The sequence below is a fragment of the Meleagris gallopavo genome, chromosome 3, assembly GCF_000146605.3.
Source record: "Meleagris gallopavo isolate NT-WF06-2002-E0010 breed Aviagen turkey brand Nicholas breeding stock chromosome 3, Turkey_5.1, whole genome shotgun sequence".
Lineage (NCBI taxonomy): Eukaryota > Metazoa > Chordata > Aves > Galliformes > Phasianidae > Meleagris > Meleagris gallopavo.
The window spans coordinates 81,193,850-81,265,938 of NC_015013.2; the positions used below are offsets into that span (position 1 = coordinate 81,193,850).

Here is a 72,089-nt window from a genome sequence, read left to right on the forward strand (position 1 = left end):
AAAAGAAGTGATCCTGTTCTGTAGACACAGAAGACAGTTGTGTTAGGATTTTGTTCTTCTGAGCTGTCTTGCAGTCCCAGGTCTGTACGACTTTGTTCTGCGTGCTTCAGAAGCACGATATTGTAGATAGCATTTTCCTAGGGAGTCAAGAAGTAAATAAATGTTCTCAGTTTTACTTCAGACAATGTTATGTGCTTGCTTTAAGAATGGCTTTGTGCCACAGGTTAGGTTTTTTGAAGTAACAAGGATTTTGAATGTTATCATTCATTAATAACAAGAATACGAGCATCCTAATATCTTTGGCTTTGTGCTTTAATATTTAGGATCTTAAAACTTCTAGAGGACTTCTTGATGAAATGAAAAAAACAGCAAGTAACAATGCTAAGCAGGTAAGAGCATTTGCTTGATTTGTGTGTTCATTTCTATTAAGTAGGCCAGGCTAGAACATGGAATGGTTTGGTCCACAGCTTTAGGAGATGAGGAGAAGCATTCATTCCTTTGGCTATGGATCTCATTTTGCATTCTGATCCCTTAAAAACTCCCAGTCATTGGTCCCATGGCAAAATTTCCAGTTGCATATATTCATGATTTTTGTAGCTGTAACTGGAGTGCTTCCTATCTGATATGTCAAAGTGAAAAATGTGGAAAAGTTTATTTTCCTTCAGTTACGACTGAGGAAAAATGCATATGAAAACGTTCTTCATTTGGGAGAAGTGCGGATCGTTGGGGAATTCTTCTTTCTCTGTCTTTAAGGAAATAAAATTTCTTTTTGAAGTTAAGGAAGGCATAGAAGGATCTATCACAGAAAGTAAATTTCTTCTTAAAAGCAGAGAAAATTAACAATTTTAAGCTTAGGAATAACTAAGGTGAATGAAAGTGACTTCAGATGAGTTTTTGATGTGCAGGCAGCACTTCTAAGAGCAGCAGCACAGAGCAAAGTAACTTTGTTTTAGGTTTCAGAAAGTATGCTGAATCTATTCCATAATTAAAAAAATAAAGGGGAGGGGAGAAGGTAAAGCTTTGTATTTTTACAGTACTATTTTCAAAATCATAATTAAGTGTATGGATTTGACCTTAGTTAGTTAAATGAATAAAATTCCCTTAAACTCTTGAGTACAACTGCTAGATCCTCACAGGTTTTATTCTGCCAGGGCAGTATTGTGTTCTGTGCTGTGTTCTCTTGTGAAATGTTTTCTACAGATTACAAGGTTTCAAAAACGAAGTAGGTTTGGTGTTTCTTTTTGAACAGGTATATTGTACTAGCACACTGTTTCTCACTCTGATGTCTGTCCAGGGAGACCAGAGGCTGGGTTTGTGCATGGACATTCCAACCTCTTTGCCAGCAGCATCTTGTCTGCTGACCACCTCACCCTTTCCATATATTACAGAATATATGGAAAGAATGTACACTGTGGAGTGAAGTCACTCATTCACAGGAGCTCAAAATGACTTTTTCTAAAGACTGTGAGTTCTCTAGAATTAAATACAACTTTTGGGCAACACTTCTCAGCTTATTAATGACTCTTTCTCCTTTGGGAGGATTGCCTTCTAAATCCTGTTTAGAAGAATTGATTATATCTGTCAGATATTCTTGAAAGCAACTTCAGAACAAGAGTTAAGGGAATAATTTTCTCATTTCTTTTCCCCAGGTGATTGAATGGGTTCTGGAAAAAACTGGCAAGTAGACACTGCAGAGACACAGCACTTCTGACTGCAGGAAAAACATTATACTGAGTAACAGGTGCAAACTCCTACTCACACACCAGAAGAACTTGGTTAGTATAATGATACAGTCATAGTTCTCAAACACAGTAGCATCTTTTGAAACATTTTATACTGAAAGATTTAATTTCTTAAATGAGAAAGGTTTTATATGTTATTTATTATGTTTTATTGTTAAGAGGAATACAGCTTGGCTTGTTTTTTATAAAGCTTTGTATGTTTTTCAATGAGTGTACTTTTACTGTAAATTAAAACAAAAAATGCTGGATCTAATTTTAATAATGGGACCACTTTGTTCTACCTTTTGCTCAAAGACCTCTGTTCTATTTATTACTACTTGCTGTTGTATATATTGAATAAAACTGTTTACAGTGTGGACCTTTGACATTTTATATTGTAACTGACAACAGTTCCTGTTCTGCAATTGAAAACAATTAGAATTTGAATCATAGTTTTGTAATAGATTGGAAAAAAAAAAAAGCATGTCTTTTGGAATTTGATGAAAGGTCCCATGAAAGGTTCATTAAGAGAAGGACTACAGCCTGAAATTCTGGTGAAATTTCATGTGTAGTCTTGCTAACAATTCTTAGAAACGGTTCAGAAGAGAATTTTTTTCCCCTCGTTTCTCCCTTACCTCTCTATAGTGTACACAGTGAGCCCTGGCTTTATGTGCTACCTCACTTCATGAGCAAGTAGAACTCAGCAGTTAATTAAATTGAAATTAGATTAATTCTGTAGACTCAAGGCCAGCCTGAAACAATCAACAGGAAGGCAGTTAGGGAACTATGAACAGTTTGATGGATCATTTGTTTGCATGATTCCAATGCTAAACTAATACAGCACTGCCCATGTCTCATTTTCACTTCATTATTATTTTGTTGGTTTGTTTTGTTTATAGCTAGTTCATAATGTTGGCTTAATAACTCACTGTGCCCCATTTGAGCTGTGCTTACTGTCCCTCTGCGTGCTCTTAGCCGACAAAAAGTACACAAACTCATTTGTCCTGGCCTACAATGAACTATTGTATATTGTATATAGTAAACAAACTATTTTGCAAGTATCATACTTTTTAATCCCCACATTTAAGATTTCCTGTGGCATGGCTGCTATGCAGTAACTTTTTTGATATGGAATGTAATGTCACTATGCCTCTGAACTTCAGAATTTTTGTTAATGGAAGAGGAACCCAGAATCTAGTCTGACCTATGCACACTTTGCTGCATAAGTTTTAGATATTTGCTGTCACGTTTCTGCACATCAAAATGTAAGTCATCAACATACAGTAGTGTCTATCCACAACCATGCTATGTGCTTACAGAAGAGCAGGGTAAAACAGCTCTGATATGGTGATGGTGAGATGATTACTTACTTAACAAACTCTCCAGTTCTTTCTTGGGAGTTGTTTTCTAATGTCTGTCATTATTTATACAAGCTTCTGATGAAGTAAACAAACTGAATGGCTGTCTGATATGGAACAGCACTGATGTGTTCACATGAGGTGGAGACTTTTTTCTTCACAGTTTAATTTGAAACTTCAATTGAAGGGGTCGCTTATATCAAGCAAGTTGACAGTTTACTGAAATTCTGCTAGTTAACCTCCTGTTAAAAATTATCAATTATTTTATATTTTTTTGTTACTTTCTGGTAAAATAGCTCCCCACTGGATGGCTAGTTAGAAATTTCTGTTTGCCTCCTAAAAAAACCAACAAAACAAACAAACAAAAAAACTTTCAAATCAACAATAGTGTAACAGTCCAGAGTGCTTTGAGGTAAACCAGAGCAGTACTAATTAGCTTTTAAACATGGCTAAGAGAACACTGAGAAGTCTCTTTGCAGATGGAAATCATAGATCACAGAATCATAGAAAGGTTTGGGTTGGAAGGAACCTTTAAGATCACCTAGTTCCAACTCCCTGCTGTAGGTAGGGACACCTCCCTCTAGACCAGGTTGCTCAAAGCCCCATCCAGCCTGGTCTTCAACGCTTCCAGGGATGGGGCATCCTCAACCTTAACTGGGCAACCTGTTCCAGTGTCTCGCCACACTCGTGGTAAATAATTTCTTCCTAATTTGTACTCTAAATGCACCCTTTTCTGTTTTTAAACTGTTTCCCCTCATCATGTTGCTCCATATCCTTCTAAAAAGTTCCTCCTCAGCTCTTCTGGAGAAGCCCTTCAGGTACTGCAAAGCCACTATATGGTCCCTCTGGAGCCTTCTCCAGGCTGACGATCCCCAGTTCTCTCAGCCTGTCCTCACAGGGGAGGTGCTCCAGCCCTCTAATCATCTTTGTGGCCCTCCTCTGGACCTGCTTCAACAGCTCCATGTCCTTGTGCTGCATTTAAATCTGAGCAGCCTCCACTTACAGTCAGCTGCACCTTGGGATGTGAAGAGCAAGCTGCAGTGAGCTCCATGGCCCGTGGGAAGAAAGGTTATTTACCTCTCATAAAAAGAAAACACTCATTTTGTTACCTGGTAAGACAAAGTCTAATGATACTCATGGTAGCAATTTACTTGGTAGTGCATTCAGAGTTGTTTCTGATTTATGAAGTACCTGAAGAGAGATGCTGGCTCTAGTTAAAGATCAGGACTCTTCAGAAATAGCAGTATGCTTCCCTGGCCAGGAGCAGATCAGCTTTATTTTCATTTATTTTTTAATAAGCACCTTGTATCTCAGTTTCCCAATAACATATATGTTCCAATATGTATCCAAGTATTCCTAATGAGGAAGCTTCTATAAAGACTTTATTTTGGAAAAAGGTGAAACTCCAGAAGGACCCCATTTTAGGATTTCTGTGAGGCTGCTGTGCTATGCCTTGGGTAACACCAGCAGAACAGGCTTACAGCCTCACAGCTGGCTATCTGGGCCGCTAGGTTAAGAATTAATACAAATGGGAAGGAAAATGTTCTTCTCCATAACCATCCCTAAGAAGGAAGCAAGGCATATGTTGGCCTTGCTCCTTGAATGCAAGGGGTTGACCAGAGGTCTTTCATGACTGCTGTAACAGCCCGGTTAAGTATAAGCAATGTGCTGCTGACACTGCATTAACACGTGCTGAAATTACTTTCAAAGTCAATACTCTATCAGTGTAATGAATAGTTCTTTCAGGTAACTGAACTTAGAACAACTGAGATATAGAACATCTCTTCCCCAGCCCCAAACCAAAGGACAACCTTCTACACGGCTTGTTTGGGTACGAAGTAAGCTCACTTCACAAAAAATCCAATAAATGACTTTATTAAATATATTCTTTTCCTCTAAAATATAAATATTCACTATACTCTTATAAATGTGGAGTAAGTCTGTATTTCATTTATCTATCCCATCCAAATATGAATCAGTCCAAAATCTGAAAATGAAGAAATAGCATCTGTAATTATCATTATTTTTTCTATAAATATATATAGTAGGAACTTTCTTTGCAAACTGTTTAGTTATTCACTTATACTTCATATAGTACTGAGCACCTTAGATTACATATTGTGTAATTTCATTGTTGGTACTAATATAGGAATTTGAAATATTTACAATGCACGTACATGTTAAGTATAACATTCCAGTGATTTGTAAATGTTAAAGGAATAAGGAAATAGTGCAGTACAGTTTACATATGCTTTTAACCTATCCCACAGAATGCAAGTTCTCATTCTAACCTATGGAATTTTATAGGAGCCTACGTCCAAATTTTTAAGTTATGCTTTGAAACAGCAATGAAATACTTTGCAAACAATGTCTTGAATGACCTTTTAAAACCATCACACAACAGTTTACTTGACAATGTCTTCTGAGTTCATATCCAAAACCCCAGCCTCCAGCATACCAACTGCTCGCAGCTTCTCAGAAGATGCTATCCCAGAAGCTTCCAAGCAAAGGAGATCCAAATAACTGCTGCAGAGGGATATGAGGATGGCAGCAGTAGCAAAGTGAGAAATGTGCATTTGGAAATTATTGGTAAGTTATGCAACGTAGCTCCTAACTTGTGACTTTACACAAGGCATTAATTTTTAAGTGCACGTACCATGACAGTAAAAACAAAGTTCACAGATAGGTAAATCACCTTCAGACTTTTCACTGGAGAGAGGCACTGGGAGCAGGGCTGCTGTTCCAAATGTCAATGTAGCTGTTGTTCTGAAGCAGCAGTTTTCACTATTTGCAAATTCAGCCCATTGTCTTAATTTTTCAATTAGCTTTGATGGTTAAGATACTTATGGAAACTACCCACCACAATCTAATTCCTACCCTGTGATAAGCACTATAACATTTAAATCTCAAAACTTAGCTTAAAAGCAACATGGAACCAAACTGTGTTTTCAGTCTTCTTCTTTGCCAGCCAAGTGATGTTACACTGAAACTCACTGGCTTTCTGAAGAATAAAATAGATGTAGTATGACAAGCAAAGTTCTGCAACTTCTGATTACTTCCTACATAATTCCTGTCCTTCAAAGTGTGAATTTAGGGCAAAACTCTAAAAGCAAACAAAAACCAATTCAACACGAAGCTGTTGTGTTGACAATTTAAGAACAATGTAAATGCAGTCCATTCTGTTCCTATTCCCACCCAACTACATGAAGCCAACTGAGTTGTTCCAGGACCACGTTGAACACACAGTCTCACAAAGAAAAGCATCTTTCCCACAAAAAAAGGTCTTCCTCCTTGCAAATAAGCAAAATCAAGACCATACAACCAGATCTGGCAGAACTGAGGGGTCGACAAAGTTGGAGCAGGAGGATGGGAAGCTCCTAGTATGACCTGGCCTTTGGATCTCTTACCTGAGCTTGGGAACCCCTTTAGGTGAAACTCCAGGTCATTGGAATCATCTGGAAAGCCACTATGAAAGCACATCCCATGTGTCCATACAGAGGATGCTCCCCTCCAGCCTATGCCTTGCTGCCTTCCCTACAGGTAGCGCTGCGTCAGATCCATCGCTAGGAATGTACACAAGATGTCTCTATCATTTAACTTGAAAGGACCCCTCAGCAGGCACTGTGCAGCTGGTCACTGACAACCTCAGTATTGCTTTGGAGCACACTACTCACAGAGGCTGTCTGCATGCTCTGCTGGGTGTGCAGCAATGTGTTCTGATGGCTTCTCACAAGAAATTCTGCAGATGCTGTAAAGGTTAGAAGAACCAACATGTGACTTCTAGGCGTTGGGACAATCTTGTTTATGGAACTTCCGCTCAAAGAACCATGAGTTTGCATCACAGCCAATGCCCACTCCTTTCTGCTTAGCCCTTTACTTATTCTGTATCAGCTAGCACATTGAAATAAGCACGATTTATGATTCTGAAATATTTACACATACACTCTTTTACTGTCTGATAAGGGATTTTAAAATCCCACTATTTACATTGTTTTCCTTGTCATGCCACCTCTTCAGCTGATCATAATTTAGTCTTGAATGGTTGACAGAAATGACCAAGCACTGGGACAGAACCCCAGTCTGCCGCAGACTGCTCGCTGCTACAGGTTGCCAATGATGACTGTACTTCAGATGAGTGTGGCTGCTCCACTTTTCTTTGAAGAAACAGATGTGTGCATCCCATTTATGCCACCAAACCAAGTCTTGTAATCTTAGCTGACAGGAAGGAATGAATGATGAACACAATTGGTTTTGGACAGGAATGAAGGTCCAGTTGCTGAAATTAAAGGAAGAAATCAAGTTGAAAATAATTAGACTAGATTACAGCTCAAGCAACCAATAATTTATGGAGCATTTACTACATTAACTGCTGTTTGGTATTTTCAACAGACTTCTATTAATAACAACCCTGTTTTTTCTTTGCATGCAGCTGCAAATATTTAAGTCGCTAAGGAAATAAGAAGCATGCTGAGAGCAGATGAGATCTGTGTGCCCCTGGGCTTATATCCACCTGGGTAAGCAGCTAACACTGACTCCAATGCTGTGAGCCCTTTTCTAAGAGTTTCAAACCCTCCGTGTTTTCAGGAATAGGGATGATGGTGTGACTCCTGTGTCCAATACCTCCTCCTTGTACTTTTTCCTATGTATCTGCTCTTGGTCACTGCTGAAGCCAAAACACTGTACCATAAGCTGACTGCATGGCTGCTCCAACAGGCTGAGAATAAGCACTTTACAGAATGTATATTATCAAAGATGATATAAAGAATTGAGCAGTCAATATGCTCTGGAACTACTAGAAGATTTGGCTAGAAAAAAAACATATTTGCAAATATAATTTATGGTATCTAAACCGTTTGTAGGAATAAAGATTTTTAGGTTATGTGACAGCTAACTTTAAGGGTTAAGCAGACTTTTTTGGGTTTGCACTACATCTGTAGTCCCCGTTTTTTCTCACAATTAGATTTTAAAAAGTGTCTAAACCACAGTTTGTCACATTAGATGGAGGGCATATGTGCACGCTGAAATTATTAATAACATCTCATTCTTCAGTTCTTCTACCCACAATCATTTAAAAAGGGCAATGAATACATATAAACATTCTAACATCTGACTATACAGAGATACAATATTTTCGTAAATATAAGTAATCTTTTGTCTCTCCTTGCATTATTTTACCTTTTCCTATTTTTAGATTGTCTCTTTCTAAAGCCATATCATCATGCTGCACTGGAAGCATGGCATTTACATATTGTTATTGGAACCACACTGGCCTGCTCCTGTTAGTGCTGTTCCATCTCCACAGCCTTAGAAACCACCAAAGAGATGGCAATGTGCATCCCCCTGCTAAATGCACTACTTACAATTTCTCCATCTTTTCCTCCGAAGTCTAAATAAAGCATCCTTATCCCATCATCTGAGGACATTTTCAGTTTTTCATAGGGGTACTGTGCAATTGTCTTAGAGAAGGCACCGTCTTGTGGTTCAGTTGTAAGAGAGAATCCATGTTCGTAATGGATGGTCAAACGGCACTCCTGGCTTTTGTATGTGCAAGCTGAACAAGGAAACAAAATTCAGACTGTAGCACTCTCAAAAGTAACACATTCAATTTGGCTGCACAAATTTGCATTTTACATGTGATGTCAACAGTATCTTGTGGAAACTAAGCTGTTGTAGAACTGGGTTAATCCTGTTCTAATGATAAACCTGCAGATTTGGATAATCAACTGGAGTTGTCCTGCTGAGCGTGGCCCAGGCAAGTTTTGTAGCTGTGGTCTACATACAGGATTACAATTCTGCTTGGTAGTAACATGGCCAATGTCAGTTTTTATGTTTACTCACTGCATTTTTCCTGTAGCAGTGCACATCTACGTGCTGACTCAAAGCAGTTTTCTGAAGATGGCTCGAGATGGCATTTCTTCCTCCCAAGCCTTGACAGTCACAGCTATTCTTCTTGTGTGACAGAGCCAAACTCAATGAATGTGTCGCACTGTGCGTGACAAAATTAGAAGCTTGAAAGGCCATCCCTGCGGAATTCTGACAAACACAAAGACACTCTGGAGTCCTCATTAGTGTCACAGTAATTGAAAAAGGGCCCAAATAATTGTATATGATAGCAACTGCAGCAGAAGTCTGCATCTTTCCCTCAGCTCTGAAACATACCATGATCCAAATTAAAATGGTTTGAGTGTTCACATCCCAAATTCTCTTTCTCTCTCTTTTCCTGTGAACTCCTTTGATAACTAAGGCTTTTTACAGGCTTTTAAGGCCTGATCTGGTGGGTGGCAGCCCTGCTGGTGGTATCGGGGTTGACACAACAGGTTTTGAGGTCCCTTCGAACCCAAGTCATTCTATGATTCAGTGACATGACTTATAAATCCTTGGGGCACTCAAGAAAAGGTGTAGCCTAAAAGCCCCAGAGCCATTCTGGGCTGGCAGCAACCAGACCACAAGGGGCATTATTCCAGAATGTCTGCAGCTAACTAACTTTTATTTATTAATTTTGCAAGTAGAGAAATGTAGAAACATGACACAAGCTCAGGGAGGGAAATGACTAGTCACCACAATCTGGCTATTGATCTGGATTGTATTTCTTTTCACTCTTTTCAAGTGGGCAGAGCTGGGTGAATAAATAACCAGTTCATGCCTGTGAATCTGCCTGTCCTCCTCTGCCTCTTCCTTTTGCAGGAAAAGCTTCTGACAGGCTCTCAGAAGTCTCCTGACTCTCAAAAATAGTGCTCTTTTCTGTAGGTTTCTGGAGAAACCTCTGGAAATTGCATTTCCATGACACAAACCAACACAACTGACTACACACTTGTGTCTGACACCATGTGAGGAAAACAAGATGAAATTTCAGAGTGACAGTGATTGTGTCCTTGTTTTGCAGTACTGACTGCAGGTACCACACCAGTTAGGGCTGCCAGGGAAACAAAGTAAGACGTGTGAAGAAGCAATGCTGTGTCTGCTACTCACACGTTGTGATCTCCGTGATGAGCTCTGCAGAATTGTGACAGCCCTGCACGATGCTCCTTGTCCACAGTGAGAGGTCTCTGCTTGTCTCCGTCCTGAACAGATGTGTTTCGATCCCTTGCCTCGTACCGGTACGGGTTGCAAAAGACAAATCCACCCCAGACTGCGGCGAGCCCTTTCCTGGACCAGAATGCACCAACCTGAAATTAGATTGGGATATACACTGGTGACTATAACACAATGTTATAAGCATTCAGCTGCTTCCACAGAGGCCATGGGACCATCACTACAGAGCACTGTAACTAAATCACTCCCTGAGTAAAACTGTTTTGTCCATTCCTAAATGCATGTCACTGGGAGTATGCAAACTCACATCTCTAAACATAAACCTGAAGTGACAGTGACGGTGGGGACGCTGCAGAAGGCCAGGACTCCAATTGTCCACAACAGTCCTGTGGATAAGCAAGTGAGAGAAATCACCTTCTGGTTGTGGTGATGGGTTTGGTGACAGATGGAAATGTTCACTCAGCCACAGCGGTTGGATACTGTCAAGCTGCTCTTGACATAAAACTTAAACATATGCAGACAAACTCTACGATAAATGGCTAAAGTAATGATTCCCATGAAGGCTGAAGTTCTGTAAAATATGCAGATGCCATGTGCTGCCTTGTGTATGCTTCTCCCATAAGGTACCTGTAAAATGCAAAACGCTGCAGCTATTTGTAACCCCAAACTTCTGTTGCATTTTGCTGCAATTAAAATTTCTTTGCCTGGCACCAGCTGTTCTTCTCCTGTGATTTTGGAAGGTTTGTCCATCACAGCCAACACTGACTGCACAAAATGTTTTTGGGAGAGAAAATCAACACCTCATAATATTTCATTCCTATTGAAAACTATCCTTGTTTTTGGTGTTTTTTTTCCTGCAGAAGCATGGGACTGTGAATACAGAATCCACAGAACTGTGGCACTGATTCAGCTGAGAGTAATGAAATGGAGAAGCTCACCACACTGTAAGCTCCAGGCACTAGCTATCAGAAGAGCCACAAAATGGGACCTGGGAAATTCTTCTGAAAACTTAATTTCTACCCCTGCTTGCTTTTCTGTAGGCAAACAATATATTTGTATGAGACTATAAAATACATACATAGCACGGCAGTAGGACATATGCTGAAGCATGGAACATTAGGCTTTATGCATTATCTACTGAATACTGTTTGCCCTCAAATTATTGTTTTGCATCTGGAAGGTTAGCTGGCATCATAAAGTAGCTGTTTTAATAGGAAAAAGAAAGGCAAAAAGGAAAGAAGAACAACAACGTTCATTTTTTCAGTTATGGAATACTAACCATAAGACATTTGAATGTTTCCCAAATTCCCTGGCAATCCATACCCGGGATCTGCATTGTGCCCAGCAGGCATCCCCTTTCAGGTCTGCTCACACTCTGGAGTCAGTGAATTTCTGCGCATTCTGAGCCTCCTCCTCCATCACCCACCACCAGGAGGGCCAGGAGGCAAGTCGCAGTTTGTTGTTAGAGATAAAGCTCCTTTGTACAGGCTTCAAGAGCTGTGCTAAAAATTATTCTCTACTTTAGGTACTGACTGTGTCACAGATGGTTCAAAGGTTTTATTTCCTTTCAAAAACACCCCAAATTCCCAAATCTTCATGCATTATCCATTGCACTCAGGCTTTCCAGCATATGAATAGAATGGAGACATACTTCACAAATCAAAGTATGTTGGCCACATCTGACATCTGAGAGCCGTTCTCTCGCAGCCTTCTCATTCACATTATCCCAAACTGCACAAACAGGCAGGGGAACATTTGCTGGTATTTCTGCAGCACCGCCAGCGTGGATGTACTCAGCTCCACGCAGGTGTCCCCGAGCGCTCCCACCCAGAGCCGCAGGGCTGCCAGAGGGCACGGGAGGTTGCTCGTGGTGTGGGCTGCTCACGTAGCATGCAGCAAAACGCAGCTCTCTGCCCACTCCAGGGAGCCAGCATGGCACCTGCTAAAGTTCTCTAATTGTTCCCTTGTCTCTCTGGGCTCCGAGGACTTTTTGGCATTACTCTTTGTGGGTGTGCGGTAGTGAGATGTATGCAGCACAGCACGACGTGCTGGGGGAGGCTCTCCAGGACCTACACTGCACTGCAAGGCTATGAGAATTTCAAACATTTGCTGCAACACAGCGAAATCCAGCGGCCTCTTCAAAAGGACACTGAAACCAGGACTGACATTCACAGCAAGTGTTCAGCTGCTCACTGAAGACTGATCTCAGGAGGCTGTGCTACAAGTGCATATACACCACTATAATCTGACCTTTCTTAGGTTGAAACCACTTCTTAACCCTTAACTTACTATTTGAAACTCGTTCTTGGGCAGCTGTCCCCTTTGGAAGCCTTTGCACATGCAGCAGTGCTTCTTTTGGTGCAGCTCCGGGTACATTTGGCTTTCTGGGCTGTGAGGACACACTGTGGCTCATGTCCAGCTTCCCATCCAATACTTTCAGATCCTTTTCAGCAGTAACAGTGTTTGTAATGACGGGATGTTTATGTAAAAAGTTGGATTTACGTAGGTAAGTCACCCAGACTGTCCTGTGCTCATAATCATCATGTTTGCAATCTATATTGGCATCAAGCATCAAACTGCTCTAATATTTTCTGGTTACAGAACTCAGCTTTGCACAGTGGTTACTTGAGATACTTGATCTCTGATCAGAGTGCAACATGTGCTTATTTTTCTTATCTGATATGATACATAATGCAATTTGATTGCAGACATTTAAGATGGAGAGGCTTAAGCCCCCATTCCCATGCTGCAGGGAGGCACTGTTATTCCTTCTTCAGGCACAAGGAAACATGGAAACAGATTACAACTAAAAGGTCCTTGGAGTCAGGGCTATGAGCCAGCTGCTGTGCCTTCTGGTGCAGAGACTTAAAGGAACAATTTACATCTCCTCATCTCAGTTTTATTTGAGCTATTATTTATATTCCACACAAACCTGCCTAGAAAATATTTTTAGATCTTAATAGCATCTGTAGGTTGAAGGCAAACTTATCAACAAACAGAAAGGGCACGTTGAAATTCTGCTTATTGAAATACTGTAAGGAGATTGTAATCCTTCTACCATTTCTCAATTTTCTCTCCTCATTATGTCTTGGGTAGATTAAGCATGACTCTGTGCAGTATCTGGCACTGAAGTTTTCCAGTTTCAGCAGCTTTTCAAATATGTATTAGCTAAGCAAAAATGTTTTCCCAAGGACTCATAAAAATCTGAAAGATGGGAGCAGCCAAGATTACAACATGTGGTCTGCAAACTTTCCAGGTGAAAAGTTCTCAATTGCACTGATCGATGCACAGAGGGGATGAAAAAACATGTCACAAGGAGGGTAATCACCAGCATGAACAGTCAATACTGACAGCAAACCATGTGTATTTTCTCGGTACCTGGTGTGACAGCACATAAAATCAGAATCCTGCAGGGTTTTAATCAAAAGCATTTACAACAGTAGGTGCAATGACTGAAGGAAACTATCATCAGTTATTGCAGACCTTGAGGATTCAAGTATTCATATGTTTTTATACGATTGTGGCTCAGTTCTAAATGTCATCTTTGGTATTTCTGTTACCTTTTTATCTGTTTGTTAAATCACAGATAGTGGGCTGGACGCTGTGTGTGTGTCAACACACTCCTGGCACTGCCATCCATTCTTTCCAGCCCCAGTGCTGAGGACTGTACATTTTTTCTAGAGAGTCTGATGCAGTGCTTCACCTGCATACTGAATTTTTGCAGAACCTCCTTTGCCTTAAATACAGCCCATCCTGTTGTATCCACCACAAATCCAGAGAACATGCTGTCTTGGCCTCTGTGTTCTACCTGTGAATACTTGAAAACTATTGGAACATTAAGAAAGTTTTCTTAAGTATTCCCTGTATCCAAGGGAGACCCTCAGCACAAGAAGGACATGGAGCTGCTGGAGCAAGTCCAGAGGAGGGCCATGAAGATGATCAGAGTGCTGGAGAACCTCTCCTTATAAAGACAGGCTGCAGGAGCTGGGCTTGTTCAGCCTGGAGATGAGAAGGTTCTGTGGAGACCTCATTGCAGCCTTTTAATACTTGAAAAGTACTTATAAGAAAGATGGAGAAAGAGGGGAGATTTAGATTAGACATAACAAAGAAATTCTTCACTATGAAAGCAGTGAGGCACGGGAACAGGCTGCCCAGAGAAGCTGTGGATGTCCAATCCCTGGAGATGCCCAAGATGAGACTGGATGAAGATGCACATGATGATGTGTGGGCAGGTAGGGGAAGGGTGAACTAGCTCGCAACCTCAAGCCAAGCTGGGGCTGATTAAGAGAACAAACTGGCAAAGCAAAGCACAGGTGCTTCCTCGCAGTGACAGAGCAGTAGGACAGGTATACACGTGCAGGGCTCATTACACTGAAATTTTAAAGGGTTATAATGAGACTTGGGCAGCTCCACAGGTGTGTGGAGGTCAGAAGGCCATGGAGCTGTAGCCCTAATCTCCTGATAGCAAAGAACACTTTACTCCTGGTAGGAGGATGATCCACCAAAGTAAACTGACTTTGCTGAATTGCCTTTTACTGCAAGCTAAAATTTAGAAATTAGTGATTGCCCCACACCTGAGACACGCTAAAGGACGTGCTCAGGCTGTTATCAGCAGCCACCTGGGTTCAGCCAACAGGAGGGGCTGGAGATCAGGACATGGCAATCATGGTGTCCCTGCACTGTGCTGACCACAGGTAGGATCTTCTACCACTTGAATGAAGAGGACTTAGATCTGCTGGCAGATGACACACTGAAGCAATAGGGAGGAGCTGCACCATGTTCTGCTGGTGGTTTTCCACGAAAAGCAGTAAAGCTTGTTTTGGGACAGAAGGAATGTGGTCAGATAACTGACACTCTTTAAAAGGATGGGGAACTCATAAAGAAACAGGTTCAGCTGAACATCCCCCGTCCTCTGTGTGGCCCATAGTGAGCAGCAACAATGTACTACTGAAGCACCACTCCCAGGGAATTCCCGGTGTTTCTTCCCCTCATGCAAGATTCATGATCCACATTATAATTCTCCAGCGGTTTAAAAAAAGAGCAGAGAAGTATGTAGAAATATTCCTATTTACAAACTCAGTTTCATCCACCTCTCACTGATGCTGTCCAGAACTCCCTTCCTGCTGGGCCAAACACATTGACAAGGCAGGATGTTGCAACAGGAGGAGCAATAAATTACTGCTGGCATTGGCACATTCTCACAGAGGTGTAATTACCATGTAGTAACGTGCCATTCAACATCACATCAAAGTCCAGTGACACACCCAGACACAATCTCCTGTTCCAACACCTCACCTAGTTTTCAGTGTCAATTGGAATTGACAGATTTCACTGGAATTGTCAACATTCAATGTCACCAGGCACAGCAGGCTGAAAACTGCAAAGCATCAGGCTCTCACCTCATTTTAAGGTAGAAGAGGGTAAATCACAACTTGGCTTCGTGTAAGTCTGAAAGTGCCATCATGGGTAGGTTGATCAGGACAAAACAACCATTAATTTACCAAATGCAACTTAAAAAAAAAATACAATGGTTTAATAGTAAAGTCTCATTTAGGGAGGGAATGAAGAGACTGAGAACAAAAATTAACTAATGAGAGTGCAGTAAAAGACCCACTGCTTTTGGCAATGTGCTATCAGCACTTCTGAAAGAAAACTCTTTGAAAATGGTATAATAGTGGCCTGTAGTGAAGCCAAAACAATGCAGCAGCAGCTCTTTCTCAAGCCCTTTGACCACATTGGCAGAGAAATGTGATTAAGATTCTTACCAAGAAGCACAGACAGTTTCCACTGTACAAAGACAACCATGGGAAAACTCCATCTGAATTAGTGTTGATGGATAGATCCAAAATATTGCAGATGCTTATTTCCAACCTTGATTCAAGAATGTGTCTTTGAAGTTCACCATTTTAAACTAAAAAAGCCAAGACTTCCTAGAGTTAGAACACATACTGAAATTATCTCTATCATACATGCAAGAGTCCAGGAGCCCCAGATCATGGACACAGTACTTCCACATCAGCATATTCAACCCAAGGCAACAATTTCCCATTTGTCAGTCTGGAGAAGTAGCTGGAAATGTGAATGCTTCTGCAAATTCCTCAGGTCTGCATGCTGAGATAGGAATCTCAGGAGATCAAACTCTCAACTATTTCAGCACTTCCAACTTGGGCCAAACTACTGCATTCATTATCTTTCCAGTGTGATTCTAGCAATCAGCTTTGGCTGATTGGAGGAGAAGTGAGAAGGAACATTCTCCCATTCAAGAAGAATCTCATTTCCAAGCCATGGCATTTTAGATATGGTCTATAGATGTACGTACAATTGCTATACCTGATCTTGGCTGATCAACCATTCCCAACGCTTTTGTAGCTGTAATCAAAAAGCACAGGTACCTGGTGGCTAGGAGGGGGTAGGTGTGCAGAGGGCTGAACCAAGCCTCCTTCATGCGTGGCATGCTCTCGTATATTAAGAGGTCCTTCTCTGTCAAGACCACTAACACTGGCTTCCAGTGCTTCTCGTTGTCTCCCGGCACCTGAAAAAGAGGAACATTTCAATGAAATGAAACAAAACTACCATGGTGCAAAGCCTGACAACATGAACATCTTGAGCCTTGGACAAGACAGTGAATGAGTTTTTCTTCTTTGGCATTTTGACATCTCCAACATGAACTCACAGCCAGATGCAGCAGAAATGGGAGTAAAGCACAATGCAATCTGCTGCTCTCATTGACAACACCATTCCAAACCTCCTTGCAGCCTTCATGCATTACAGCCTGCTACATAAAGGCAGTAATAGAAGAACCCTGAGATTGGCTGTTGTTTAGCTGTGGTATGCATGAAAAGATCTTAAATCTATATTTACAAGGAGCACCATTCATGTGCAGCTGCCACATTAACCTGAGTGCTAGACACTACTGATGTTGTTTCTGGGTTCAAAACTACCAAAAACTACATCATCATTATTATTTAACAATGTCAGGTAGTAAAAAAATACTGCTTTGGGAGCAGATGGGTTTGCTTCTTTCCCCTGCAGTTCACATTTTCATTACTTTCATTCCCCATAGTTTTACAGATGTCAGTTTATAACATGGGGTTGACCTGAAGCATTGACTCAAAGATGGATTTGCACCCACATTTCAAACACATCTGTAGACAATGTCAAGTAATTGGGACATCAAAGCCGTTTATCAGCTGCAGAATCCAGATGTGGAATTCAGTTTTGCAGTTCCGGCATGTTGTTGTCCACATGGCCACACATGGCCACATGGCTGTGAGGATTCAGGTTTTTACTCAGTTTAATCTGGTGTCTTAAAATAGATGGGAACACAAAAGGGTCTTGACTTTCACAAATGAATCACTTTTCTTTGAGTTCACATGCAAAAAAAGACATCATATTACATAGAAACAAGCTCACAATCTAAAACCCACAATCTAAAACCCAAACACCTTGGCTGTGTATTAAAGAAAACTAAACAAATTATGAGACTCTCCAGAGAATCTGGTTGTCTATGAGTCCTCCATTAAATCTGTCCAACAAAGAGAAGCAGCTGTCTAACATGTGTTTTATTCTTCATGCCAACCTATTTGGCACAGATTTGTGTCACTGGGCACATCATTTGCTAGAGGAAAAAACCACCTTTTTTACATAAGAGATAAATCAAAGATTGGCCAGGCTGGGAATGACACACCAGGAATGGTGATTCAGATCCACAAGTACCATGTGCTTTAAATGATAGCCTCAGAATGAGAAGCACATTTGAAACATTCTTATTTTACATGAAGACAGATTCCAATGCATTTCTGAACTTTTAGAGGATCTCAAGCCAGCTGTAGGAAAGCTTCACACAAGAAAACCAACATCCAAGTCAGATATTAAGCTTAAGCCAAAGATTCTTGGCTTATATAATTTTAAAAGTAAAATAAGAGTAAGAGGACAGAGTATGGGGCATTACTTCTTTTTTTTGTCTCTGTCTTTTTTTTAATTCTGTGACCACAATCAATCCAAAGACTTTGGGAAGCTGCTCACAGAACTATCCCACCTGCACAGTATTTTCAAACACAAGTTCTGTGATTAAGTGGCTGGTCAGCCAACTGAGAGTCCAGAATGGCTGAGAAACACTGCTCCCACTAAACCAACCACAAGAAAGGGAATACAACTCATTTTGCCAGCTGTTCACACAACTGTTTGCTGGATACCTGTAAATATCAGGAGCCAGATATTCTAGCTGAGAAATGAGTGGATGCTGCCTTTACAACCTGCACAGCGAAACACACAGCTTGGCTTTTGTCCTTCATAAAGACTATGGAGAAGTTCCTCTGCCTTAAGGAATTGAAGGCTTTTCCTCAGCTCTGCCTGAAGTGATCTGATCCAGCCTCTCCTTGTAGGATGCATCCCTTATTTATAAAGCATACAACAGGAATCTCTGAGTGGCTTGGGTTGGAAGGGACCTTAAAGCTCATCCAGCTCCAACCCTCTGCTGCTGTCCACCAGCTCAGGCTGCCCAGGGCCCCATCCAACCTGGCCCTGAACATCTTCAGGGATGGGGCACCCTCAGCTTCTCTGGGCAGCTGCGCCAGTGCCTCACCATCCTCTGAATAAAGAATTTCCTCCTAATACCCAATCTAAATCTCCACTCTTTTAATTTAAAGCCATTTTCCTTGTCCTAACACTGTCCCATGTAAAAGGTTTGTCTCCTTCCCTATAAGCTCCCTTCAAGTACTAGAAGGCTGCAATGAGGTCTCCCTGGAGCATTCTCTTCTCCAAGCTGAACAAGACTCAACTCCTTCAGCCTTCCCTTGTAGGAGAGGTGCTCCAGCCCTCTCAACACCTTTACAGCCTTCCAAAGGGAACGAGCATCAGGGAGAGAGGAGAACAATGTTTGCCCATGTCCTTCAAGGAGCACTACCCAGGAGAAGAGTGCTGTGATGCACACACTTTTAATCACATTTTTATAAACCTTGCTGGGACTATAGTGTCTCATTTATAAGGAAAGCTGGTGTAAGCAATACTGCTGCCTGAAGCAGTACCTGAAGAAGGATTTGTGCATCTGAAAGCGTGTCTGTTTTTTCCAAGTGTAACAGCTGATCTAATAAAAGATATTGCCTTTCCCTAAAACCTTGAATTGCATTACTGTTCACTGATTTCAGACGGGTTTGCATTAGCCTCTAACAGCTGATGCCATGTCGTTCGTCAGGGAGTCGGCACTTCTGTAAGGTGTCAAAAAGAACATTTTGTCCTGCAGATGGTAACAGCAAATTTTCAAAAGAAAAACAAAGTCTGCAAATTAGCCTACAGGGCACATTCAGAACAAATCAGCACGAGAAATTAATCCAGATCAAGCAACAGGGTCATACCAACCATGAGTAAAACAATAAATTTCAAAACAAGAGGAGAAAGTGTGCTGCTTATTGACAGCTAAAAGAAAGATCTGTTCCAAAAGTAAGGATATAAAATCTGAAATATAACATGAAATGGTTCTCTAAGAGTATATTTAAGTATCACTTGAGACACATTTTAGAGGCACCCTTTTAGATGATGGTTAGGACTGGCAAAACTTGGCAGAATTCTGTCACTTGTAAAATTCTTAGAATCACAGAATCACAGAATGTCCTAAGTTGGAATTTCATAAGGACCACTGAGTACTAATCCTGGCTCCACAAAGGACCGCCCAAAAATCAGACCCTATGTCTGAAAACATTGTCCAGAACTCCAGAGCTCCCTGAACTCTAAGAGCTCAGGGCTGAGCCCACTGCCCTGGGCAGCCCATTCCAAGCCCACCTCCCTCTGGTGCAGACCCTTTCCCTAATCCCCATCTGACCCTCCTCTGACACAGCTTCATGCTGCTTCCTTGGGCCTTGTTGCTGCCCTTCCACTCTCTGTGAGGAGCTGCAGGCCACCATGCAGACTCCCCTCAGCCTCCTCTTCTCAGGGCGGAACAAACCAAGTGATTTTATCCACTCCTCATACGTCTTCCTCTCTAGACCCTCTGTCATCTTTGTAGCCCTCCTTTTATGTTCTTTCTGTACTGCAGTGCCCAAAACTGCACACAGCACTCCATATGAGGCTGTACAAGTGTAGTGTAGAATGGGACAATCTCTTCCCCTGACCAGCTAACAGCACTGGGCCCAATGCATCCCAACTCCCAATTGCACGTCTGATTCAAAGCACGTTTATCTGTGTTGCAGGCCAACAGAATGACCATGTGCCCTAAGAAAAAATTCAAACTCAAAACTTTTCCATAGTCAGAATGTTAGATCCAATCCTGATGGACTGGAGGGAAAAAAAAATCAGTACTCCTCAAATCTGTCACCACAATAAAATGCTTCAGCACATTTTTCACTGGTCTTCTGGATACTGTTACGGTAGCAACAGGTACCAGCACCCCTCTCCATGGCCAGTTCAGCTCAGCTCAGCTGAGTCTGGTATCATACCAGAGGAGATCCACCTTTATTTAGGTTAGATATTAGGAAGAAGTTTTTCACCCTCAGGGTGGTGACACCCAGGTTGCCCAAGGAGGTTGTGGATGCCCCTTCCCTGGAGGCATTCGAGGCCAGGCTGGATGTGGCTCTGGGCAGCCTGGTCTGGTGGTTGGCGACCCTGCACACAGCTGGGGGGTTGAAACTAGATGATCACTGTGGTCCTTTTCAACCCAGGCCATTCTATGATTCTATGATTAGATAGATATTCTATGATATGCCACAGGCTTCCAGTGCAAAGTCAGCGTAAATGATCTGTTTCCAACAGGCAGCTCACTGGAGATATGTCTTTTTAGAAAAAGTTCGGACCTTAGCATTTTCATCTACCAGGTCTCCCTTTTGTAAGGATTTCCTTTGAATTTCAGTTTCTCATCTTCTTCAGGCTGTTAGGAATGGATGAAAGAATACCTTTAATCTATGAGACTTGCAGAAAATCACATTAGAAACCTTAGACTTTTCTGGGAAGCTGTTTTACATTTTCATTAACTCAAAAGGGACATTTCAATCACATTCTTTGTTTAATAAACAAATTATGTATTGCTAGCAGACTCCACTGCAGCAGGTACTCAGAGAACTCAGAGAACTGCAAGGCTCACACTTAGTGTCTTAATACCCTTTCCCCTCCCCTGTATCCTTCAAATCCAGAAGTTAAAATACCCCTGCACACACTGCATGGGAAGAGCAATCCAGAAGGAATTTTCTGAAACATTTTTCTTGCCGTTTTCCAGTCTCCGTACACTTAAAATCTCTCAGTGCTGTCAGAAGTCAGCTTTGACATGTTCTGCTATGTATTTCTTGCAATTTCATTGTCTTTTGATGAAGGACTACGTCCATGTTCAAAATAAATCTGATTCTCTTACAGAAACCTCCTTGTCAGTTCTTGAAAATAACAGCTGGGACTGTGAAGTATTTTTCCAAGATGAATAGCAGCAAGGCAAAAATACAATGTGCCAACAGCAGCATACACAACAACGCTTATACTTCTGCAACCTTTTTTGATGGCAGGCAATTTTCAATGCAAGAGTAGGTGTAAGTGACAGCCATAGGCAGGGGATATCACCTCCCACACTACATGCACAGTTAAGATATGTACTTAGTAGTTTTAAACAGGAAATAATAGAATCATAGAATGGCTTGGTTTGGAAGGGACTTTAAGGATCATTAAGTTCCAACCTCCCTACCACAAACAAGGTTGCCAGCCTCTAGATCAAGTACTAGATTAGACTGCCAGGGCCCCATCCAACCTCACCTTAAATACCTACAGGGACAGGGCATCCACAACCTCTCTGGACAACCTGTTACAGCACCTCACCACTCTCTCAGAAAAAAAAATTCCCTGATATCCAATCTAAACCTCCCCTTCTTTAGCTTAAAACTACTTCCCCTTTTCCTATCACTATCTACCTTCGTAAAAACTTGATTCCCTTCCTGTTTATAAACTCCATTTAAATATTGGCAGTCCCCAATGAGCTCTCCCTGCGGCCTTCTCTTTTCTAGGCTGAACAAGCCCAGTTCTTTCAGTCTCTCTCCATAAGAGAGGTGCTCCAGCCCTTGGATTATCTTTGTGGACCTCCTCTGGACCTCCTCCAAAAGCTCCCACCTCTTTCATTACTGGAGTCCCCAGACTTGGATGCAGTACTCCAGCTGGGGCCTCACAAGGACAGAGTAGAGAGGGACAATCACCTCCATCACCCAACACCACTTGTTACTAGCCTCCACCTGGACGCGAAGCCATTGACCACAACCTTCTGATTACAACCTTTTAACTACTTATTTAACCACTGAACAGTCCACTCTTCAAATCTCTTATTTCTCCAATTTAGAGATAAAGATGTGGTGAGGGACCACGTCAAAGTCCTTGCAGAAATCCAAGTGGATGACATCAGTTGCCTTCCCTTTTCCCACTGATGCCATCACTCCAACACAGAAGACAACCAGATTGGTCAGGCATGACATTCCCTTGGTGAAGCCACGCTGGCTGTGTTCGATCACTCACTCGTCCCTCACGTGCCTTAACATATCTTCCAGGAGGATCTGATCTTTCCAGGCACAGGGGTGAGACTCACTGGCCTGTAGTTCCCTTGGTCCTCTTTCCTCCCTTTCTTGTAAATGATGTTTTCCTTTTTCCAGTCCCCAGGGACTTCACCTGACAGCCAGAACTTTTCAAATATGATGGACAGCGGCTTGGTAACCACATTATCCAGCTCTCTGGGTTACATGTCATCCAGCTCCATGGACTTGTACACATTAACTCTCATGAGGTGGTCTTGGATTTGCTCCGCCCTTATACTGGCGGGGAGTTTGCTCCCTTAGTTCCTACTTAGAGGTTCAGGTTCAGGGATATGAACATCCTGGAAATAGTACGAGTGTTATTTAAAAAAAAAAAAAGAAAAAAGGAAGAAAGCTAATGAAAATACGACTGGTTTTGTTCTTTTCTGTCTCTGACCTCAGTGACTACTTAAATGTGTGTTTCTCTGTTATCAGATTTGTATTACAGTTACTGCACACAAAGAAAATCCCACAAAGGGCACAACATTGCCTCCTTTGAGCACCAGGCAGCTACTGAGTGATGTATATGTTTGGCTCGGATGCTGTGTGAACAGACAGAGCAGCAGGAGGACCACACTGATCACAACCCTCTCCTCAATGCAACCTGAAGTACATCTATAACTACAGCTACAGGCACTGATGAAAATGAAAACGGTACCCATTCACGAGACAGACTTATTCAAGATTGAACTTCTTCTAGATGTCCTTTAAAATGACAAGACACAAGCCAGCTTTAGTCAAAACTAACACAGCCAACCACAAGAGCACAATGATAGCTACAAGCTCATGTTCCAACTGTAGACTAAATTTGATTTCTACAAGCTCTAGCTTGTATCTAGAATCATAGAATGGTTTGGGTTGGAAGGGACCTCAAAGCCCATCCAAGCCCATCCAATTCCAACTCACCAGATCAGACCAGATCATCCCCAGGGTCCCATTCAACCTGGCCTTAAATGCTTCCAGGGATGGGGCATCCACAGCTGCTCTGGACAGCTTGTGTCTGCGTCTCACCGTCCTCAGTAAAAGACATCCTCCTCTTTCTTCTCCTGGTACATGAATCCAGGGAAACTGGATAAATAAATGCCTAGACATCTAACTGTGGAGGACTCAGGAAGTAAGAAAAAGTAAATTGTGCATTTTAGAAATCTTTGCCATGACCTAAGATCACTTTAATGTGCATGAAGTAGAGATTCGAAGGTCCATAAGAACTCTTTTTCAGTGAGATAATGTCAAGAATACACCCAGGGCAGGGCAACAGGCAGAGAGCAGATACGGTAAATGGATCATCATTTGTTCAAGACACTGACTCACTTTCATGTCAAATGAAAGAAACTCTTTACGTTTCAAAAAGAATTCTTGTGTTTTCTGAATAAAAGATATTTTCTTCTATAGTGATTTCTTCAGACCAGAAGATGGCTGAGAGAAATTCTGAAATTAAGTAGTGGTAATTTACTAGGGTTATGATGGAAAAGCATTGCAAACACCAAAGCTCCACTCCTGAAAAGACAGTGTTGAACAAAATGACTTCTGAAGAAAAATCTGCACTTTACAATTTATCTTCCCCATTGTATTGTTTTTCAGAAATTGGCTGTGGAGAGTGGGGAAGGGAAAGGGACATTTCATCACCCAAGGGCTGTGACAAGGAAAACCTACCTGACCTGTAATATAAAAGTACAGAAGAGAAATGTCAAGCTAGACAGGTTGGAAGGTCAGAACAAGCCCAGCTGGCACTGGGAACTGAGGCTGATATAGAGGACAGGCTAGCTATAGTTCAACTAACCTTCAAGGCCGGTTTGACAGGGCAAAAACCTGTGCTCAAAGTGGTCATATTTCAAGTACTGTTTATAAAAGAGACATAGGGAAACGGAGAAAAAGGCAAGAAAACACCATTAACTCTTGGCTTTTCTTATCAGTTATACTGATTGAACAAGTGAGTGAAAAATCTGAAGAGTAGGGGTGAGCACAATGCTTCTATATTAAAGCTGAAACCGGTACAATAGTGCAGGCAATAACACATACTTACCTTGGCCAGTTAGCACCTAGATTTCAACCAGCCATCCCTCTAATCTCTAATCTAGCATGCTTGTACTGCATGTTCAGGAGAAAAGTGAAGATCATAGAGTCATAGAATCTTATAATGGCTTAAGTAGGAAGGGACTATAAAGATCATCTGAGATGTTTGCTATTAGTAAATAACTTCGCAGCTCTTGTGTGCTCATGCCTTTTGAGTACACGTGGCTTAAATCTGGGATGTCTGGATACTTCAGGCTGCAAATAAGGGTGTCTGTAAGCTTGCGTTCAGAAACATCTTTCATGAAAATATCATTGAAAGGTTGATGATAGCTGCCTACAACTATCATCAACATGTGGAATGGACTGTACCTCTAAGACAGGTCAAGTCTGGGCCATATGAGCAACTCTGTTGTCTCCAATATAATGGCTGGATCCACAGCACAATAATCCTAGTACTGGGGAAAAAGCACTACTTCTCTTTAAAATAGAGCAGTCTTCTTCCTCCAGACTTGATTTAGAAGTCAGAAGAAAAGGTTCTGCATCTTTGTCTCCAATCCATGGAATCATTTTGTGTATCAGGATCAGCTCCAAGAGAAAGAATCACAGAATCACAGAATTGTAGGGGTTGGAAGGGACCTCTAGAGATCATCGAGACCAACCCCCCTGCCAAAGCAGGTTCCCTACACCAGGTCGCACAGGTAGGCGTCCAGGCGAGACTTGAATATCTCCAGAGAAGGAGACTCCACAACCTCCCTGGGCAGCCTGTTCCAGTGCTCCGTCACCCTCACCGTGAAGAAGTTCTTACGCACATTCGTGCAAAACTTCCTATGCTGCAGCTTATGTCCGTTTCCCCTCGTCCTGTCTCCACGTACCACTGAAAAGAGACTGGCCTCACCGCTATGGCCGCCACACCTCAGATATTTATAAACCTGGATCAGGTCCCCTCTCAGTCGTCTTTTCTCAAGGCTAAACAGACCCAGTTCACTTAGCCTTTCTTCATAGGGGAGATGCTCCAAGCCCTTCACCATCTTTGTGGCCCAAAGGAATCATACCTGTGAATGGCTTTCAAGTAGAAGCAAGAAAAAAGATGGGGAGATTTGGAAGATCTACCACATCTCCTGTTTAACTGCTCAAGAATGGATACTGTTATTTAGTGCTAGAGAAAAGCAGCTTCCTCCAGGTACAGTCGAGAATACTAAGAGCAAACATTATTACGTGATACAGCAGTTTAACTGTGACAGATTTCTCTGTTCAAGTCAAGTTGCAGTGTTTTATGAGGTAGTTCATCCTCATCAGTGGGCTATAATGGTAACTGCACAGGTGCAGAATCGATTTAAAGACACCACAGTTTCAACTCACTGTCTTCAAAGATCGTTAATTTACAATTGATTCTGCCTTCAGCTGATCAAGTAGGTGCTAGATTAGGATAAAGTAGCAATAATACCCATTATCTCAAAAGATATACTCATTTTACCTTTCAATTCAATAAAAATGCTTGGATTTCTAATGATCTACTCAAGAACAATTGTCAGCAGCAGAGTCAAATGCAAAAGCAGGAAATGGAGTTTTGATTTGAAAGATGCTTGCATTTTTTAATGATGGTTCAAACAAGTACAATGTCATTTGAAAAGATTACAGTGTCTGTTTGGTGAAGGACAGGTAATCATCTATGTCTACATTAAAACTATAGTGACAGAAATCTGTCCCAGAAGATGCTTTATGCCATTCTCTATCGTGTTGTTTTCCTAATATTCACTCTCAGAAATGATGACCTTTCATGACTGATACCTTTTCAAGACTGACAGATTCAACTACTTCACTCAAGGGTCATTATAAATCACAAGCGCTAGAAGAAAAAAAAATAGTAAGACAGCAGTACAGAAAGAACAAGATGTTTCTCTGTCATTGTTACTATGCTGTTTCAAGGACAATCGTCCAGAATACTGTGTCATTTCAGTCTATTGTGTCATTGATCAATATTCTGTAACACTGATGGACTGCATTGCAAATATTGACCTCAAGCACATGAGTGAATTCACAACATGTCTGGCACAAAAATGCATTATCTTTAAAAAAGAGAGAAAATCTATACACTATAAGCTTCATCAACTGTGATCTTGATTGGACGTATTATTTTAAAAGAAAAAAAAATAGAATCCTTAATAATTTAGCTTATTTTGAAACTATGGGGAGGCCACAAGTTTCTGGAAAAGTTGGTGAAAATTAGTCATAATTTGGAATCCAAAGCTACTTATTTAGATGCCTACATAAAGATCTGTGAACACAAAGCTGATACATTTGTCTTTTCTTTAATGAATTATTTATTTACCTGGTTGTCATTTTCAAAGCCATTCAATTATTAGAGTCCATATCCTTTTATTAAATGGATAAAAACAGAACATCTGTATTTGTGCCAGCACAATCACAGACCTTCACAAACTACTTCAGAACCTCATAGATCAGATCTGCTTTCTTGCCAAGGGAAAGAAACTTAAGAAACATAATTTTCGTTTCTTTATTAAAAGTCAAAAGTTTCTGAAGATGATTTTTCCCCCCCAGATCCAAGCTGGGCTCCAAGAGACCACTGCCACCAAGTAAGTTTCCAGTTGGCCACACCTTGGCAGTTAGCAGGGAGAGCTGGAGACCACCTGTAGGTCCACATGGTGGATCTCAATATTGGTGGATCCTGGGAAGCCAGTAAACGTAGGAAGCGAACAGTTACATCATTTAATATCAAATTAACCAGGACAACACTGAATTTTAGCTATACTATACCGTAATTTGTACTGTATAATAAGTTTTACCATTAGGAACTTGTTACCCATGCTGGAGGGCATGGTATTGTGATTCTGGGAATATTGTGAGTGCAGGTGTCACTAAAGTACTGCAAAACTAACAGAAAATTCCTATTTCAATACAGTCAATATCCTAACCCTCCCAAAGTAATTTCAGGAGAAGAAATGGTCAAGTGGGAAGAATGCCAGAGAGAAAGTTCAGATCTAGAGGATAACTGCAGTTTGTCACTGAGTCCTGTGATTTACTCAATAGCTGTCATCATTATGTATCTGGTGCATGAAGAAATGCACACACATCCCTAATGCTGCAAAAATAAATGCTGCAAAAATAAATGACAAAACAGCTTTAACGGGAAACCAGTATTACCAACTCTAGTCAGCCAAAGCTCCCATAGGGATACTAAGTGTGGCTTGAAAATCAGTCTGAGGTTTGCTTCGTATTTGAAATACGTTTTTAATTTTTGCTGATCCATCAAGACTTTTTGTTTTGCTGACATACCATAGTTTCAAGCTTTTCATTGCGGCCAGGAACCTACAATAAAAATGAGAGCTCAGCTTTCATAAAATCTCTCTATTCCAAATAGATGACCTATCCTTTTCAAGGTAGGAGGCTTAGAGCTACGGTCAAGATGTGAGCTGCCATTTTCCAGCCCTCCAATATCCCCTTCCCAGACCTGATACTGCTTATATTAGAAGATCTGACAAGATCACAGCCCAGAGGTTTATGGCAAAAAAACTTGTTTAATTAATCTACAATCTGTGACAAAATGCAGCAAATATTGAAGGGCATGTGTTAATAGAGAACATGAATATTCAACAGAGCCATATTTACAAGACAAACATAAAGAACCCTCTACTTGGCAGTTATCTGTGCTGAGCTTTAAATTAGCCACACAGGACAAATGGATTTAGTGCTGTGCCATGTTATTTCATCGAGATTACTAAAAGATAGACAATTAGGGCCATCAATCCACAGACCCAAATCCTACAAATATCAACAAATTACATGCTACAAGCTATGCAATTTTGAAAGCTAATGCTCTTTATCTGCTTTTAATTCATAGTGTTTCGTATTTTTGCTAAAACCTTAGCATGTAATTACTCATAGGACGATTCTATTGAGAACTGAACATTTCTTTAGAATAAATACTTTAGAGGAATGAAGTTAATTTCCAAAGTCATTATAAACAGATAACATGCTACAGGTCATCTCCTTAGAACTAACTTAATGAAATAAAGAACTTCTTGCAAACTGCATTAGACTTTTATATCTGTTTACAAACATATCACTTATCTGAAGAGAAAAATCTCTTTTTGGCACAAGAGATATACAATCTCAAGATCCTACTGATTCCATCAATGGAAGAATGTTTCCTGCTGCAGGCTAATAAATCACCCTAGCCAGCAAATGCCAGCCACTTACAGAAAGAACTGGTTGAGGGTAACACAAACTGTGGAGATCTAGTATCACTTCTGCTGCTACAGTGAAGTGCAAAGCCCAAGAGGATGAACAGCTATGAATACTATCAAGTTACTTCTTCTGATTCTACCCTCAGCATTAGAAATGTATTTACACTAAAGACATTGAGAAATTTTGTAAAGTTATTCATTCCATCTTTATTCCTATTATGAAGATAAATCTTCATATTTTATTTGAAGCTTCTTTTTCAGTTTGTGCTAGCCTTCTTATATACGTTGATACGAAGAGTAACACAGATGATAATACCAGTACAGAAGTGTGCAAAAGAAAATTGGAAACTACGTACTCCAGTGATACTGTCATATGCTAATACCCACAGAACTCCTTTCAAAAGGACAGCAAATTGGATTGCATATCATACCAGTGGTTTAATATCAAAATTTCTGGGATTTTAACTGCCGTGCCCTTGTTGGCTTATTTCCTTTAGCCATATGGAAAATAGCCAGGCACAATTAACTATTTGTCAGAAAACAATCTATTAATTAACACCATTCTGTGAGAATGAGCTGAAAATCATATTCTTTGCTTGCCAAAAAGCTTTCATTTCTGCCTGTTTGTGTTCAGAACTAAACATAGCTACAGATACGCTGCTTAGCATAACTGACCAGTGGAAAAAAGAACAACTGCTGCCGAGATTTTTCAGAAACAGCAGCCAACGAGATTTTCTAAAGATAGGTAGGGGGGTCAGAAGGACTTCACCTTTTCATCTCATAAAAATTCTTTACTGACAGATCTTTGATTAAACCAAGCAGAAATAGACTGAGTCCCAGTTAAGACGCTCATATTTGTGAGTAGGCTTGAAAGAGAAAAGAGAGCAGAGAATAGGTTGCAGCATTTTCTAGGCTTAGCCTTAAAAATATAGGACCTGACTTCAATTATATTTATACCCTTTCAATTCTGTTGAAGTCGAAGGATTTACTCCTAAATTACATCAGACGGAAATCAGGCTAGCTATTACACATTTTCATGCATATAAGCAGCACCTCTTTAAAAGCATCATTAATTCAGAAGCACATCCTCAGACAACAAGCCTCCTCAGACAGCTCAGACAAAATCAGAAGGGAAAATCAGCTATGGGGAATTTTAGGGGAGAACAGCAGATCAATAGAAGAAGGGAAAGAAATCAAAGGTGAACTCCCTTTGCTGTTATCTGAGCGTACACACAGCCTTCACTGCTGCTGAACTCTGGGCACTGAACTGATAACCTCTGAGGCTGGCACAGGATGTCACGGCTATTTGCTTCCCCCATACAGAAGCAATCTGTGATCTACGTTACCTCTGAGACTGACTGGTATTCTTGTATTTCACTTTTCCAGCAGAGTAGCCTGTAATGCTTCTGCTACCAAAACTTTGAACACTGAAGCCCTCTGCAGGTCCATAGAGGGCTACAGATACATAACAGCTATCAGTCAATGGTCAGTTCCCCATAAATGTTTTTCAGAGCTGTTCACTCGCTTGGATGCTATCCTACAACCTCAACTCATTCCTTCTGCTTGTGCTTGCAACTATCCAAGCAGCTGTTTAAAATTATTTAAAGCAAGCTGAGACTGAAGGTTTTCTCAACAGTATCCAGGCTAATGGAAATTGATGATGACATGACCTTTGATGAGCACTAACAGCCTCTTGTGTCCAATCTCAAGTGAAAGAACACAGAGAAGCCAAAATTCCCCTCTTTGAAAGTTCCTTGCAGCTGCAAAGAATCCATCTTCTAAGGTTATAAAGGGTTCAGAGAAAGGTTGTCTTATCCTTTCCAATAGTGGATTGCTCCAACACCACCCAGACCACTGAATACTTGGTACACCTATCTATGCCCCATGGTCTCTGCAGCACATCCCATGGCTACTCCTTCCACGGTGGGCGCCCTGAAGGATCCTGTTAGCTCAGCTTCACCTTACCAATGCTCACACTCTCTTCTGATGCTGTCCCACTTTTCCCTACCCCAATCTGCATTCCTCATTCATTTGGTTTAATTCCCACAGGCACTGAGATCACAGTAGAAACACAGTGACTAATGCATGGTTCCATATTTCCTCCCTGCTCTGATGGTTTGAGTTTGGAGCAGGATCTGTTTCTAGCAGTACTCTTCATGTTGCAATCTTGCACAATGGCCTTCAAGGTTTGGATAGTTCCATAGCCTTCATTAATGTAGTTACTAACCACAGCAGTCCCCACCAAGACATCTTCTTTACTTCAGCCTCTTGTAACAACAAAGGGAGAAGCAAACAGCGCGGCAGCTTATCCTCAATAATCAACTCTCCCACAAAAGATGGAAGTAGGGGGTCTCAAGACAAAACACCACATAAAAGGTTCCCAAACCATCACGTTCAGCTGAACAATTCATCTCCATGATGTTCCTCTTTGCAGTATGTTTACTACCAATAGCTTCTGCCAGCTTTACCAATTCCCTGGGCCTTGTTAACATCTGGCTGCACTTTTGGGCCTGCAAATTTAAACCTCCATTTTGAAATTTAAGGTGGGAGTGTGTTAATGGACTCTTTAACACTATGATTAGGAGATCGAAGGGACAGAGAATAACAGAGCATCTTTTAAGGGGAATGAACACGTGCATTTAAACATTAAGTTCTAATGCGTTTCCTTCCTGAAGGGCCCTGCACAGTACCTTGCACATAGGATGACAGGAGATGAGACTAGAGAGAATACCACAAAATGCTTCTTCTCATAGTGATTTACTCTTTTCATTCCATAAACAAAGGGTAATCTTCTATTTCCATAGCAGGCCACTCCTCAAAGTGAACTTTTTAGAGCTGTTTCCATAAACATCACTGACATTTCCAGCGTAAAGCACACAAAAGCAGTTGCATCCATTATTACACACTGGAAGCCCACTCTGGCCAATGTCTGCAACTATTTTTAGTACAAGATCAGTAAATGCAAGCATGCACAGCAGCCTCTACTCAGTAGAAAAGTATAAATAAAAAAAAGCCCCAACAAAAACACCATGTGCTCACACTGTGTTTCAGGAATCCTCACTGTGGCTGTCGTTAGTGTCTAGTGATTAAAACCCAGGTGTTTCCTTCCAGTCAGACTACCACTACTGTATGAGAACCTGAACTTCAGGGAATCCAAATAACATCTGAGCAAATTCTAGTAAGTCCATTTGCCTTCAACACGAACAATATTGCACTAGGAACAGAAGCTCTGAGCGCACACACTGCTTTCCTTCTGGTAGACAGATGAATAAATGTCCTCTTTGCCTTCTTGCACATTAAGTTTATTAATCACAGAATTATAGAATGGCTTAGAGTTGCCAGGTCAGACTGCCCAAAGCCCCATCCGACTGGGCCTTGAACGTCTCCAGGGATTCAGATCTTCTCTGGGCAGCCTGTTCCAGGCATACTGCACAAGCAGACACAGTCTTCCAAAGGAGGGGAGGAAACTCTCCTTAAAAAACTTGAAATATGTATATTCGAAGGTATTTCTCTAGGTCTTCGACATGATTCTCAACAGTCCTGAATTGGAGCTGGAAACAAGCTGGAACGTGCTGAAGCTGCTGTAGTTAACCACCCTATTTCACCTGCTGGAGAGAGAGCTCACTCAACAGCATGCCATCTAAGTGCTGCCATTTTTCACCTTCTGACTCTTCTCATCCCCTGTACTGAAATAAGACTAAGCTGTGCATTAACAAAAAGTGCCAGCACAAGTAGATTAGAAGAGGAAAACACATAACATGACTATTATAGCACAAGAAAAACATGATTTTTTGTGAATTTTCAGCAAGAAAAGTTCTACAATGGACTGTGTATTTTTTCTATAGATCCTATTCTGTGCTTATTTCTCAGATTCACGTACAACACCTCTAATAAAACTGCATTATTTTCATGCAATGTGGTAGCACCAAAAAAAAAAATCCAGTGTCATTCCAGCAGGTTCTGTTGTGAGGTCTGGGATGTTACAACAGCACCCAATTTCTCTACACGTACGTACATCTGACAGGGTACATTCCCCATGCTTCATGTGGGTGTGAGACCACTTTTCTTCCCTCATGCCCACTTTCCTCCAGGACTGGGTACTGCTTCACCCAAAGTCAAACATGAACATCTAAGATTGCATCTTTGTGTACTTCAGGTTTTCCCATTCATTTAACTTGATTTTCTGTTTCAAGCAGTAATGTTTCTTTGGCCTTATTGATTAGTTTTCACTGCATAAAGAAGGGGCCACAACCTGTGTGCAACCTCCGAAAATCACATTTATTCTGTCTTTGTTTCCCTGTCCCCTGCAGCTGGCTGTTTAGGACTTACATCAAAACTGAAAACGTTGCTTTTTTATGCATCCATTGTGCAGCTCTTCCTTCCTTTCCTAATCCTAAAAGTAAGGAAATGAGCCAGGAGAAGGATACTATGCACGTTGAGATTTTTGTCCACCTTTCCACATTGTTGATGAGCAACATATTGTCTCTCCCTATATTTATAATTGTAAAAAGAGATCAAAATCTGTTCCTTTGAGGGAAGTGTTACTTTTGTCAGTGATCAGAAACAGCTGCTTTCAAAATCAGCAGTGCTGGCTGTTTCTGGGAATTCAACACTTGGTCTTAGGAACTTTTACTTGTAAGGATATAAGACCTTTGCTGAAGTATTGCTAAATAACATGTCATGCAGTTGGTAATCCAAACCTTATACCATTGCTTCCAAATTCCTTGAAATGCCATGATAATCATTACATGGTAATCTCCAACAAGTTTAAATCTAGTGTTATTCAATGGCTATTCCCCAAAGTAGATTTCCTTTTGGTAGTAAAATCATTATCTTGCTGCTTAAACATTCAGGCTTTCCTCTCTATTTCACAGTTCATAAAGCATCTTTATGATGTTGAGGTTCTTTTTTTCCGAACAGACAAAAGATGTTTTGTTTTTCCTGCTTTGATTAAATCCTACATCCCACAAGCGGTGAACCTGTGATACTGTTTTTAATTGTCTGCCTCTATTAAGATGCCTGCACTGTATGTCTTTTCTGATGCCCCAGCGTGATTCTGCTACGTGCTTGGCATTAGTGCTGCCAGGTCTGAGGTTAATATGTACACCACACAACTCATTAGCTGTGCATTACTATCAGAGCCAAAAATCAACATGATTGATCCAACAATATGCTTGGGCTTGGGACTGAGACTCAAATGAGGTCTTAGCAAAATCAAAGGTCAGCAACTTGGCACAAATTTTGCTGTGCACATAGAAAGCTTTTCTTTCAAACTATTCATCAGGGAAGGTACAAATGACAACTAATACAGGCCTCATTAAAAATGAGAAGAGGAAACCCTGTGGAGAGGGCAGGGAGGCTCCCGCGCTATCAATTTGCTGTTTTTTTCAGTCCTTTGCTAAAGCTTTTATTTATGTTACGGTATAGACAATGCGGAGCTTAAAGGAAGCAGTGGGGTTTGGGGTTTAGGAGACTAGTTAGACTAATTATCCTGATGTGCACTATCAATTACTGTCTGGTTAAACAGAGAGAGTAATTCTGCAGATGAAAATAAATCTTCAGAATTGAAGAATCTGGGGGAAGGGAACACAAGAACCTTTTTTAATCAGCCCTATTACTCCTTTTAGTTAAAACTCCAATGTCAAAACATTTCCTGTCTTAAAATAATGAAAATAAAACAGACACTCACATGACAGTAGGAGAGAAGAGAAATGATAGAAGAAACCTTTTCAACCACGGATTTGTTTCAAGTACAATTCTTACAAGGATTTCGCTCATAACTCAAGCACTCTTGTCGCAGTCAGACTCAGAAATCAATACTCCAAAATACGCTATTTTACATATGGTATCATCATGTTCTTTTCTTTCTCAGTAACCAAATGCGTTGAAAATGCTATTGATACAACAATTAGGCTGTAAGAGATATACTTCTTTGCAGTCTCCAGAGTTGCTGTGTTGCAATATAATTGTCTAATGGCACATTTTTGTAAGGGCTGTCATGGTATTATGGGTATAATTTTATTTTTACAGGATACAGTAAAAGGTAAAAGGCTGGCGTTAATAGCCTCGGGAACCTATTACACAAACAGAGGTTGAGGATTAAAATTGGACTGGATTTGTAGAGTCTGCATTGGGTAAATGTCTTGCCACACTGAAAATTACAGTGCATGTAACTTATCCCTCATCACTATTTTTTTTTTAACTCTCCTATTCTTTTAAAGGTCAATCCCTCTTTCCAACAGAGAACACAGCTTCTTCTCAAAGTATTTTTAGAGAACTGTTTATTTTTCTCTGTTAGCAGTTGTTTGGCAAAACAGGATACAAGGCATATTGCTTCTGCTTTTACCAACAGCTACTCTGCTGTGTTGCAATATCCCTCAAACATTAACTATCTAATGTGTCCTAAAAGCACTTGTGGGTAGGGACAACACATCTCTGACTGGAAGCTCAACAACAGAGCAGCATAGGGCAACATTACTTAAAAATGAAACAGAAAAAGCAAAAAAATTCCTCCAAATGGGGGCATTTTTACCAGGAACAGCACCACATTTGCCTGCATTCTCACTGAGGATTAACTGAGGGGGTTGGTGGGACTGCAGGGTAGAAGGAATAGGTTTTTTAATGACCTAATCTGCTGCTTTCTAATCAGTTTACTTATGTTATTAATCAAAAAGGCTGAAATGAGAGCGCTGTTGTGCTAGAGAAAAAAAACAAAAACTGGTGACTATGGTGGGAGGAATTCACAATGGGTAGATCCTGAAGCTGAAGGTGCCCCTAATTTCAGGCTGAATATGGGTTGATGGTTGGACTGGATGATCTTCGAGGTCTTTTCCAACCTTAATAATTCTGTGATTCTACTGGACCTTTCCATTTCCCTGAAAGTGACTTTTTAAATTCAGGAGACAGAGCAGAAAAAGAGAATAAAGGTAACACTGAAGAAAAAGAACACAGCTGGGTGGGCATCGATTTGACAGCAGATGCTGGGAGCTTTCATTAGCACTGCAGCTCCACTCCTGGCCTGAGAAAGGCACCCACTGAAGGCCAGGTTTCATATGCATTCAGGTCTCTGCCTCCTTATGCAATGTGGTTTATTTGTTGCATTTACATCACATGTGAGAACTATGGAGCACTGCTGTTCCCAATTCTTTCATTGTATTTCTTGCAATATCTACTACCAGATGCTGAGAGAAAAAAAGGCCTTTCACCTGCTTCAGGAGGAAGAGAATCAAAGCCTTCCTTCTCACCATACCTACATCACTCCTGCTTTTTTTACCAGCTGAACTTGAATGTACATACATTCAGACACAGGCTTTGGAGCTGTGCAGTCCCTAAGGTGAGCTAAACCAGCATCTGCATGAAGGGTGGTGGATCCTCACAGACAGATCCAACTGCAGCTGTCAAGGCAAAAGATGGAGAGTGGGATTACATACAAAAAAGAGTTTAGTTCCAGAGCCTTAGTGGCCTACTGATCCATGGAAAGCAACCGCGCTCAGAACCATGCCAGGACGTGCTCCTGCAGACACAGCCCTGCCAAAAGAAACAGCTCCTCCAGTCCAGCAGGCTGCAAACCTGCCCATTTCCTTATGGCACTCTCTCTTTCCCTTTCAAGGCCTGCGTTCCTTCTGACCCAGAAGCAAAGGCAGCACCTGCAATCTGAGCAGTACCTCTTGTCCTCCCCAGGCCTCGCTGGAGCAGGCGTTACAGCTCAGAGCTCACCACTCTCCTCGCGAAGAAAGGGAAAAGTTAAAACCAGAGCAGAATGTCATTAGAAATAAACTTTCTCTTCTTTTCTGGGGTTTATGTGGATCATGAAATCAGAATGAGCACTGCTGAAACAGATCAAAATGTAGAAGGGAGAACAGGCATAGTGTAATTCTGCTGGAATCTGGCCAGAACAAACTAAACTCTTGTGGGAAAGGCAAGGGGACATGCGGGGCCTCACTTTATACTTAAGCACAAATTCTGAGAGAATGCTTTTACATCTGAAGGCTAACACAGGCACAAAAGCATTCACTCACTGTAGAACCGTGCTCTGTAATTATCCAATCACAGGTTTTGTTTTCTTCTGCCCTAAAAAAACCAAGCTGTACCGCAGACTGACTTTCAAGCTCAGACCTTTCACTCTCATACTTTCAATTTACCACCCTAATCCTGTAATTTTTCATGTTTAATCAGCCCAATCTTTACACTTACTCTGCTTTCCAATCCCTTTGTACTGAGCACTTCCTCCTGACTTAAATTTATCATTTGCTCAACTCGGCTCTTATCAGCACATGGAAGAATAGCATGTGTTACATTAATGAAATGACTGCTTTTAGCTAGAATTTTTCTTAATATATCCATTTACTGAATGCACCTAAAACAACAAGAGATCGATATTACTGTTGATGAATTGACCTCACTTTGGACCTCACTGAATCAGGGAGAGGAAATTACTACATGCTAGTTCAGGTTTACGTCTTTCCTTAGGTCAGGCTGATTGCTATTCCAGATAATGAAAACTGTTAATGTAATTAAGTGCTCTGTTGTGGTGTTTTACAAAGCAAACAAATAAGTTCTGGCATTAATAAGTTATGAGGTTAAGTGACAGAGGGCAAAAATAGGACTCTTCATTTCTATTGAAGGGCTCCACAGCAAGTAATTAGAATTTAAAAATAGAATTTTAAAAATAGAAGAATTTAAAAATACAATTTCTAATTTAGGACATGCATGATTTTCCAATTTGAGGTATGTGTGAACTACAGAAGGTCAGATTAATGTTCAGGTTATGAGCATCTGTATGTTATCAGTATGACAAATCAGGTCTTCTAGCTATTCCGAACAAGCCAGGTCCAACTGCCTTGTTTGACTTATAGATGGGTAAAGAGAGACAGTGACAGAAAGAGAGAAGGAAAGAGAGAGAGATGGAGAGAGAGAGAAGGAATGCATGGATAACTACTAAAGAATACCTAGACTGAATGAAGAGAAAAAAAAAAGCTGTAAAGACTGGAAATTCATAGGAAGACCACATGAACACTACGTGAACACAATTTCCTTGCAAGAAAAAAAAGAAGACTGGAATTACAGTTTTCTTAGCAAACTCCAGTGTTTCTAGCAGGTTATTTATCTGGTTAAACAATGCGCTAATTTGCAATACAGGTTAAGACAATACAGCCCAAAGTTCACTGCAGTTTCAGACTTAACACACATAGGTTCTCAAGTCAGAATGAAGAGCTGGGGATCAGTGCAACCCAGATTTATCTCCTGCACAGCTGAAGAACTACGTGCTGCTCAAAGAGGCAGCCCCATCACCCAGCCCCTACACCTCTGCCACGTTCTCTCACTACCCTGGCATTGTAATCTGCATTTTCCCCAAAAAGTAATGAGTTTTCTGCCAGCATAACCATCTGATCTGGCTCATTACAGGGACAGATGGGCACTGCTACCACAGTGATGGGAGGGCTGGAAGAGCTAAGGGGGACAGCAGCAGCCAGCCCAGAGCTGCACATGTGGCCACGTATCTGCATCAAAGGCACCGCAGCCAGGGACACAGCCATGCCAGGGATTTCTAAATGCTGTCCAGCACCTGCTGTGCTTTTATACTGTGTCACAGGAAGGTGGTTAAAAGCAGATGCTCATGCTGTTAAATAAAGTCAAAATGCTTTAACTACACGACGACAGGCTGGTGGTTTTCTCATGCAAAGACGTTTTAAGGTCACTGTTCAAAGTCTGTTCTAGAAATTCAGAAATTATATAAAATTTTAAAACTGAAGCTTCTCTTCTCTTCTTTGAAAACTCACAGCCCTGTGATAAGAATAACAATGCGGCTCTGTTGCTGTCTGCTTGTCTTTCTAACCAATGAACATAGGTGCAAAGGAAATGGTAAAACAGAAGCATTTTTTTCATTTCATGCTGGGAGAAAAAAAAACCCTTCAAATAGGCTCTCATGTCATTTGTCTAAATCTTGTTTGGACAGCTTGCATGTCCCACAGTCTCACTGCTATCACTCCCTGCTCAGAAGTAGAGGGAAAATGGGAAGATAAATACAATGCTGAAAACAGACAGCTCCACACTGAAGATCACTGCTATGACATGTCCTACACTTCAGCTCAATTCAGTGATATGGTTATCTAAGGTCTGAGGAGACTGAACAGCCTGTAATATATTAACACATTTCTCATTTCAGAGATAGCGTCACGAGTTGAAAAACACCTCTAATTCATCATGCCTATGTGGCTATTTCCCCTCCATATCAGGTATTTTCTCCATTCTCATCTCCCATCAGATTTCTGAGAGCAGTGACACATTTTCCTGGAGTGTGCAGAGCTATGTGAATGCGAGTGAAATGCTGAAGTTAAGATCCAGCAAGAAAAACCAAGAGAAGTATTTTTCTTGCTGCTCCAAATATTACCATTATAAAAGCCAACTTGCAGCCACCTCTATTTTCAAGTTTCTCAAAGGAGCCTTGAGACCATTTTAGCAAACCTATTGTCTGCTGAGATGTTTGGCATTCAGAAAGCAGAATGTTCTCCGGCTACAGAAGTGGTTTTTCTTTTTGCCAAGTCTGCATTTAAAGCATCACCGGCACAGAAAGAACAATGAGAGGCAGAGTCATGGGGGTTTCTTTTCTGGTTGGGTTTTTGGTTTTTACTGACCTAGCTACAGGGCTGGCGCCTCACTGCAGTTCCAATGCTCGTGTAGCCAACTTCTGAATAGGAAAAAACAACCTTTGCAAAACCACTTTGTTCAGAACACCTCACTGCATTTGCATTAAAGAAGCAAAAATGGAGATAAAACTTTTTGTATTATCTTAATCTACTGGAACAGACATTATGAAGTGAAAAAATAAACCATCATTTCCTTGATAAGTTGACTCTCCAACGCAAGAGCAAAGCTTGCTTCTCACAAAGGAACTCAGCAGTAGCTGAGTAAGTTTAATGAGAAAAGCAGGAGTGCCTATTTCAGCTCCCCTCTATCCCACAGGATGCCCACAACCATAAAAAAGTGGGTGAGAAGTAGAGAAAACATTTTTAAAGGGATTTGAAAGCATTACTGGAAAGAAGAGGGGCAACTAATATGCACATGGAGAAGCTCCTCAGGATTACATTACTTCTCTTTCTGTATTTGGTCACTAGAAGTATCTTTACAGGGAGCCCTAAAAAAAAAGTTAAGATTAAAACCCACATGCAGCTGTTCCCTCCCACTTACACACTTGTTAATCCCACAAGTTTTGCTGGTTAAAGAGAAATACAGGAAAGGTTATGGTGAGTCAACGCATTTCACCATAAACCAGCACTTGCCATTTCTGTTAGTTGCAAGCACGTTTTAGGATGCCAGCATTTAACATAACTACCTAATCCTTGGCTGGCTTCAGAACCCGTTCCATAAGGTCAAGGATAGTACAAGGTCAGTGTCTCTCTAGAACAGGGAATTTGGCATCTCTAATGACTGCTTCTGGCTGTTTTTCTCCTTACATGTAATAAAGCCACACAATAGTTTGCTTTCTTCAAGTGATGCAGAGCCCTTGCTTTAAATGCTGATGGGCACATGTGCACACCTTCAGCAAAGGCAGGGAGTTCCTTGCTCCCTGACAAGGCTGACCTACAGGACGGAGCGTTCCTGCCCATAAATTTAGGGCAGTCTTATCAAATTTCAGTGAAAGTGGAAGAATCCCATTAGCATGCAATTGCATAGTACTTCAGATATCCTACTATTAATGTTAATATTACCCACCTGAGGGAGGCTCAGCTAATGAATCTATTTTTGTAGAAATGTAAAGGTTGAAGTTTAGAGCTAAGTTTAGAGCAGAGACATATATAAAATGTCAAACCAGGAAATAGTTTAATGAAAGCAGAGAGTAATCACAGCAAATTATGGTGGAATTTCTATGGGATTACATTTTGCATTCCCTAGACAGCCAAAGGAATTCATCTCAGCTAGCGTCACTCCATTTTACTGAGAACACACTGTGACAATATGCTATGTAAGAAACATAATCTGATACCGTAGAAGCAGTCTTAAAAATTATAGCCTACAAAGCTTACCAAACCTGAGTTCAGACTTCTTCCAACTGCTACCTATGGAAAAATTGCAAGATATGCCACAAAATATCAGAGAGAAATTAACAGCACCATTGAGAGGAATACAAGACACATATTTTATTTTGTGGCTGCTAATAATGAGGTCCCTTCCCTCACAATTTTGCTTTCTAAATGCTCCAGCATTTAGAAACTAAGTAACAGTGAACATGGAAGGGAAGTGCACCCCAGGAGAAGGAAATCATTGTTCCTGGTGTTGCTTCAAAAATCACTGCAGAATTTCATTTCTGGCTATCCTGGGTTCTGCACACGGAGCACAGAATGCCTCACGGTCAGCACCCAGCTGACTCGAACACCTCTGAAACAGCTCCATGTACAGTTTGAACTCTCCTCTCCCACTCTTCAGGTAATCTTTTACATCCAGGATTTACAGCCCGAAGTTCAGTAAAAAAAGCAATTGAACATAGATTTTTACCATATGTAGAGATTTTCTCTACTTTTACATGGGTATCCTAAATAAGAAGAAGCTGGGATCTTCTGACCTCACTGCATTACTATTGCAAAACTCTGGATGGTTAGTTTAGTTAAAAAAACATTAACTTTTGGTTACAAGGCTGTTACAAATCTCTCAAGGCCAGCTCTTGATGACAGCCATTCTAAATACCCTGGAACTAGATGAACTACAACTTGGTGCTATTAAAAGCAACACACATGGTTTGCCACTAAAATCAGCAACATCTTGAACTGGCCCGTGCTCAATAACATGAATCACAGACATGTGGTCTATAAGGCAGAATGAAGAGGGGAAAGAAGTGTGTGAATGGGATATCATGTAGTATCTGACAAGAAGAAAACACCTTAAGCGTATGTCCCTCTTCCACAAGAAGAAACATTCAGCAATAGGAAAAGAGAAATCTTGCATAGATTTAAAACAATAGCATGGATTACTATAAACATTTTCAGCCAAAAGAATCTTTACTGCAATTCAAATTATTCAGAATCCAGCCCATCTCCTATCCACACATCCTATTTGTGGCTGGGCTAAGAGACCACACTCAGTCTCACAGCTGCCTACATGCACCCCACTAGTGCCAAGCACTATTGATCACACACTTGATAATAAGAACAGGATATTTACAAACAAGAAGCATGTAATGTGTCCTCTTCAAATGATCTGTTAATTTATGAAGTATAAGGTGTACATAATCTACTACAGAGTGGTTACCCTTTCAAAGGCAAGGATTTTAGAACAGAAAAGGACTTGCAGACTCAGCTCTTCTTAAGTTTATAGGAATGGATATAAAGAGAAAACAAGGTTCAACACTTTACAGCTGTCCAGTTTAATGCTATGAAAATTTACTCACTGAGGCGTCTGTGTTTTAAGGAAGAGCTAAGATTATCACACTCCCTACAATACTAATCATAGAATCATAGAATCACAAGGTTGGAAAGGACTCATGAGATCATCTAGTCCAACCATCCTCCCATTACCATTGCTACCACAAGCACTAAGCCATGTCTCGTAGCTCCTCATCCAGACGCCTCTTGAACACGGCCAAGGATGGCGACTCCACCACCTCCCTGGGCAGCCATTCCAGTGCCTGACCACTCTTTGAGAGAAAAAGTTTTTCCTTATCTAAACCTCCTCTGGTACAACTTGTGGCCATTTCCTCAGGTCCTGCTTATTGCTTGGGGGCAGAGGCCAAACCCCTCCTCATCGCAACCTCCCTTCAGGAAGTTGTAGAGTGCAATGAGATCTCCCCTGAGCCTCCTCTTCTCCAGACTAAACAATCCCAGCTCCCTCAGCCACTCCTCATAAGACTTGTGCTCCAGACCCCTCACCAGTTTCACTGCCCTTCTGTAGACACATTCCAGGGCCTCAATGTCTTTCTTGTAGTGAGGGGTCCAAAACTGAACACAATACTCGAGGTGCGGCTTCACCAGATCTGAGTACAGCTGAGTCCCTGTTCCCAGGACAGCAGCAGGAGGGAGACTAAGGCAGACAGCCCCATACACATGATCAGGAGATGTAATGTAGAGAAGTCTGAGGCTGGCATCAGATTTTTCTGACACCACACACTTCACCTGGACAGGTCATGAGACTTGTGATCTCCCAGGAAAGCCTTCACTACTTGGTGTACTGAAGACTCAAATAATTTTCCAGTTACATTAAAACAAAACAAAACAAAATCAACATATTTGGCACATTAAGAAAAGAAGGGTCTTCGAGGAAAGCTAAATAAAAACCCAGAACCTTATACAGCAAGAAAGAGAACACAGAAATGAAAATAAGAACATTTCCATTACCTTTTCTGCAAGCCAGCCTAGATGTCTAATCTCTCGACTTCCAGCAATCCCTGCTTTACCCAGCTGGTCTCTGACCTCTGCAATCACCCTGGGGATGAGATCATTGACACTGGAGTGGATGGCATTGAACCAGGCCTGGGCAGTAGCTGAGTCCTTACTCCTGAGAACCACGGTGTGCTTGGCATCAGGTGAATGAACTTCAATAAGTCTAGAAAAATGGGAGGGAAAAAGATTATGTTCACTCAGATACTGCTTTATGATTACATTTATTACCTCACTTAGTGATAGCTACCAGTTAAACTGGAGGATACTAATTTCAAGACCCAGCACTAAAAACTTACCTTTACAACATCTGAACAGAGTGAGATCCTCTAACTGAAGTCAGGTCTGTTCTGATGTTACTGCAAATTACTGATCTTTGACAAGTAATTTGCCAATTACTGCCAATGCTGATTCAACCCCACACCTGGCAAGTCAATAGGAGTTTCAAATGCATAGGCAAGAGGAGCATTCATTCATTGTTTTAAAAGATATTATGAAAGTTTTTCCGAGTGCTTACCTACCCTTCCTGCTCAGCACGCTCCCCAGGCTTTGCACACTGCCATGGTACCCATCAAAAAACAGAAGAAGCTGAGGTTGAGCTGCCACCTTCTTTAGCTGTATGTTTATAGCAAACCTACAGTTTCTCAGTATGCTTATTTTGTACATACAAAGCTAAGGGAAGCGAAAAACCCTAATCCTAAACAAAGGAATTTTCTTAGGACTACACTGCAGTTCCAGCAACACCACTCAGCATGAACTAGAAGCCAAGTGTAATTGGCCTTACTCAGGAGTAGCAAATACCCACAATGTTCCATTTAGACCCTGCTACCAGTGATGGCAAGAAAGTGCTAACCACGACTGTATGATTGCTTCTGGCATGCATCTTTTACAGTTTTCCAAAGTCTTGTAAGGAGAGATGTTTTTCCCCAAAAACATTTTTACCAGACCATCCTGTGGGCTTCTACCCCACAGCTGTGGTTTCAAAAGCACAGACAAATACAGTTTCAGGGAAATGGGTTCTGTCTACTGTGGTTATGAGAACTGTGCCAACATCTTTACTAACAATAACAAAAATGCTTTGAGAGACAGTTGCTGCTATTTCAGCACTGCTCTCAGTGAAGTGAAGTTAGTAGCAATTAATTAGTAGTAGGGCTTGGTGGATCACTTTTACTTGACCATTTGCTAAATAACCCACTAAATAATAGCCTGCTTTATCTTCATGCAGTGATTATAAAACCAAGCTCTGCTCATTGCCCATCACTGAACTGCACTTACATTTGTGCTTTTTCACTATAAACACACAGTGCCTTCCCCTGAATGCTACCCAGATAACTTCAACCTCAGCTTTGAGCCCCAGTCTTCTGTCCTGTGCATTGCTGCCTGCTCTCCGGGACATACGACAACTCCTTTCTCTATTAGAAATGTAATAAGTTCAGAGGAATTTATTCAGATCGAGGTTCAAGGCTACTGTAATACAAATATTTGTTATGCAATTACAAAATCCTGCAATTCAGAGCTTGACTAACAATTAAGAGTTTTTAATTAATTGATTAAAACCAAGCAAAAGAACAGAAGGCAACTCAATCTGTGTAGCTCTCTGGGGCTGAGAGGATGAGGGCTGCTCGTCTCTTGTTTGTCCATTTTGGGAAGGGGAAGTCTCCAAGCAGACATTGCTCTAAAGATAGAAAAGGTCATGACTTTCCAAATGAAGCAACTGAACTGTTCAGGGTTCTAAATGACTGCTTATATAGTTTAAAAAGTGGGATTATTTTCCGGAAACTGCTGAGCCAACACAATAGCACACTCTCCTCAGTAAAGTCACTGGAATTCAGCACTTTCTGAATAAAACAGCTCTTACGTAGTCACTCCAGAATGCACTGAGGGTCAACTTCAGATATTGAAAGAAAAATTCCTTATTATATGATACAGATCTGGAGAATAAGAAAATTCTATTTGCAGATAAGTACTTACTTCAATGACTGTTAGCAACAACACCCACAGCCGCCACCGCACTGCTTTGCCTTCTCATCACAAACATCGCTCTCTCAGCGTCACGTGAGCTTGAGTTTGAATTTGTACATCTAAGCAATAGTTACAAACTACACAGACCTGGATTTTCAAAGCACACTGTAGTACTTAGTGAAATGCTGCTTACTCCTTACAGAGCACTTTTTGGCACAAGATCACAAGCATTTCACAAGCGAGTTCAGAGCGAGTGTCCCCATTTCACCCAGGGGGAAAAGCACCCAAAAAAGCATCCAGATGAGGCAGGGAACAAGCCAGGAATAGCACTCAGTATTTTCTGCACTCTGCCTCTCATTTCAACACTTCTTTCAAAGAAAAAATAACTGGACAGCATAACAGTGTTGTAACAGCCTTGAAAAATGTTATTGCACAGTGTGGATTTTGTCAAACAATGCTCTTTGCAAAGCTTGTGGTTTCTATAAGAGAACTCCCATCTCCAAAGTTGCCACATCTCACATTGTAAACAAAGTGCTGAACAAGAACTGTAAAGGCAGAAAAGAATTTTCTGCTTTTGCAATTGAAAAGAAATAGCAAGCTCCTGTCATTTCTTTTGAGTTAGAGCTGTGGCAACTTGTGGTTTCATAAAACATTATCTGGAGCTGAAAGAGGTTCCAACGGCAACTTGCTTCCCTCCAGCTTAGAGTACACTTCAACTCTTACTTTAAGCAACGAGATATAAACAAACAGGTAATGTTTGATTTAAGCTTTCATCCAAGTGCATTTCCCTCGGGAGGGATGGTGGCTGTTTGCTATTTCTGCAATAGTTTTGTCCTCTAAAATAATGAGCATGTAGGCAGCTCTTAACAGTTTTTTCATTGATTCAAAACTAGGGAGTGCCATTTCAGTTTGAGATCTCATAATGTATTCTAATACATACGCATCATACTGTGATATCAATGTATAAATTCTAGTACACGTATGCACACACATACAGCATCATGCTTGCAAGAATACTTACTCTCAGTGACTTCTAATGGGGCTATTCTGGGGATTGCCTGCCAGCAGTCAAAGCTGGATGCTGACACACTAACAACTGCAGACAGACTGCCTCATTCCATCAACTGAGTGACAGGAAGATTGGACAAAACACACTACACTTATCAAAACTGAATTCAAAACAGGAGTAAATGCTGCACTGACAGCACTGAAATTGAGTCTTGTCATCCACTGCACTGGTCCAGTCTAAGGAATACGTCAGCAAGTGTCATTCCTCTGCAAGTTGCTAGGCAGGGTATCATTTTTATTCCTAAAGTGAGGATTAAAGTCTAAACCCTTAACTGCCTGAGCTCTGCTACTGACTTTTTGCTATGGGATCAGTGCACTAAACTATCTTTAAGAAGCTGACCTTACAAATTTCCCCTCAGAGATTCAGAACTGCCACCTCTGTGGCCATGTGGTGTGGAGATCCTGACAGAAATTCTCTTATAATCCTCCTGGTAAGCTGTGGGTTCCTACTGCAATCACATGCTGAAAGCACTATGTCCCTGTCAACTCTCCTATTTTCTGCCCTTCGGTCTAGCTGCTTTGTTTCCCCAGTTCTTTTGGATGACGCTTTTTGTTTAGCAGCTGACTGATGGTATTTCCATATTTTTTGAAAAGTGAAAAAAAAACCTCCAATGACCTTAGTAAACTCCAACACTAAAGTACTTAAATGCTTCCAATCAGACCAGTCGTTGTAGCTTTGATTTGTTCCTTGGCTAAACTGACCACCGCTTACTGACTTATGTTTATCTGCAGTTCAGTGATAAAGTTCCCTTAATTCTCAACGGAATTGAAATATTTAGGGCAATGCCACAGCTGTGTTTATTCTCACACTCCACCACAGTTATGTAAATACTGCATATGGAGCTGTTTCTGATAAAGCCCATACCAACCCAAAGGAATTATATGTTAGCTCTAGATGGCTGCCAAGATGCGCGGCACCTCTCCAGCTTGGCAGTGCATGTGAATGATATCACATTTTCTCAGAGATCATTTGGCAAACCTCATAATAAAAGAGTAAATTTCTCTATCCTTCTCAAAGAGTTTCTCTGAGCAGAAGAGTATTTCCAGCATCCCATTTTCCACCCATGGAACATGGAGGTGACACAAAACCCAGCGCCTCCAAATGCCATAACCTTGCTAAGAAGCCTAACCTCTCTCTCTCACTGCTTCCAGAGCGTTTGCTTTACAGGGGATCAGAAGTTGAAAGCAAATGTTTGATAGACCATGTTCATTCCACATTTGATAAGGCTTCTGTGTAGGAGCATTCATTATCTCAGAAATACTGTTTATCAAATCTCTTGAAAACACTTCTCCCACCACCATTGGCTCCAGACCAAATCAGGCACTGCTTTACACTTTGTGCCTCTTCCTGGGTCAGACTATGTATTCAGTGACTGATTAAAGCATGGACTAAATCTCTTGAAGTTAATGATAAGCTGGAGCCAGAGTTATTCAAGTCCATTATGCTACTTTGATATTGCACCAATATAGCCAGGAACAAAACAATCTGCCGTGGACTTTGCAAACTTAAAAAGGGATTGCGGGCCAAATTACTCATGGCATTCCCCTTTCATTGTCTACACAGGAAATGGTGGTAAATAATTTTTTTGACTGTAGTATGTAGTGTAGAAATAGCGGAAGTCTTCCAGCACTGGGGGGATCTGGTGAACACAATCACAGATACCATTTACATAGCTACAGTTTTTAATAAAATAAAAACCAAACCACTAAGGTTTTTGTTTAATTCTCCATGCAGCACCAGGAGATGAACTAGGAATAAAGTTTGTTAAAATCAAGCAATAGAAATATCGAGCTGAGCCGCTCAGGAAAATACTTCACAGAGACAGTAGTGCAATGAATTCCCCAGGATACAAGAAGCATGTTTGTTTGATGCGCTTAAATGGAGGTGAAAGCAATTTTACAAAGCAAACACTATTTTGCAACCAAGTAGAAATTTTCTATGTGAAAGTCTCCAGGTCCCCTTGCTGTCGCAATGGTGCTCACTATGTTAAGTTACTTGCTGACTTTCCACTTACAGCAGTCACTGCAGATGTAGCTCCTTGCTTCTTAGCAGCTGGACTAGGTTGATATCCACGCAGAGGGTGTATGTATCACTAATGAGCTGTCGCAGTTGATTTCATTTTCTTTTGCCATGAATCAGGCTTTAATAAAAGGGCTATCAATGGAGTTGCACAGCATGTAAGTAAGTGAAGGATTTTGTTCTGCAATAGACTTGCTGACATCACCATGTGCCAACACTGGACTTGCTGACATCACCATGTATGACACTGCACGTCATACAATGCCTTTTCTACTCATCATGATGATGAAAGCCATCTAATACTTACAAAATGTCTATAGATGTTACAGAGCAGATTTCTTTCCCTATATTGCACAAAAGATCTCTTACATTTTTCCTTCTTGTGTTTTTCCTTCATATTGTTGTTACAATATGAACAACAAGAATTGGGTTTAACCTCAAAATGATGCTGACTAACATGGGTGTCCAATCTTTTGGCTTGCCTGGGCTGCACTGAGTGAAAAGGAAGAGTCTTGGGCAGCATGTAAAATAGATAATTTATCTGATACATGTAAGTAAAAAAACTTCTGTTATTGTTGTTAAAACATAAAAATGGAAGGGCAACAGAAACATGGAATAACAATTCGGACATGTAAGACCAGAAGATGCTTAGTTTGCTGTGGTCTTATACTGAAGCAGTTCTCTGGCAGTAAAAGGGAAACTATTAATGCTAGGAAAATAATTGTTTCAGTCAGAAAAAGTGCACCTCTGGTAAAGCCTCAACCAACCCCAAAGCATGCTGCTCCTGCAGTCTGAGCTGAACCAGGACAAAGTAAAAAGCAATTGAGTGTGGCTGGTAATATCAGTAAATGACCCTTCAGATTGAGACAGCTCAGAGACAAAGGCAGACAGTTTCACTTGGCTGCACAAGTAAAATATCATAGCCTTAGAGAAAAATTAGATGTCTTCTTAGAAAGGACAAGGCTGTAGCAAGACCCAGGGGAAAGATGGGGACACAATCTACAAGCAGGGATGAAAACTGTGCTGCGGAAAGGAGATGAATAAGGCTGCTGTCAGATCTCTGTCTTGCTGATGAACTGTCACAGGAGAAAGTCTCACTGGCAGAGACAGGCAGCAGGTGCACCTCCATCAAGCAGTATTTGCGCGAACATTTCATTGCTTCAAGTGCCACATTTTGGCTGAGATGATCGAGAAATCCCAGGCATCACCATTTAGTTGCCAAGTGAAACAAACCAGCAGCCACTATGACAAAACCACAAATCCTCTCTGGATCAATTATTGGCCTCTGAAAGCTAAGGAAGAAGAAACACCTGGGAGGCAGCACTGCAGAAATGCTGCTGGCCTCTTCGATGAGGCACATTCACCTCCTGGCACTATTACTGCTGGCAGCACAGGCAGGGAGCTCATCTTCCCTTTCAATAGACTCAGAGATCAATGGAAAATCTCTGTGTAAGCAATGAGATGAAATAACAACTCCAGTGTAACTCTGATTCCTACCTTGGGGAAAAAGGATTTTCAATTAGTGGAAATGTGTGTTAAAGCAGGAATTGACAGAAGGCTACTTAAATGGCAATGTCTGTGCATACAACTTATGTGCTACAGCCCAGCCTCAATACCTCCTGATTTTGAGCTGGGGCACCAGAGATAGCAGCCCACAGTGGATGTAATTTGCAAGTTGCTGTGAAACAAATGACTACAGAAGTTGTAGGAGAGAGTAGCTTTGAACACAGAAGCTGAAAATCCTGCTGCTCAGTTATCAGCATGTCAGGCAAGACCTGAGATGTAAGACTGAAATCCAATTTGGAGACCTACTGGTAAGTGAGGGAAAGCCCAGCACAGAGCATAAGGTCACAGCCTGATAGAAAGGGGTTTTAAAATTGATAGCTGGCTACAAGCAGTAACATAAAGAATATGGGGACAAGGAGCATCACAGGAAATTGAAACACGTCGATTTCCTTTGTTTGGCAAACCCCTGCCTTTGTTTGGCAGATCTCAGTGATGCTAAAATTGCTCTCCAACTTTATTTAGGGGAGGCATGAATATCAGCACTTACATACCTTACATACAGATGCACACAAAACAGAACTAACTTGTTTGCCTTCCTCTGTCCTGCCCTGCAGCACTTACACAGCTCTTCCTTGTCCTTTAATTTGTGATATATTGCGTTTGTAATCTGATTTTTCTCTGTTTTCCAATAACGTCCACTAAGTAAAGCTTATTGGAGTTTTCACTCTCTTGGTTCCCTTCACTAGTTAGCTCCTTTTTCCATCACCTTTTCTTAACTAGTTCTCTCTTGTCTTCATGTATTTCTCAAGGCAGTTTCTTCTTACTGCTCCTACTCCCCTGATTCATTTCCAGTTACTTTACTCCTATTTCTGTTCCTCAGCTCAATCCTCTACTGTAGAAGCTGGTTGAAAAAATCAAAATTCTTCGACTTTTTCAAAACAACCCTAAATGACCAAAAACAGTGACCAAAACTAAAAACAAAACAGCAGCAAACAAACAAAAAATCAAACCCACCAATGCCACCAAAAACATAACACAAAATCCACAAAGTTATTTTGTTTCCCCATTAAATTCTTATTTAAGGTTTTTTTTTTAGTTTCTTTTTTTTCCTCACAGAAAAGAAGGTATTTGGTTGAAAGTCTATTAATCAAAGATTTATCTGAAAGTGTTGCTCTGCCAGCCTCAGTCACTGCCACCTCCATATCACCCACATCCTTCCTTGCCGCCCACTCCCCATGACACACTTTTATTTCCCTCTTTCAGGTCACATTCAGTCCCTTTCACAAAACACTCTACGCACATTATTTTGCAGTAACACGTGCTGGAGCTCTTTGCCCGTTCTCTTTGTGCTGGAGACGAGAATGACGTCAGGATCTCGACTGTCCAACAGAGAAGATGGAGAGGGGAGGAAGCCCCACATCATTATGCCAGGGAAAAAAACATGCCATATTTATCAAGAAAATAAGAGATTACTAATCTGACCCTACCAGGAGCTGTAAAGAGTGAAGGTCATTCACTGCACATCATAACTATGGATTTCTACACTGTAATCTTGAATACCCCATAGAAAAACTCACTGGGTGCCTAAGTCCTGCCATGCACCAACAGTAATTTAGTTGAGCCTAGTAGAGACTAGGCTCCAGGACATTAGAAAGCTATTCAACTACTTTAATATGATTTAACAAAAATTGAACAATCTTTGTAGGGAAAGCAATCCCAAATTGCAGTAAATAAAAGTAATGAAGATCCACAGTTCAAGCTGAACTGCTGTTTTGTTTGTGTAAACAAAAACCCCTGAGGTTGCTCTGCAGGTCTTGCTTTGTTGTTTTTTCGTTTTTTTTCTTGTCAGTAAAATCAGCTGGTGATTGGACTCAAAAGAGACTGAAACACACAATTCTGCAGAAGGAAGAGGCCTAACACAGGTGTCTGATCTCAGAGGTCTGCCAGGAAGGCTAAGGAGAAACTGAGGCGTAAGCTCCTATGAGCTAGAGCAAAACCAACGACCTGTTTGGTTGCTGGAGGGTTTCACAAATTATGGAAAATAACTTTAATAATGAGAAAGAAAAATAAATTACTCTTTTTGCATAGAGCCTTCAGTGCTGCTATAGAGTTAGAAAACTGTCCCTAAGCAGGACTGATGCTTGCAGATTCCAGAATATACAGCACTTGCAAACAATTAAGACACTCGGCCACAATTTCACTCTGATTATCACTGGTTTTGAATTAGATCCTTTCAAAGTGCTTTAATCTAATTTGTTCATTTCTTCCACAGCTTAACATTAATCTAAGCATAAACACAGCCCACCAAGAAAGAAAAAAAAACCAGTAACAAAAACTCCTGCTATAAATTAGGACTTGGACTATCACAGGCTCAATGACTACTTCAATGACTTTAGTGATATTTAAACAGCAAAACACACCGGTAGCAATAACAATAATTAAGTGTTATATGTCTTTCATCCAGGGATCTCAAGGAGCTCACTGCAAATTGAGTGTTCTTTGCATTTCACAGAGATCTTGTCTAAAGCCAGAGTGCAGCTCAGTTAACAGTACAAGCAGCTACACTTACATTCCATGCAGGGTGGGGAGTGGATGTTTTTTAACTGGTAACATGACCATTGTTGTAACTGTAGCTTTGCTCTCCCCTCTATAAATATAAGTCATCATTTAGGGCAGTGAAGCTGTGAAGGGTCTGGAGCACACGTCTCATGAGGAGCAACTGAGGGAACTCATCTCCAGTCTGGAGATGACGAGGCTCAGTGATCACCTTTTTGCTGCCTACAACTGCCTGAAAGGAGGTTATGGCGAGGTGAAGTTGGTCTCTTCTCCCAGGTAGCAGCAATAGGACAAGAGGTAACAGCCCCAGCCGAAGTTCAGGTTGGATATTAGTAAAAACTTCTTCTCACCAAGAGTAGTGAGGCATTGGAACAGGCTGCTCAGGGAAGTGGTGGAGTCACCATCCCTGTAGGTGTTTAAGAAATGTGGAGATATGGTAGAGGGACATGTGGGCAATATTGGTGGTATGTGGAGAGCTGGACTAGATGATATTGAGCTCTTTTCCAACCTTAATGATTCTATAATTCTATGATTCTTTTTGCTTTATTTTGCCTATCTAGAACATAAAGTAACAGCAATAGGAAAAGGACTCAAGTTTCCTTGAGTCCTTGAGGCCAATCCTGCTAAGTATGTAAAAATAGTTCAACATCTCTTCAGCCCTGGGTCCACTGCTCAGCACTTCACCCACCTGTGCTTCTGACTGCAACCAGCACACTCTTATGTATCATCAGCTGCTCCTCACTGAGCACAGTGCTATCAAAGTACCTCCTTAAGAGGGGAAGAGACAGAAAGCAAAGTAAGATAAATGGGAATTACACTCCACAAGAGCCACCATAACTCAATCTGTATGTGTGGTCGCTCCTCCCTGCAGCACTACCCTCCACCACTCACACAGCAGCTATGTGAGTTGGGGCATCCCCTCCCTCGTTAGCAGGAAAAAAAAACATGCTGCAATGCTTCATGCTTAAATCACACCACTCCTCAAGGAGAAGGCAGCCTTCACTTTGCATACCAGTGGCTGCACGTGCCTGGCAACATCACAGCGTGGCCATGGTTTCTACTCAAGAAGCTGGTGGGGTGACACATGTCAAGGCTCTTTTGCACTGATCAACTCCTGTCTCCCTGCCCCCGTGTGGTTGCATTTAAATTACACGGGCAGGATCTTTAAGAGCTGCAGGAACCAAAAAGCTCAAGGTCTTGTAATTCCTTCCCGTGACCCTTCTGAAGTGTAAGAGTTATGTTTTAGATCAACAGTGAGACTGGACGTGCTGGAAGCATGACAGGTCCCAAACCATACACCTTTCACAGAGTTGTACTGAACAGGCATGGAATTCTTACTTGTATTCCAGACACCACACATATAAATAATCATTCAGCCTCACAGCTAAAAATGCATTAGGAAAACATTCAGTAAATTCCTTTTTATACAGTTCTGTTCTACAACAGTGTCACAACTCTCTGACTTCTACTTAAAGATGATCCTATTTTTATTTCATTTTTGTATTCTTTTGCTTATGTTTGGAATACACTCAAGTTTTTTTGGTGCTAAGTCTGGTTTTGAAAATGTTGTATTAAATCTGGTTGAAATTAAGCTTTTATTTTTAAGAAAATTTCATTTTTTGTTTTCATTCCTTACTGCAATAGAAGTAAACACATCCAAATTCACCAGTTTGTTTTACATTTAAGATTTTGACATTTCACTTCAGAATCACACACAGGGATATTTCTGTTCTTGTTTACATAATTTATTCATAAGTGTCACACCAGTTACAATTCACACAGAACGGCTTGGGTTGGATGGGAGCTTTAGGATCATTTCATTCCAACCCCCTGCTATAGGCAGGGACACCTCCCTCTAGACCAGGTTGCTCACAGCCGCATCCAGCCTGGCCTTGAATGCCTCCCGGGAGGTGTCATCCACAGCCTCACTGAGCAACCTGTTCCAGTGTCTCACCACCTCCACAGTCAAGAATTTATTCCTAATATCTAGTCTAAATCTACCCTTTTCCAGTTCAAAGCCATTTCTCCTCATTCTGTTGCTGCCTGCCCTTATAAAACATCCCTCCCCAGTTTTCCTGTAGGCTCCCTTCAGACACTGGAAGGCTGCTATAAGCTCTCCTCAGAGCCTTCTCTTCTCCAGGCTGAACAAGCCCAGCTCTCTCAGCCTGTCCTCGTAGGGGAGGTTCTCCATCCCTCTGATCATCTTTGTGACCCTCCTCTGGACCTGCTACAACAGCTCAATGTCCTTCTTGTGTTGGGGGCTCCAGAACTGGATGCAATACTCCAGGTGGGGTCATGTTCAGTCTCACCGACTCTGACACTGTTCACTGCTGGCCAGTTATTAAACAAATGTTAGGAACATTTTTTTTAAAAGAATGTGTATGAAAGGAACCAACTTGAAGAGTACCATTTTTGGAGTAAATCTTGCAAACACTTTAGTGAATCAATACTTCTTAATGCAAAAAAAACCCCACCCTATTTTAACCAAAGTAATGAAGCATCTTAAGTCTCCAGCTGCATTTGCAGTAACCAAATCCCAGTTTGCCTCACCTTCCTATTCCTTACTGTCACCACTACTATTCCTTACTGTTATCACCAGAAGTTGATGAAAAGCTTTCTGTACTGCAGTAGGATGTACTGCTTGTTGGTATTAATAGCTATGACCATTCCCACATGTCCCCTCAGTGAGGGGGGACGCTTCCCTGTGTGTCCTGACATTAACCATCAGTGCTGCCACCAAGGACACTCGTTAGTGACAACACAGGCAAACAACAGACATCAGTGGTAATTGTGTTAACCTTATTTATTCCAGACTGAAATATAACAACGACGCCTGTGTCTAGACGAGACTGACATAGATGTAACTAAAATGTTCTGCATCTTTTCTCCTGTTGCCATGTTTGTACTATCCAAAACTTCCTACGCACGAAAGCTTGGTGCTGGTTTGTATTACATGGGATTTTCTCCTGGATAAGTTACAGCTGTTTTAATCACCTAACAGAGAAAACAATCCCTATCTCACTGAAGGCTGAACTTGCATGCAGGTTGGGCAAAGGAGACATCTGAGAACCACTGGCTCCAAAGGCACCAAATCTCACTTCTGCTCTGAAACAACAAGCTCACCAAACTATTGGAGGGTAGATAAAGTAATTTCTTAACTGAGTCTAGTCTAGAAGGAGAAGCAGAAATCTAAAGCAAAGCCACCAGCTCTACTAGGAAAACCAGAAGTTTAACTTCCTCTATGCCTGCTAAACCCACATTTCAGCTCAACTTTCTAAGAAGTGAAGGTGATTTCAGTGTCAACAAACAGGCATTTCCTTCTGGATCCTGTAAAAGGTACCTTCTCATGTTGAAAGTTGAACCAGCTAGGCCCGGTCCCACCACACTGCTGTGACCAGTGCTGGAGAAACATCTACTCTGGACACCTCGTGCTTACTACATCCACACTTGGTCTTAGAAATTCCTGAAAATAAGTTCAGATGTAATCCAAAGGAGACCTTTTATGGTCAGCACATGTTTTAGCAGCCTGCCAGTGCTGTTCTTCTAAAGCCGCACCGCAAAGTGACACCATCAGTTATAAGACCTATGTGTGTCAGGTCACTCGGTTATAAAACAGAAGTGTCATAAAGCATGTAAGGACACGGTTTGGTCTCTGCTGTGAACAAAGATCCAATTATTCTTGTGGGATCAGATTACTATCTTGGGATAGATTTCAGTGGGAAAGGCTCATTGCATTATAATAGCATTTCCACTGAGAAATACCAGTGCTGGTATTTAGAGTTGTTTAAAAACTGAAATGAGTGAAGACACAAGTGTGTGGGACACTACTACTGCACTGCAGCTAGCATGATTCTAAGGTACTGTGTGCTTAGATGGAAAAATCCAACTTACACTGCCCATTGTGTCGGAATACAGTAAAAATCAGAAGTCACTCTTTCCACAGGAAATGAGAGCAGCACAAAGTGAAAACCATGACAGTAAGCAGTGTGACTCTCCCACGCATTACTTCCTGGTTACACCTAATAACGTACACTTGTAGCACACTCCAAAAAAGCACCATCACAAAAGTACTATCAGCAGTGAGCGTTTGCCTCTCTGAATCAGTCCTCCTATCTTTTACATGAAGAGAATGATAGAAGTTGAGAATTGCAATACAGACAAAAAAAGAAGAGAAACATGCTAAAAGTATCACATCGATGTGTGAAGCATCAAGACACTGTGCTGATTCAGATGACGAGACCTGCCTGCTCTTTACAACATATTCCATGCATGGAAAACTACAAACTCTCAGATTAGCAATACAGCTGTCAAACCCTGACATCTTACACGGTACAGATATATGTGAATAAAGCTGCTCTTATCAACAGTCATCTCGATATAAAATTGAGAAAGACTGGTAGCAATTACTGCTACCAGTTTTGTAACTGTACTTCTGTAGCAGTCCTTTACCACTGAATATGGCAATAACCAGTTGGTGTGATGAAGAGCAGCGGCAAAGCGAAGCTACACTGGATAAGAAAGCTGGAGGTTTTTGCACAAGGAAAAGCAAAAATCGTAAGGTCCAACAAATACAAAAAAAAAAACAGAAAGAAAATTACATGGATACTAATAAAGTTTCTGAATTGCAGAAGAGAATACAGGGGAACCCATCCCCTCAAACCCCCTTCTGCTCTCTCCTCTTCTCATTATTATTGTCTGCAAATGAAAATGTACTTTTTGCTCATGCCTATACATAACTGTTGAGAACGAAAGGCATTCCACACTGCTTCTTGATAAGCAAGTACACAAGAAAAACAAAAAGGCCGTTATTTGAATGGAAGAATCAGTCTGTGTTACTGACTCGACTGGTCCCTTTTCTAGCACAGTGTGCAGCTGTTCCACACATGTTATAAATAAGGGTTGGTAAGCTCATCCTATTTTTAACATGAAAAAAAAAACCAAGAAGTCACAGAAATTCCACATTAATGTCCTGTAAGTGGAACTTTTCTCCTATTCTTGACTTGAATACCCAGAACTGAATGGATAAAACAGCCCGTTCTTAAAATAATAGTCATTTAAAAAAAAAATGAAAAAAAAAGAAAATGTAATTTACTGGGATTTGACTAAACCAGGCTGGAATAAGCAGACATTCATCAGACAAGAACAAAAACACGTGATTTTATTTCTAATAAAAATGTTGAATTACTGCTCTCAAGAGTTTTTCTAGTACAACCCGAAAGCTGACGTGCCTTTATTTATCCAGAGCTGGGCACATAACCCAGCACCATTGGGCTCAGTCACAAGGACATCATGTTCTCAAATCAGTGCCCTCATCTTGCTCCTTGCTGCAAGGTCTAGAGCCCATCACCAGCTCCTGCTCCCCAACCCCACAGATGAAGAGGCCAACAGCCATTCAATGCAAACTCCCAGCCCCAGTCCAAACCCCGGGTGGTGCATGCCCCATCCCTGGACACATTCAAGATCAGGCTGGAGGGAGCTGTGAGCAACCTGGTCTTGCTATAGTTGTCCCTATTCACTGCAGGGGAGTTGGACGAGATGGCCTTCCAACTCAAACTATGATTCTATGATAAAACCCCTGCTCACCTGTTTTCAGGGTCTGACACCGTCATGTTCCGTGTCACAAAGCACATCTTGAGCGGTATTGTCTTTTTGTCCCTGTGGATGGAGAGTGAAAGCTGTGACAGTGGGTCAGCAGACACACATCCCAGGCGGGGAGATTCTGGAGGAGGTGTCTCCCATCCAATCTCTGAAACTGGAGAGCCCTTCTTCACATAGGGAGTTGCTTCTCTCATGTACTTCACTATTTAAAACAAAAGAAGAAGAGAAAAAGAAAAGAATGAATGGATATTCAGTAGTTCCATTCATTGGGAATTCTTTGAACTGGTATCAACTCTCAGCACTGTTTATTATTTGTATGCATGTTACTCTAAAAGTAATGCTTATTCTTTATTCCACTGGAAAATACAACAGATACAAAGAGAACAATAATACTTTTTGATAGAGCAAATTCTCAGCTACAAAACACTATTTTTCAACTTAGCCACCACTATTAGCTAATTCCCATGAATGAGCTATCGAGACTTTCTATTTCATGGTGTAACAGCTGTGCACAGCTATCCTGAACACGGCCTGTCTTTCACATCACTGCCACCACTGCTGAAATGCACCACACACCACGTCACGTCTCCATAAATGTTCAGCAAGTGTCAATGTGTGCCATTTTTTCCACATAGTGGAATCCAGTTCCGCACCTTTGCTTCATACACATTTCCATGTTAGACACCAATTTATCAGACTGCCCCTCTGCTGCCATCTGTCACAAGACAACAACATGCAGTAGAATACAGGTGCAAAGCTTCCACCTCTACTGCTGTATCACCAACATCTGCCTCTGACATTGTGGGCCAACACAACAAAATAGGAGGCAATACTTTTGGAGCAGCCTTTGTATTACCAGCATCACAGCGCTGAGAACTGTGCAAATACAAAAGGTTGAGATTTGATTGCAGCCTATTTAGCACAGTACAATGAGAAAAATAAGGGAAAAGAACAGAATGGAGAAATAAGAACGTAAGGATCCACAGAGCGTAAAGCCAGGAGTGCCATCTGACCTCTGCTCAGCAGGTTCTGAACTCCCATAGAGCAATTCTTAAGTACAGAAGCGGTGAAGTGGATGAGCTACAGGAAAGTTTCTAAGAAAAACATTCAATGAAGGAACAGCGTATCTATTATGCACTTATCTAAAATGCTCCAGTGATATCCCAGTGCTGGGAACTCACATCTCACTCCTGGTTCATGCCTGTCAGCATCCTGTCACTGATCTCAAGAGCTACTTCTGCTTGCTGGGAAGCAGTTTCAGCTGATTTACTCATACGTACACGCCTGGAGTAAACAAAAATCAATTCACCTATTAGCCTTCTCTAGGGAAATAAAATTGAGTTCAAGCTTTTTGTGATAATCACAGTACCAGATTAGATCTGTTCTCAGCCTCTTTTAACCATATATAGTAGCAAATATATATAGTAATCCCAAACAATCTTACTTGTACTGAATGCAGAAATTAATTCTCAGTGGGGAGCTGCCCTTCTCTTCCACAAACCCAATGGAGGTCCTTCAAGGAAGGATCTCACCTTTAAGCACCTTGTGTAAATGAATATGTGCCACCTGCACAGATGTGGCTGCCTAACTGGCTGCTGTCACTCAACGATGCCATTCAAACAGCAACAAAATGAGCTGGAAGGGCAGGATAATGCAAAATTATTTGGGGACGTTATTAAAATGCTGTGAGAGAGAATTTCAAGGAAATAGTGCAGGTCATTGTGTCAGCTCGGTTGAAGAGGCTGAGAATGATTTAATAACAAAAAGTTGGGAAAATTAGAAAAGGGCATTGTGGTGAAGGAGGAAAGCAGACAGAACTGTTTGATGCTTGAAATGAAAGCAGTGGAAATACTCAGAATGGAGAACAAGAATGGCCACCAAGATAAGTGCTCACCACTGCAAATTCCATAAACAATCTCTTTTTCAAACGTGTTGATAATGGGTAGTTTTTCTCTGTGCCATACAGGTTTGGCTCTTAACAGCTGGAATCTCATTTGGGGTTTACTTTGGGAATCTAAGAGACTGAACACATTTGGATCTGGTGAATCTATTCTTGCTTCCTCTGAATTAATATGATTTTTCCATTAACGTGGAAAGGAGGAAAGCTAAAGCTCTAAGAATGTTCTTTTGCTAACAAAACTTTGTTTCCTTTAAAATTAGGGATTATCAATTAACCTCTTGAAAAAAGTAATCCGATTTGCTTTTGAACTCATCTACAGTGACAGGCCAGCAAATATGCTGCTAAATAAAGGTTTGGGTCACAACAGTCTAACTATTTCCTATGTGCTATTCTCATCCTCTTTCAGCTGCAGCTCTATGCATTAGACCTGAGCATCTTTTAATTATGAAGAGAGGGGCAAGAGAAGGAAGGAAGCTGAAGTGAAAAATCTGGCTCTAATCATAAGCTATAAGCGGGAACACAAAATGTGAATTTAATTCCCAAGGTGCAGAAAAGAGTCATCCCTCCCATGTGCCAATAAACCAAGTTTCCACGCGATACAGCGGTGAATTCGTGGCAGGCAGCTGCACTATTTCAGGAACTTCTGTATAAGAGGAAGTACGAGCAGGAGGAGAGAGAGAGAGACAGAGAGAGAGCAAAGTGTAATCCTCTTTCCACAAACCAAGTCCCAAATACAGCAAAAGCCAGGAAGACTACCTGGAGAAAAAGAGTGTTATGAAGGCTCCTGCCGAGTTCTGAGCTCCTTGACATCTCGTTTCCGCTGACTTTCAACAAGAGATGGATACTCAGCCCCAGAGACTTACATGACTAAAGGTCTACTGATATATGGGCAAAACACACTGTTGAACACCATCTTCCTACAAAATTCTACAAGAGAACTAAAAAAATTAAGTGAACGTATGTTTCCTGTCTAAAAAAATTATTTTAGCATATTTCTACTAATTACTTCTTAATTCCCACCAAATAAAAGCACAGATTAATTGCTGAATTCTACAGTTTTACAGAACAGGCTTTATGGTTCCTCCATTTTCAAATGTGTTTCATTTATCAAAAGCCCCCTAGATAGATACAGGCAAATGTACAAATGGAATGTAGAAACAGAACAGGTGGCAGAGCTTCAACCAATTAGAATTGTTTTTTTTTTATAGCCGTTGTTTTCCATTTGGTCTTGTCAATGCCTGTAATTATATGCCCACAACTAAGCTCCAGTTTGACTTTAGCTAAAATGTTGTTGACTTGATTCACACATTTTATCAGCAAATATTTCCTATTTACCTCTAAACTCTGGATGCAAATCCTGCAGAACACTGTGTTTATACCACTGAACCAGAAACCCTACTATACCTGGAAATTTATGGTGACTCCATAGGACTACATTCTGCAGTCTATCCATGTCCAGCAAGTAGAAAAAAAGTTGATACCAGTATGTACTATGGGCATATTCCTGTTCCTTGCTGCACTATCTGAGAATCTTGAATGCAGCAGTGTTAATGCACAACTGGAGTCACACCATCAAATTTTTAAACTACTAAAAATATAATACAGACTATTGCACTTTAAAGTAATAATGTTGATAATGTTCAGTTTTCAGACGATTACACTCAAGCACCAGATTTCCCTTTGGGTGTAGCAGCATTAATCCAGGTACTGACTGAAAAAGCGAGCAGCTATAAAGAACACTGTTCTCATACTTCTTAAAACTGCCAGTGATGCTACCTGAGAGAATGAGAACCCAAAACATTAAATAAAATGAAATAAGGCATGCAATTGAACAATAACTCCAAGTTATGCATGACTGTGCTTGTACGTGTACACATGCCTAAAGGATGTATGGATATATTTATATATTTAATAATTGTGTTCATCTTATATTTGTATAAAAACGTTACATTCTTTAAGACCATCAGAACGCATTCTGCAAAGAGAGAAACTTGCAGAGACTGAGAAAAAATTCAAATGCTTTCATTATTGTAACTCAATTTACTGATAGACTGTAATTTCAGTAAAGAGTTATCTAAATTCATCCGTTTGATGCTGTACCTCAACCTCAGAGATCCTTATATCCAGTACTAATTAATGATCCGTGCCCTTTTGGTACACCACAAATTAGAAACTGCGGTCAAGCAATTAGAATTCCAATTTCCGGAGCTCCCCTCCCCGTAACGAGAAGAGAAGCGGAAGTGGCAGTCAAATGAATTAATCTGCTGATACACATTGAATACTTCACATTTATTTTTTCATCTGCGAGACAGGCAATGCAGCTTCCAAAAAAGCACTTCATTTATATGCAGTTCTGCCAAGTCCCAGTCTCCACAATTAATCCTTTGTTACTCTTCACAGATGACTTTCTTTTCTTTCTTTCTTTCTTTTTTTCTTTTTTTAAGAGAAAGAATCGGGCTTTTAATGAGAGAAATACTACAGACAGATTTGGTCAGGTTCTTGGCCAAACAGTTCTGTGGAACTGAGACTTTTCTGACACATTGAAACTGTTTCCCAGGAGGGAAAATAAAGACTGCTGAAGAAAAGCCAGTACTGCAGAGCAAAGCTCTTTCATAACTACAGGAATGAGCACAAGAAGTGTACATTTACAATATGAAAATAAAGGAAACAACATGCCTGAATCTGCTCAAATAAAGATGATCCAGAATGTCTTCTTTGCAGGGAAAAAGCAGAGTCTTCTCTTCATGCATTCATTCTCTCCTAAGTAAGCAATCAGAGGCAGCTACCAACACTAAGTAGAAAATATCACACAGAAGCCTCTTAAAGCTATTTCCACATTACTGATATCTATATCCAAAACACACAGGTTTTCCAAATCTCCCACAAATCCAAATTCATCTGCTCTGAAAGCTGGTGTAGAGAAGAGGAGCTGGCCGTGTCCTTCACCATACTTCAGATCTATCAAGATTGCATTAGGAAATCATTTAAGAAGTTTCTCAAGCCCACAGTATTGAATGTGATTAGATCAATTGCTTTTATCAACTTATTCAGTATGAAGTGGCTGTCTGACTCTCGTGTGCTGAAGTGAGTGCACCAGGACATCTGCAAGCCCGTGTTAACAAGTCAGAGCCATCCAACAGCTGCTAAAGTGATACTGTAAAAAGAAGAAGAAAAAAACATAGCCAATAACAAACCTTGAAGAAATCACTGCAGGTAGGTGGGCTTTGGAAGGGTAGACTGGATGGGCAAGTCAATCCTTCAGCACAATTCTGTCATTTTGCTTGGCGAAATGCTTAAACACAGAACTTGTGGTGTAGTAGGCTTACACCCCAAATGGTTTCAGAGCTAGTTATAACTGAATGGAAAACATTTGCAAAAAACTCAGAAGTTGTGCCCAAACTATGCCAGTCTAAATGTAGAGCGCTTCACATTCCTGTCAACTGAACTGTCACAGAGACAAAGAATTACTGTATTAAAGTCAATTTAGTACCACAACTTCCAAATTTACCTACTGGCTTCCTTTTAAACTCAATCAAACTGCGCTCATTACAGTGAAGACATGTAAAAATGAGAGGAAAACCTGTCCAGGTCCTGGTAGCACCATCAAAACTAAGATCCAAACATTTGAAGAAAAGAGTTCATGGATGAGATGATCTGTGAGAATATGTCACACGACCCTTTCTCAGCCTTTAACTTGGGCATAAACTCAAAAACAGTAAACAGTACTTTTTCTGAGTTCTGCCACTCAGTTTCCTACAGAAATCTCTGTTATCACATTCAGACAAGTAACATCCAGCAACACCACTGACTTTCCTCCAAGAGATTAGATCTTCAGGGAGATGATTAATAAACACCTCGTGAGAATACAAATCCACTTTGCATTTCGGCCATTTCTCACCCTTCAGTGAGCCGAAGAACGTACCACTTTCTGCTGGTTTAAAATTAATTCAGCTGAATTCAGCAAATGTTGCTTCATTCCTTAAAGAGATAGGTTTGAGTCAGGACTTGGGAGAAAGACACATCTTTAGACTAAATTCACCAGAAGAGAAGGCATTAGCAATTGGTACCAAAAGGCTGCTGGTAAGTGACCTTCAATCTCAAGCTTCCAGTGGGCTGCAAATGGGATGGTTGAAAATGATCTACAATTGAATTTGTTTTAAGCAGCAGTGACAAGCTTCATCACACCCTTCTGTCCCTGAAATGAAGTTATTTCCTGTTTGAAGCACTTTGCAGTCTGCAGCTTTGCGTAGGTAAGAGAGCTTTGTCAATGAGGTAAGGAGACACTCAGTCCAAACAGCAAACCAGTGTCCAGGCCCCCATCTAATTGCTCTTTGCACATATGTGACAAGGTTAAGCCTGTCTTGTCATAAATAGAAACCCCAGTGCTATCCTTATTTTTTGTGAAAAGTAGAGGTATTAAATGATAAGCAGAATATGCATTTCCTATCTATTTACACCATCATAGAGCAAAAATAAAAGTAAATGCTTTTATTAAAATATTAGATTTTTATTATTTTTTTATTTATATTTATTTATATTTTATTTAAAATATTATTAAAAATGCTTTTATTAAAAATAAAGTAAATGCTGCCAAGGTACATGGTAAGGGAGAAAACAGACTGCTCTCAAGATTGCAAGGGAGCAGTCTATGAAACCTCGTGGTTTTCATGACCTGAATAGGGCACAGGAATCAGTCTGCAACCAGCAGCACTACAATATCCATAGCCGATCACCAAAAGCTCATATTTTGCTACCAAAGCTGCCACAGAAGTCAAGAAGCTGTAGGAGCAAATGCAGCAGCTGGTCTTGGCCGGGCAGCCCCTTGGGATGCGTTCTCCTTCCCACCAGCACCAGGAACCTCTCTTTTCCTCTGTAATGGTGGAGCTGGAGATTACATTCCTAGGCCTTCCCATACTTTTGTGTCACTCTGAAAGAAGAGTCTTCAATGTGCCATTTTTCTTCTCTTTTATTTTGTGTAGGCTATCGTGTGGCCTGATCCAGCCACTGAATTGTTTGCAAGTTAAATGACTACTTTCTCTGAATAAAGTCCAACTTTCAGCTAACTGTACAGACACTCAAGGAAGCAAAAATACAGTTTCAATGCCAAGGAGAAATTTTTATATTTCTGTTCAAAGCAGCTCAGTGGAAACTAAACAAACATGAAATTCTGTCACAGTGAATCACAATGAAACCAAAGGCTGGACCACTGCCCTGATTCACATCTCTAAACGTAACACATTGCCAGCATCTGAGTTGACAGAGTGATCAAAAGAAGTCATGGGTTGTCAATAATTTATTATAGAAAATTTCAAAATGACAAATTAATAATAAATACAGATAGAGCCTACAGTTGATCTTGCTCAACAGTTTCCATTATGATTTCCTCTAGACATGTGTACTATACTTGAATGTGTTAAGGTTTCTCTCCTCATCCATTGATAGATTATTCTTCTCTTAAGTTTCACAGTTCCTGTTTCTATAAACTGGATCTATTTGGTTCTGGTTTAAGAAATGTCATGAATAATGAATGTATGAATTCTAGTGGCAATGGTCCATCGGCTATTCATCGGGCTTCCAATAATATTATGTTAATTCCCAAAAATAAATGCAGACATATCCACCTCTGCACTATCTGAAAAGCAAATCTGAGCTGGTAAATATTCAGTAAACCCCAGAAGTATAATGTTTGGTGATAAACAAGATGCCTACAGTTCGATCTAGAAAGAGATGCTGATGCTACCTTGAAGAGCTTATACTCAGAAGGAATAGTACCCAGCAGAGAACAAGGAACAGCTGAACTGCACAAGTGTCCCTTACCTAATCAACGACAAATTAAAAAAGATCACTGTCGAAACCTGCAAGCAGTAGCTAAATAACGTACTACATTTTTATGTAAAATGTGACACAGCTCATTTGCTACAGTATGTGACATTTTGATCTCAACAATTAAGCTATGCAAATCTCTTATGATGGAGACAGGAAGTGTCTGAAACAGGCAATCTGGGAGCAGAACATAGAAATTAGCAGTCACATTTTGAGAAAAATCATTGTAAGGACTTGTATGTTATTCACTAAAAATCAAACTGGAGCTTTTGGTTGTCTGCAAGGCAGAATGCTTCACCAGCTCAAAACAAAACCTGAGGTTACAGTGACGTGACGTTAGGACTGGGTAGTCATACTCCCTGTAACTCTGCCCAAAGTACAGAGTAAAAACATGGCATCATGTGAAGGAGGAAAATAGAATCAAGCACGTATTTTTCCAGTCAGCCGTTGCAGCGCTCAGATTCTTAAGAGTTGTCTTGCATCTACTGCTGACATACATAAACCAGTATTTTAAAATATATCTAAAATATGTATTAAAAAATATCTAAACCTCAGGAATAAGTAAACTTAGAATTTCTCATGTGCTGCTCATGCATACTGCTTACCCTCACTGTATTTATAGCTCCTTTTCCAATCTCCTACATGCTCAGATGGAATTCAAGGTGTCTGGCATCACCAGTATGCTGTAATTTTTCCTGTTTACATGAGTAATCTCAAGTGTCAGAACAAATATTTCAACCACTAGTGATTATGTGAAAAAATACATAAGGGCATTACAGTTTTAGAGAATGCTGTTATTCCAGCAGTCACACAAATCATTAAGTAGTACAAGATAGACGGAAAATGGCATTCACCGAGGGAAATTATTATGCTGTGTATGATTATACCTGTTTTACAGATGCTTATGCTCACAGAGGCAAGTTAAAATGCCTTCCTCAAAGTCACGCAGTAAGTCTGTGTCAGAGTTCTCAGCATTCAACTTAATTTCCATCCCCCTGTGACTTTTCATTTTTAATCATCTCAAAGGAATCACAGTGCAATTGAAAACTGGAGCCATACTGCCTACAATCTTTTCTCTTTGGGAACAACTTGAAATGCTTCAAAGATCCCCCAGTTTTATTGTGTAGAACAGGGCTGGAAGCACTTTCTAAATTTCAAAGATTATCTTTTTCATTCTCCAAAGGACAACACTAAAAGTTTCAAAAAATGAACAAATTCAGGACAATCATTTATGTAAGAATTCGTATCTTCAATGTTGGGAATATCTACTCAAAGGCATCAGATCATAAATAAAATCACAGAATTAGAGAGTTGTAGGGGTTGGAAGGGACCTCTGGAGATCATCAAGCTCCCCTGCTAAAGTCCAGAACTGGATACGATACAGAACTCTAGATGTGGCCTCACCAGGGCAGAGTAGATGGGGAGGACTGACCCTCGACCTGCTGGCCACACTCTTTTTAATGTACCCCAGGATACCATTGGCCTTCTGGGCCATAAGAGCACACTGTTGGCTCGTGGCCAACTTGCTGTCCACCAGAACACCCAGGTCCTTTTCTGCAGAGCCCCGTTCCAGCAGATCAGTTCCTAACTTGCACTGATGAACCTAGCTGTAGGACTCTGCACTTGTCCTTGTTGAATCCCAACTCTCCAGCCTGTCCAGGTTTCTCTTTTAGGGAATGTTTTAACTATCAACCAGTTCAACCAGGGATATCAATGGCCATACCCGGAATATTCAAGTGCATATAAATACATATAAAGTGAACGCTAACCAAGTGACTTGGAGTGCAAATTTCTGAGTGCCCATGTTCTTCCCTACCTTTCTCTCTCTTTCTCTTTTAAAATGGAAATAAAAAAGTTTGGTACATTTAGAGAAGCAATCAACCCAAGCTGTCAGCCCACAGACAGCTTATTGAGGCACTGGAAGGAAGATGAGATCCTACATCACACCATCCCTTGTCCCTAAGTGAAAAAAAAGGAGACAGGGCTGTACATTCAGGTAGGGCAACACAGTGATTAGGAAAAAAGCAGGACAGTGAAACACAAGGCCACGTGCTCATACCTCACTGCTAAGGCTTCCATTTGAACAGATCTCTTTCCTGCCAGAGATTACAGTTTTCTCCAGGAATAAACCACCAAAGCTCTAATGACAACAAGAAGTACAGAATGAACGCATTAGCCAGAAGTCAGAAAGCACTCAAGATTTTGAAGAAGGAAAATTCTCAGAACTGCAGCAACCAAAGAGACCATGACTGGAATCCATGTGTGCTGCCCCAGGACATGGTGCCACATGCTGCTCACAGCTCAGTGTCTTGTACCAAGGCTATAGCTCTCCTACGCTCATCCCTCAGAAGCTGTCATTGCTGCATCTCAGAAAGTGTCAGTGATCCCTGGTGGTATGTAGTGCGCTTGAATCTCCAGCACATAATTCAGTTTGAGAGTGAAAAGCAAGATCTGGGGTTTTCTTTGGCAGCTTTATTATTTTTAAATAGAATCATTTAAAACTGTTCTTTAAAATAGTTTTCAGAAATGAGTGAGGGAACACAGTAAACAAGGAAAGCAGTGAAAACCATAACAGAAATCCTAGAAATCACAACACAGAAACTGGATTTATTTCCACAAAATTGTTTTGTGGGATACTCTGAAAACATAAGATCTTACTCAAATTCTTTTTTTTTCTCTATGAACAAAAAAGTACTTTGACTTTTAAGATCAAATTCCTTCTCTATAAATAATGCATGGGGTGTCTCCCGGCATTCACTTTGTTAGATGGAAAATTCATACAGTTATGATTCCATTAGGTTCCTTGCAGAGGACTGAGCATTTAATCAATGAGAGCAAAGAGCATCTAAATAGGGTTAGGCTCCAAATTCCTTTCAGTGAGAAGTTAAATCCCCATTAGCTTTGAGCCATAAGCTTCCATGGGTTTAGCATGCAGCTTAAAAGATAACTCTGTGAGGGGTCATGGCGCTTTACTGTAGTACAGAAGGCCTACTTCACAGATGTCTCTGCAATAATAATACAAATAGAATCCTGTTTCAGTGGACACTATCTTTCTAGAAAACAGGCTATGTTTTCTGTCCCAGAAAATGAAAAATAAACATTAATCTTCAATTTAAGGGCAAAATAATCCCTTGCTTCATTCAGGCCCTATTATAGAGAGTTACTGAGACTTGCCTGGTACTGCTGAGATGCAGGGGCCAGCACAGCCCCTCCACCTCTCCGCCAGACAAAGCGGATAAAAGTTGCCCACAGCAGCCACCGAAAAGCAAATGCAGTTGACTTGGCACATCAAATCACATTTCCTCGCTACCCCAAATGCCAATTCAGCCTGTTCCAGGTTAGGACAAAGCCAGGTTAAAATAGTACAACCTATTGTTTTTCAGTCTGCAAACTGCCTGCCAAGTACTTCTGTCAACTGTGTAAGGAGGCTGTACCAGGAGGCTGGTAACAGAGGTTGGAAGAGAAACTGGCAATTCCCAGCTGAGCTGTAATGAAATGCAATTCCATTTCAAATCATCACAGAGAAAAAAAATTGTTTAATGAGTGAGAAGAATGTTGATTTGTTTGCATCTCAAATTTACTTGCCATTTGTACTGCTGGAGCACTTATCAGGATTAGTGAAGAACCAGGGCATGACAGCCTCAGATGCTGTGCAAACACAGAACAAAAAGATGGTCCCCTCCCAAGGAGCTAAGAAATCAAGTACGAGTTAAGAGACAATAAACACATGACAAGGAAATAAGCAGGCAGAAAAGCCTATGATACAAATCACGCTTGTATCTGTGTTGTTACAGTTACATTGTATTTCCTTCTAACACAGACAGCTGTAGCAGGTGCTGTTTGTAAAGAACACTGTAAAAACATGGGGAAAAAAAATATATATGAGTAGGGTAATACACTTGCTGGGATGCATTTGTAATTAATAGCAGAAGAATTTCCCCTGTGTTGCTATCACACATTTTGCATGTAAGGATTCCATCAAGACACAAACTTTCAGCCCCAGCTCAGTGCTAAGAAGTTTTTGCATTGCAGTCTTTGCTTCAGAGTTGTGCTGATGCATACAGCACTTTGCCTGAAGCAAAGACAGCTCAGGCAAGTGGAAGTGGAGCACTAAGCCAGATGGGGCTGCACAGCAGAGTCTGTATGGACAGAACAGGACCTGAGGCACACCTGATGCATGGAGGAATCCCTGTATCTGTGCAGATCAAGTGAAGTTGTGCTGAACTTATGAAGCCGGCTCCCATATACTTTCTGCTTGTCTGTTTTGTAAGTCTTGAGAATAATTCAGCTGCAGAAGTATATATGCTTGCAGGGCAAAGACAGAAAGAAAGCAACAGATGACGTATGTGCGTGTTCACCATTAGCATAACTGGTTTCTTTATGCTCCAGTGTGGGAGTAGCTTTCAAAAGGCAAGGTGAATTCATTGCTTTCACAACCAGATCTGCTATGCCATTACAAAGGCTTGGGAATGCACACAGGGAAAACTAGCTGCTTGAGGCTTGTTTATTTAGTTTAAGGGCAGGTCCCTCCTTCTTCTTATAGACAGCACAATCGGATGATATCAGTTCTTTAATCACTATTTTTTACTGCAGTATAGATGGGTGCAGCAATATAGATATATAAAACAACAACAGAATTTCTGCCTCAAGGAGCTTCTGATACTGGGATCATCTAAAACTTCTGCCAAAGTCTGTGGGAACTTCAAGGGGAATTAGATCAGGACTAATGATAAAAGTTGAGTAGTTAAAGAATGAGAACTGTGAGAAGAATCAACACTGACAAGAAACTGCTGGAAGTAGTGCTCAACACCAGATTACCAAGAGATACTCCAGTTGGAACCAGTTGAAAGAACTGTGACCTCAGTCATATAGAACCAGAGCTAGGTGCAGCATCACAGATGCCAGCCTGTGTCCCCAGCACTGGGGTGACTCTTTTCTCATCTTGCACACCAAAGGCCAGCAGAATATTACAAATGTATCTCTCCAGAGATCACTCACATAAGTAAACTGACCTTTGGGCTTATTGCCATAGCAGGTTTGTGCTCCGGTGTTTAAAGGACAACTTTGAAACTCTAGATTTCAGCAAATGTCAGAAACTGATAAACAACTCATTTATACCATGTTCATCTCCAGCATTTTAAAAACCACTTCTGCAGCGGCGTCCCTTGCTGGGACTGCAAGACACTGAGGTGAAGTTGGTAGCAAAATATAAAGTAAAACTTTTTAGGAATCCCAAGGCCAATCTGCCTGGCTGATTCCTACATTTCAGAAAAGAAAATTAAGAGATAGGAGAGAATTTTAAGCTTGCTGACGGTGGAGGTATGCTAGGGATAATTCTACCTCTTCTAGCATAGAAAGGATCAGAAAATGATTCCCTGATGAGTACATAATGGCCCACTAATTAACAGAAGTTACCAGAAGAGAATACTGACTGCACACATAAGCCCCAAAAATCAGATCAAAAGTCTAAGAGTTTTGTGCAGGTGCTTCTAAAACTTTGGCAACCTCAGTGTCATGATCACTGGGGTGAAAAACCTCCTGATAATCAACCTGATCATCCCGTCTCAGCTTCATGCCATTCTCTTGGGTTCTATCATTGGTCACCAGACAGCAGAGCTCAGCGCTGCCCTCCACTCCCTGTGAGGAGCTGCAGCAGCCATGAGGCCTCACCTCAGCTCCTCACCTTGCTCTTGGCTGAACAAACTACATGACTTCTACTGTTCCTCATGTGTTTTCTCCTCTAGAAGATATAACCATTGCCACTGGGACAGGCTTTCCTCATCTGCTCTCCTCTGCACCATGCAGAAGGGCTCCTACAACTCTCCCACCAGAACATTGCGTTGAGACTGATACTGCAGGAGGCTCCCAGACTGAATTTTTCTGCTTGCACAGCTATTCTTTGTCCCCAGGAGAAAGTACAGCAGCAAAGACAAAAGCATCCTGTGAAGCACATGTTGAGCTATGGTTAATGACGCCAACATGCTCATGCCAGAAATTCTAACAATCTACCATTACATAGAAAGACTGCCTCCCCAACAAAATCTCTTTACGGCATTCAGAGCATTCCCTACATGTCAGTATTTTCAGATCACAGCTATGTGACACCCACCATGGTAAGATCAAGTTGCAGCAGCAGGTCTGCACCACTCAGCCATCCTCCAAAGAGAAGGCTCTGATGAAATGACAACAAGGTGTCCCTGCCAAACTGAAGCACGGCCTGCTATGACAATTCTAGCATGCATGGAGAACCAGCAGAAAGTAGAAAACAAAACATATTTAACAGTACATGGTAATATTACATTTAGAGAAAAGGATTGTGGGTTTAATGGAAAAAGAAAGCATTATCAAATGAAGGACGAGTTATCCTGAAAAAAAAAAAAAAAAAAAAAAAGAAGAAGAAGAAAAAAAGAACAGAACAGTTATTGGAGCTGTTACAG

The 72,089-nt window shown here is 41.0% G+C and overlaps 2 protein-coding genes and 1 long non-coding RNA gene across 3 annotated transcripts in view; 2 read left to right on the plus strand and 1 right to left on the minus strand.

Annotated features, from left to right (window-relative positions):
- MTBP (MDM2 binding protein) overlaps window positions 1–2,098 on the plus strand; it is a 24,259-nt gene extending 22,161 nt beyond the window's left edge. The window contains exons 20-21 of the mRNA XM_010709276.3: window positions 324–389; window positions 1,650–2,098. Of these exons, the coding sequence (XP_010707578.3) occupies window positions 324–389; window positions 1,650–1,685 (102 nt within the window). The 3' untranslated portion in view covers window positions 1,686–2,098. The remainder of the gene's footprint in view (window positions 1–323; window positions 390–1,649) is intronic.
- A 2,840-nt stretch (window positions 2,099–4,938) lies between these two features.
- Window positions 4,939–58,149, minus strand: SNTB1 (syntrophin beta 1). Its single transcript, XM_019614231.1, has 6 exons — window positions 57,915–58,149; window positions 43,178–43,385; window positions 16,504–16,643; window positions 10,049–10,245; window positions 8,440–8,630; window positions 4,939–7,355 (listed from the first exon to the last, which is right to left on the minus strand). Exons 1-6 carry the CDS (start codon window positions 58,121–58,123, stop codon window positions 7,263–7,265), a joined length of 1,038 nt encoding a protein of 345 aa, XP_019469776.1. The 5' UTR covers window positions 58,124–58,149; the 3' UTR covers window positions 4,939–7,262.
- An 11,213-nt stretch (window positions 58,150–69,362) lies between these two features.
- LOC109366879 lies at window positions 69,363–72,043 on the plus strand. The gene is made up of 2 exons (XR_002113549.1): window positions 69,363–70,687; window positions 71,397–72,043. It is a non-coding gene; the product is annotated as an uncharacterized LOC109366879 (long non-coding RNA).
- Window positions 72,044–72,089: the final 46 nt, after the last annotated feature.

Excerpts from the sequence above, each read along its gene's own strand:
- SNTB1 (XM_019614231.1), bottom strand. The coding sequence starts at position 58,123 with ATGAGAGAAGCAACTCCCTATGTGAAGAAGGGCTCTCCAGTTTCAGAG. Across the intron at positions 10,246-16,503 it reads TACCCCCTCCTAGCCACCAG|GTTGGTGCATTCTGGTCCAG; the intron begins GTACCTGTGCTT and ends ATCTAATTTCAG. Across the intron at positions 8,631-10,048 it reads CATCACGGAGATCACAACGT|CTTGCACATACAAAAGCCAG; the intron begins GTGAGTAGCAGA and ends TTCCTTGTTCAG.